Source organism: Lactuca serriola, chromosome 5, assembly GCF_051521515.1.
Source record: "Lactuca serriola cultivar US96UC23 chromosome 5, Lser_US96UC23_V15, whole genome shotgun sequence".
In the NCBI taxonomy this organism is placed as follows: domain Eukaryota; kingdom Viridiplantae; phylum Streptophyta; class Magnoliopsida; order Asterales; family Asteraceae; genus Lactuca; species Lactuca serriola.
In genome coordinates, this window is record NC_136412.1 from 208,873,698 (window position 1) to 208,945,786 (window position 72,089).

Here is a 72,089-nt window from a genome sequence, read left to right on the forward strand (position 1 = left end):
GATTCTATTTTGTCCAGACCATACATATAAGTAGGATTTACATCATCAGAAGATACAACACTTTCACAGTTGTATGCTTCAACATCGATTTCATCCTCCTTAAACTCAAGGAAGGGTAAAATCATGCGATGTATCTTATGCCCTATTTCACAATTCAGATGCAGTTGAGTAATATTAGCATAAAGCCTTTTAGCGATTAAACAAAAAACATTCCTTTGTTTTAACAATTTCAAATTGTCTCTTTGCAAATAAATGTTTTCTCAATCCACATCCTTCGCTCCTCACTCTTGGATGACACCCTGCTTATTTGGTCAGTCAGGTTAGAATTTGGGACTCGTGTTTGAGTTAAACAACTGTCTAGATTTGAGATTCTTGAATTCAAGTTATTTAATTCCTTTTCATATGATTTTTATGGAAATTTGAACGAAATAAAAACAGATTGTACCTTCTTGATCAGTTCATCAAGTTCACTAATCTGCACACTGAGAGGTTTTGCCGTGAAGCATAAGTCCTCTCGCTCCTTGGCCTCTTCATTTCCACCATCAGTATTATATCCCCTCATCTGAGATACGTCAGTCACCATCAGACATCTTCCAGTGGTTTCATCATCTTTTGCAACATAAGCCTTTCCATGCGAAGGCTTTCTCACTTCATCATCTTCAGAATCAGTCGACCACACCTGTATGCCACCGAACCCGTCATCCTTTGCCGAACCCTGTACAATAAGAGCATTCATAGATGGATTAGTGCCTGCCTTCTTCCTTTTTATTTCTTCCAGTCTTTTCATAAGACTTGCTTCTTCATCTTTCTCTTCGTCTTTCTCAGCCATCTTCTTCAGCACACAATCCTTTGCGTAGTGATTCTTTCCCCCACAGTAGAAGCAACTGACACCAGAGTCAGCTTCACCCTTAGCTTCCTTTTTTGACTCCTCAACCTTCGGTTCATCTTTTACTCTTTCGGAAATATAGCTTCCTTGCCAATTACGATTTTTATTGGAAGGAAACTTTTTATTGATAAATCTTCTGGGATTTGACACCATTAAGGCATAGTCTTCGGCTGTCAGATCGTGATCTCCCAGATTAAGATCCTCTTCATCTTCTTCTATACTTTTACCCTTGGATAAGAGCGCCAGAGATCCCAGACTAGAAACCATGCTCTTCTCTTGCAGCACTATCTTTTCTTGGGATTTCAGAATTCCCACCAGTTTCGCCAGCGAATATGATTTGAACTGCTCGTATGCTTTAACTGTAGACACAGCAGCTCTCCATTCGGATCTTAAACCATTCAGAAAAGTGACCTTCTGTTCAATAAGCTTCCTTTCAATATCATGTTTGATCATCTTGCTGAGAAGATGATTGAAGCGATCAAACATCTGTGTAACAGACTCATCAGGATTTTGCTTGAACTCTCCAAACTCAGACAGAAGCAAGGTTTGAATTGAGCGCTCCAAATCTTCATCCGTGGAATATAGCTCTCGCAGCCGATCCCAGATTTCTTTAGCAGTACTACAGGAACTCACCAATCTAAATGTGTCAGATTGAAGAGCGAATCGAATCAGTCTCAATGCCTTGATATTGCACTGAAACTTCTCCTTTTCGTGCTGAGCGACATCTTTCACATCCTTCAACAGATCATTATACTCCTTTTGAGTTTTAATAATTCTGGATGTTCCTGAATGAGTAAATGGTCCAGACACAACGGCTTCCCATATCAGATACCCATTGTCTTCAGATCCAATGACGTAGTCTTCGAAATGATGCGCCCAAACTTCGTAATCTTGAGTGTAAAGAATTGGAATCTTAGTTGTAGATGCTATACTGTTTGAGATGTTGATAGGATTGGATTGAGAATCGTCCATGCTTGATCGTTTAACATGTTGCAAGATCATACTTGTAATACGTAATATTAGGGCAAAATAAATAAATAATGAGATACGTCAATTATGGAGTGACGGCTCAATAAATATCAGTAAATGCGGAATAAACCCTAATCACTTCTTTCACAGAAGAGATGTGTATGAATTACACAGCCTCCTGCTCTGATGCCAATTGATGAGTTGAAAAACTCTTTGATCTTTTAGATCTTCAAACAGGCTAATCATAAAAATACTAACAAAAAGATCAAACACAAGAATGAATCAAAATATGTCAAATGCTTCAATAGATTCACGCCTCAGCAGAGCTCGACTAAGAACTTTCGCTATAGAGGCTATTTAGGGTTACAAAAGATAAAAGATTAAATCTCCTCAAAAAACCATATGTACTAGGATGCATGCAAGCACCAATAAATACAAAACCCTATAAAATAACTCACGGATGGACATGCCCATACCGGAGACTAAATGGACTAAATAGCGAGCCCAAGACGCAACACCTTCTGGACCTAACAAATACTAAAACGTTTTAGTACCTTATCTAAGTAAGTATTATGACTAAGTCCTATTAGTCTCTTACTTCTTTCTCTCACTATCCTTATTCCCAAAATATAGGAAGCCTCTTCGAGGTCCTTCATAGCGAAGCACTTCCCGAGCCAGGATTTAACCTCCTGCAAAGTCGGGACGTCGTTTCCTATGAGCAGTATGTCATCGACATACAAAACGAGGAAGCTAACTATACTCCTACTGGCCTTGACATATACACATGATTCATCTCACTTCGTACAAATCCAAACTCTTTGACTTTCTCAACGAAGCAAAGATTCCATCTACGAGATGCTTGCTTAAGTCCAGAAATAGACTTTTCAGGTTGCACACTCTATTGGGATGCTTCGGATCGACAAAACCCTCTGGTTGAGCCATGTAAACATCCTCAGCCAACTTCTCATTAAGGAAAGCGGTCTTGACATCCATCTGCCATATCTCATAATCATGAAATGCAGCAATGGCTAGCATCACCCTAATAGATTTTATCTTAGCAACTGGTGAGAAGGTCTCATCATAGTCAACTCCGGGAGTTTGAGTAAAGCCCTTCGCCACTAGTCGTGCCTTATACGTGTGTACATTTCCATCCACATCGGTCTTCTTCTTGAAGATCCATTTGCACCCAACCATCTTACGTCCGGGCACATTGTCAACCAAATTCCAAACTTGGTTGTCATACATGGACTGAATCTCGCTCTCCATCGCCTCTTTCCATTTTACAGACTCTAGGCCTGCCATGGCTTCCTTATAACTATTAGGTTCATCTAGATTTATTAGTGTACCATCACTAATATACGTATCCCCTTCGGTAGTAATATGAAAACCATAAAACTGGGGTTGAACTCTAACTATTTCCGAACGTTTAAGAGGTAAGGACTCATCAATCGGTTCAACCGGAGTTTCCTCCTCGGGTTGAGCGCCAGTGTTAGAGGTTCCTTTATCGCTCGACTCTTGAATCTCTTTAAGATCAATGTGCCTCCCACTGTCTCCTTGGCTTATGAGTTCTCGATCTCGAAAAACCCCTCTCCTCGCAACGAAGACAACATTGTCACTTGGTCTACAGAAGAGATATCCAAAGGATTTTTGCGGGTAGCCGATGAAAATACATCGCTCACTTCGAGGTTCGAGCTTGTCGTGAGTCTATCGTCTTACGAAAACCTCACAGCCCCAAACCTTGACATGTGCCAACAAGGGAGCTTTCCCTGTCCACATCTCGGGAGGTGTTTTGGCAGCATTCTTTGTAGGGACTCGGTTAAGGATATGGGCGGCAGTCTCTAAGGCATACCCCCAGAATGAGATAGGTAGTGAAGCACGACTCATCATAGAACGAACCATGTCTAACAGGGTTCGATTATGCCTTTCTGCCACACCATTCAACTGCGGTGTCCTAGGTGGCGTCAATTGCAAAACTATTCCACATTCCTTGAGATAGTTGTGGAATTCAAGACTTAGGTACTCTCCTCCTCGATTGGATCGAAGCATCTTGATTTTCCTTTCCAATTGATTCTCCACTTCATGTTTGAATTCTTTGAACTTTTCAAACGATTCTGACTTATGCTTGATTACGTAGATATACCCATATCTACTATAATCATCGGTGAAAGTCACGTAGAAGAGGTTCCCATCCTTTGTGGTAGATCTAAAGGGCCCACACACGTCGGTGTGTATGAGATCCAATAAACCCTCACCCCTCTCACAAGTGCTAGTAAAGGGTGACTTGGTCATCTTTCCAAGTAAATAAGATTCGCACGTGTCATCTTCCCTAAGGTCGAATGACTCCAACACTCCATCCTTTTGGAGTTGGGCTTTCTACTTCTTGTTGACATGTCCAAGACGACAATGCCACAAGGATGCTCTATCCATACTATTGGAGGAATCCATACACAACACATCATTTCCTAGGTTATCTACAACCATAATAGTTTCATAAATTCCATTACAAGGCATTGCTTCAAAATACAAAACACCATTTGGATAATCATAAATGGAACCATTCTTATTATTAAACGAATATCTAAATCCTTGTTTAAACAAACTATGAAAAGAAATGATGTTTCTTGCCATATCTGGCGAGTAGCAACAATTATTTAAATCTAAATTCAATCCATTACTAAGCACTAAAGAATACTCTCCAATCTTGGTAACAGGCGACGATCTTCTGTTCCCCATGATTAGATTTATTCTTCCAAGCTCCACATCCCTATTTCTTCCTAGTCCCTACAAATCAGAACAAATGTGGTAACCACACCCTATATCAAGAACCCAAGAAATATCATGGGATGAATCATTAGATTTAATTGTGTATATACCTGCAAAAGATGGCTTGATGTTTCCATCCTTGATGGCTTGCAGATATTCCGAGCAGCTTCTCTTCCAATGCCCTATTTTGTGGCAATGATGGCACTCTGCCTCTTTTGGGTTAGGGTTGGGCTTAGCAGGATCAACCTTGGTCCCACTAGAAGAGGAACCATATTGGGACTTTCCCTTGCGGTGGTTCTTCGAAGAAGCCTTCTTCTTCTTACCCCTTCCCTGCCCAATAGCCAAAAAAGGAGCAGCAGACGGATTGGGAGTTGGTGCAACAGACTTGTCCTTAAGGTTGCTCTCAGCAGTCCTTAGGAGCCCTTGGAGTTTACTTAGGGTGACCTCTTCCTTGTTCATGTGGTAGGTCATCCTAAATTGGTTGTAGTATGAGGGCAAGGAGTGGAGAACAATGTCGATAGCCAAATCTTCCCCAAAGTTGACATTCAACTTGCGAAGACGATCGACATACCTTATCTTTTGCAAGTGCACGGTTAGAGACTCTCCACTTCCCATTTTAGCAGTGATCATATTCGTTATGATCTCATAGCGCTCTTGCCTCGTGCTTTGGTGATATCGCTCCATCAAGTCTAGATGCATCTCATAAGGATACATGTCCTCATAGGACTTTTGGAATTCGGAGTTCATTGTGGCTATCATGATGCAATGGACTTTCGTTGCATCACGTTCATGGGTCTCAAAGACAGCCATTTCTTCGGGAGTAGCAGTTTCTGGATTGATCTTTTCGAGCTTCTCATCGAGAACATACTCCTTGTCCTCGTAACGCGCGATTGTGCGAATGTATCTTATCCATTCGCTAAAGTTCGATCCATCGAAAGTCACTTTTTGACAAAGGCTCATTAGCGTGAATGAGCTAGCAGCAACGTTTTTTGCGTTAGACATCTACAAATAGAAAGGAACAAAGTTGATTAGAGTTAAGTCCCTAATTAACACCCAAAATGGAAATTTAGGGCTAGGACCCAACAACATTATTTACACTTTAGAAAAGGGATACCGTAATCCAACATGCAAATAATTTGGAGGTAACTGAATGACGATTCACTAATTCTTCACCATGAAAAACACAAGCTTTAAGTTTTAAATGTATTGAGAATTCCTAGATTTTTAAGATTCATTGAACTTTTCAATGGCATGTTTAAATCTCGACATCCCCCTATAGTTTGTGATTGGGATACCGAGGATCACAAAGCGGGTGTGAATAACCATGAAAATCTACATGGTGCCTTCATTGTTACAATCAACTATTCGATGTGCCGGTAAACCACACACGCTCCACCGAACTATGACAAACAATGAATCACCCTTTGCCACCTTTGCTTAGAACCAATTAGTGTGTCGGTTAACCACACACGCTCCACTAACATCTAAACAAGGGTGTAAAGTGTAATTTCATGGGATTGCATCAATTCACTTTTCCTAAAGTAACTAAGATTGGGAATTTTATAAAATAGTTTAATTACTTTAAATAGATTCATTATACTTATTAATGAGAAGAGGTTTGCCATATCCTACACGTTCGGCTAATGACCCTCCACCAGTCAAGCAAGCGGTGGGTGTGAGTGTACACCCATTAAGCGCCATTTTATAGGCAGCAACCTTATACCCACCTTATAGACTGGCTTCGTGAATGAGGCCTACTAACGGTAAGACTAGCATATTTAATTATACATATAAATATATTAAACTTGTAATATTATATTAGTATAGGTTGAATTTTCAACTTGTAAAATTCTAGTGTTTGAAATTTAAATTACTCAAATTAGACTTTTAATTACAAAACTTAAATTTCAAAAACTTGAGGACAAGTTTTAAACTTTTCGAAACATAAGGATCAAATAGCAAGTAATATAAATCAACTAATTAGATTATCTCAATTTGATCTTATTTAATATTACTTGCAAGACAATTCACCAATTCAATTCAAATAATCAATTGTTCTCATATAAGGAAATTATTATTCAACTAATTGGTAATTATCTTTTGTTTGGTCAAGAATATACTCATATATATGTTTAAAATCAGATTTTAATGACCCAAAACAGTTAAGGCAAGTTTCCTCAAGTAAAGCAGCAAGAAATCCCTAAACTCCCTCTTTCTGACGCTCGAACTCGTCGAGTTCCCACAATGGACTCGTCGAGTTGGAGCTACTCGCCGAGTTCATCAGGCAAAATCACAAAAATTGAATTTTTTAAGCAAAAAGCAATTAACCAATGCATCAATTCAATAGAAATCAATCAAATCTCTGATACCACTGATGGTTTTGAGCCATAAGAACTTTCCTATGTGCTCATGCAAACCATAATTACTTGGATCTAGGTTTCTCTAATTGAACATGCATTCTATCCAATACTTTCAATACTAGATCTAATGTAAACAATTGATTCTAATCATATGAATTAAGATCAAGAACAATACCTTGGATTACTTGCTTGATACTTCTTCCTCTTGAAGCTTAGAGTCATAATTGTCACTCCTCTAATGACTTACAAACACCAACTAGCAAGAAGATGATTTGAGAGAGAGAGAGAGAGGAGGGTGAGAAATCGGCCCTAGGGTTTCTTGCCTTGCATGAGTGGCGATTTCCCTCACCCTAGGGGTCTATTTATACTATGAGCTCCTAGGGTTTCACCTTAAACCCTAATTGGATAACTTAGCCTCAAAGCAATCCAAAGATCCTTCTAGATAAGGCTTTGGACGATTTTAAGGTTCCCAAACCCTGAATTTCGTCCACCCTCATATCTATAAGGATACATAGCCCAAAACACAACTATCACACATTTGACTGTTTATGCCCCTTTATTCAATTAACCTCTTTAAGTCACCAAATTAATTCTTAATTAATATATGACTTATATTAATCAAATAACATTATTAATCCTTTAATATATTATTCTCATAATATATTAACAATAATATTTATTCTCTCTTAACAAATCATCCGGTCAAGTTGCTATGGTGAAGGCAACCCAAAAGGACCATGCACAATCGGGTCAAGTACTTACCAAATATAGTTACAACCTTAGACACTAATCCAACAGGGCTGTTAGAACCAATCAGGAGCGTGGTCTAGTTGTGTGTGTGATCGTTGAGATTCCTTATGATTGGTTCATTTCCTGTGGGTTAGTATAGCGGAAGTAGGCTGAGTAGATCTAGGACTGGTTAAGTTTGTGGATTTCAGTTGGCACAATTGACAGAAAGGATGGTTTAGTTTTGTCAGCAGGATTTTGTAAAGATTTCTCACTGATGCGTTAGTATGTGAGGTTGGCAGCTATAATGTAGGGTGAAGTTCCTACTTCAGATATAGATGAGCAATGCAAGGCTGGGAGACCTTGGACGGGTTAGGCTGGAAGTTTCATGAAGCATAAATGACAATAGTGTGGCTTGGTTTACCAGAGGGTTGTTTGCGATTTCGGGACCTGAAGGTCCTGGTCTAAAAATTAAGTTCTTCTCTTGCAGATTATTGATGTTATGGGGAATTGTTTATCGCCAGGCTGCTTCTTCCTTGTAAGGTCTCCAGAGGTATTGAGAAGTAATTGATGATGATGAGGTGTTGTAGTAGTTATGTCTCAGACCATCAGAGTCTATGCTAAAATTTTCTTATGAGCCTAGCTTGGGGATCTTGAAGATTATTCGTGCGAGTATTGGCTTTCAAGCAATACCAGACTACGTTAGAGGAGTCGGGTGGGAAGGACCCTCAAAGGGGAATTTCTAGTATGGTAGTGAGAAGAGGTTTTGGGGACGAAATAGAATTTAAGTGGGGGAGAATTATAACACCCGGTTTTCCGGATCGGTTCGATTTAAGGTATCAAGGAGTCAAGGATTGGTTTTTGGTTAAAACCCAGACTCGCGACGAGAGCCTTAGAGAGGTCATGACGTGAGAAACAATCAATTAAGATTATGATTTAAGCTGAGCTCACAACGTGAGAATTTGGAGCTCACGATGTGAGATACGCTGAAGCCCAAACCCATGATCTTTTAGGGTTTCCTTCGTATTTACACCCCATAGACATCATTTTAGGGTTTCTAAACAGTCTCCTTTATCCCTACACTCAGTTAAATCCTAACACTAGCCTCTCTCTGTGTTTCAGTTTGGTGGAGTTTTGGTGGTTTGAAGATGAAGATATCACCATGGAAGCATTGTTTCAGTTTGGATGTTTCATTTTCAACCCGTAGCTACACTTATGGACCAATGTGAGCAACCAAGATCCAAGATTTATGTTTCCTTGTTTCTAGATCTAAGGTTTTATGCATATTTATCCAAGATCTTAAGAGTGAGAGCGTTGGGACTTTATAAAGTTAGCAAGTTTATGGGTCCTTAGGGCCCCTTAATGCTTATATGTCATGGATATGATGTTTGGACGATGTTTGAGTCCATGCATGAGTAATTACTTCCTTTTCTTCATAAATGACCTAGTTTGAGATCAAGTCTTGTATTGGACATGCAAGAACTTAAAGCATCGATTTTTATGATCTTAGGAGTGTTAGGAACCCTCATGGAAAAGATGGAGTAGTGGCTTAATGGATTATGAGGTTTTTGGATCGAATTGGTACTCGGATGGATCCCACGACGTGAGGATTATTACTGTTATGTCATGAGGAGAGAGATACCCAAGTATTTTGTCCTGAAGTGGCTCACGACGTAAGCTATAGATGGTCACGTCGTGAGGGTCTGTTCAATATTGACTTTCATTGACCTTTGACAGTTGAATTTTTTTACCAAGTTTGACTTTAGGTCAAACTTTAGGATTTTAGGCTATTGATTGAGATTCTATGTGGTTTTGGTGATTTTGGCTTCGTGGAGCAAGCAGTGCTTAAAAAGGGATTGTATCCAGTGTTTCAGATTTTTTCGATTCATTTGAGTTTCTCCTCATTGTACCATGGATCGAAGGCACCAATGCCGGCCCACTAGTTTTGGTTATCTTTAATAAAAGGATGCAATAGGGACTGTATATATAGTCATGTAGGATAGACTGAGGATTCTTGATCTAGGCTTTCTTGCCTTTTCCTTGTTTGGATATGGCTCGAGAGTACATACGGTTATGCATTTGCTAGATTATTGGTAGTTAGTTTGTTTCTATGTTGTAGAGACATGTTAGATTAATATCCTGGTAGTTGGCATGTTGCTACGCTGTAGTGATCTATTAGATTTGTATGTTGATAGTTGTTATGTTGCTATGTTGTAGTGATCTGTTAGATTTGTATCCTGGTATTTATAATGTTGTTATTCATTTGTAACATGTAGATCTATAAGTCTACTTGTACTTGCTGGTTCGCAGCTAGTGGAGTGCCATGGGGGTTGTATGTACTCATGTAGGATAGCCTGAGAACTCGTGATCTGGGCTGTCTTGCCTTTTCCTTGTTTGGATGTTGCTCTAAAGTAGGATCATCTGTTCGGGTGGCTATCTCACCTCTGGTTACTTATGGTTACACCTTTCATGGAGGTTAGCTGGTAGCGAGACCATGTGTTGTGAGAGGACTAGTAGGCAATAATAGTTGTATGATTATTGTTTCCTGTATTATGTGCCTACTGGATCCTAATTGTTTATATGTCGACATATAGTAGTAGTGGGTTGAGGCGGTCCTGCTTTGTGCTATATGCCAAGATACCCGGTGCAAGCCGTCTGTAAGCCGAAGGCATGGAGGCTTGGGAAGAGTGGTTGGGTTGAGGCGGTAGGCCAACAAACACTGGGTATTCCAGCCCGATGGCTGAGTGGACCCAATGCGTGCTTGTATGTTTATCATATGGGGTATTTTGGGGGAAACTCACTAATCTTTATGCTTACCCAGTTGTTTATTGTTTCAGGTATCATTGCTGGCTATGGGAAGGCGAAGGAAGGATTGTACACACTCATCAGTAGCATTGAGGATTCTACATTTTCAATGATACTCTGATTTTTAATAAACGTAATTGGGAATAAATGGTTTTATTAATAATGGACTTATAAATTGGGTAGTTTTACCTAAATAATAATAAAAACAAAAATTTTGGTTGTGAAAAATGGGACGTTACAATAAACATGTCAACAAAAGTCCAAAAAAATGAAATGAACTTAAAACTCTTTTTAATCCACCAATGATCATTTTTCAATCATGGAAATATTAAATCAATCACAGAAAGTAAAGTGTTACAAACTTTGAAGACCTTGATTCTCATGGGAGATGGAAGTTGATAAAGTGACGCATGAAGCTCTAAAGAAGAAGCTCTCCACAAGTATCCACCAAGCATGAGTAAACGACCATAAATGTTAGTCTTCACTTGTGTATATGTTGTTCTTAAGCCTTAGAATTTTATATCAAAATAAACCTAAAATGGAGAAGCAACATAATCATCTAGATCATGTGCTAAAATTACAAGACTAAGAGAGCAAGGAGAGCCTTGTGCTCTCGACAATATAGAAAGAAAAAAAAGAGAGGAACATGTGAAAACAACTAGCTTTGTTTATGGTCTTTACTCTCCATTATATACTAAGATATATTATATAAAATGCTCCAAACTTTCCATAAATTCAAGTAATGATGTATGTAAGAGGTATGGAGTAAAAGTGTTTAACCAATAAGAAACCTCTTTCTTAAAGAGAGCGACCTATGGCTTTGACTATTAACTTATCAAAGTTGGTTTGTCTGTCACTTAACTTCTAACTAACTAGTTATATATAGTAACTAGATGGTTACTCAAAATGCCCAAATAATTGTACATCGTTTATATATTCATACCAGATGAATATAACTAGTTATTTTTCTTTATTGTTTTAGTTTCTAGAAACAGTATTTCCTATTATGTTGATAAAATATGATTTTCATAAAATAATGTTTTTCCAATTAAATAAAAGTGTTGATAATATTTATTAATAATCAAATTACTTTAATAAATAATTAATTAGTAGTAACTTGTTATAAGATGTGACCCTATAATATAATATGTCATTAACAAATATCATTCTATAATGACAATTGGGCATAAAGATCTTTCAGGACGAGATGCACAAATCAAGAAAATGGTCTACAAATGCACTAAAAGATCGCAAAAAACCATATAACTACGATTTTTCCTAACTTGGCACATCCAGAATTTTCTTATGTTTTGCAGCATACATTTTTCCTCCTATATACCGTATTTCTTGAAGGTTGACATAACTTTACAATAATGTGAAAATAATGATATAATTAATAACATAGAAAGTGCACATATTTTCAGAAAATGCTATTAATTGTGATAAAAGTAACCTTCATATTATCTCATCGACAATCATATCATTTTAATTAGCTACTCCACAAAATACATGTAAAACACCCATTTAGTATAACTCTATATAACCAAGAAAAGGAAAGCAGTTTTAGGTTATGAGTATCATCACAAAACTACCAAAATGAATTGAAACCTAGTTCATATGGACATGAACATCCACTATGGGAGGTTCATCAAAATAATAGGATACTTCATTAACTTTCCCCTATAGTGACAAGTTGATTACACTGATGACATGGCCTGCAATATGTTTGTTTTGGAATTTTGCACTAAAAGTGACCTTCAGACCATTCGAGTAATAATTAATTTACTATTTCTATATTTACACTTCATTATAGTATCTTTGCCAATATGACATGAATGGTGCCCATCTTTTCTAAATGTTACTTGATGGAAGTAACATAATGTATATAGAGGGGTAATAGATTTCCCTCAGAGAATTAGAACACACAAGAACGAAACGTAAAGAATTCTCCCTCTGTGTGCCTTAGTCAATTCTCTAAGAACACTATCTAAATCTTTATGTGAAATAATCCATCAATTAAGAGATCATAACAGAATCAATGACTTTATTTTCTTTATCAAACATGATTACAAATATTGGTTATCCATCAAGTAAGTATTTCAATCTCTCACATGTTAGATGAATATGTGTTTGAACTGATTAAAAGTGAGTGGAACAAATTGATTTATGAAAATTAACAAACATGTGGTATAAACCATGTTGTGTTTTAATTTAATTTGAACCAATTTATGAACACGTGATCTTCATTCTCATTTTTTTAAACGATTGAACTAGGAACTAAAATTTCAAAGCGATGTTATGATTGCATGAAATTGATCACTAAAAAAATTAAACAACATACTTTTATGATTAGAATCACATGAATTTGTATTCTATACTTTTAACCAAAGGAAAAAAAAATTATGATCCTTTGTGCTCTTAAATTAAATGGCATGGAGTGTCTAGGACTTAATCATGCTACTTTTAAGAGATAATGACTTAAAAGGATAACGTATTTTTTGATTTGTACACATTTAGTCAGTGAATTTTATTTTTGTCTATATATACCCCTTCAACTTGTTAAACTGTACACATTTAGTCCTTATGACCGGCTACTCCAGGTTAGCCGGTAAAAATGACTTAATAAGGTAATATATTTCTCACTTTTTACACCTTTAGTACGTAATATGTTTGTACACATTTAGTCCTTAATATTTTTTTGTTGCAAAATAAGTTATTGTTGTTTTTGTACTCATTTAGTACTTATGAATTATTTCTTTAGGTTTTTCTCACGACATCTTACATGGGATAGCCATATGGTGGTGGGATAGGTTGAGGTGGTCCTGTTATATGTTATCGACCAAGATACCTGGTGCGGGCCGACTGTAAGGTGTAGGCACAGAGGCTCAAGAAGAGCGGTTGGGTTAAGGCGACATGCCGAGAAACCCTGGGTATTCCAGTCTGATGAGTGATTGGACATGTTGCATGTCGTCATTCCAGTCTGATAACTGATTGGGCCAAGGTATTCCAATCTAGTGAGTATGGGCTTGTTATGCATTATAATATGTTTGTTGTATCGATTATTTTGGGGAAAACTCATTAAACCTTGTGTTTACCCAGTTGTTTATGTTTTTAGGTTCTATCGCTGATCGTGGGAAGACAAACGCATGATTGTACACACTCATCAACAATATTGAGGATTTCTCGATTCTTATATTACTATGATTTTCGGTAAATGTATTTTGGAATACTAACTTTTTCTTAATAATGGATTTATAATTAGAGTCTTTTGACTTATTTAAAATGAAAATCTTTGGTTGTGAAAATGAGACGTTACACATAAACATCAACAGCCCGCACACACTTCATCAATGATTGTTCCATGTAAGATGTCATGAGAAAAACCTAAGGAAATCATTCATAAGTACTGAATGAGTGAAAAACAAAAATTACTTATTTTGAAACAAAAAATATTTAAGGACTAAATGTGTACAAAAATATTAAGGACTAAATGTATACAAAATGAGAAATATATTACCCTGTTAATTCATTTTTCCCGGCTAACCTGGAGTCACCGGTCATAAGGACTGAATGTGTATAGTTTAACAAGTTCAAAGGGTAAATGTGGACGAAAAAAAACTCAATGACCAAATGTGTATAAATCGAAAAATATATTACCCTTTTAAGTCATTATCCATATTTTTAATCACACATTATCTGAATTCTTTTATTTTTTTTTTTCTTTTATTAAACTTAAGTGTATCACTTTTAATAAATCATAATATATCATTTTGGTGTTAATCTTATATTTGTTAACGGAAAATTTTGAAACTGAAACCAAAAAGGCAAAAAATATCAAAACCGAACCAAAAAACCTGGAAAACCAAACTGTAAATGGCGCATATAAAAACCGCGAGACCGGACAAAAAAAAACCTTTGCCAAAACCGTTCGGAATCGGTCCAAAATAAGATTGAACCGTTCCTAAATAGACCTCAAAAGGACTGGACCATTTTTAGACCGATCTGAAACTAGTTCGGAACGTCTAAGTGTATAGTTCAAAATTGTTGAGTTGAAATAGACATGAGAATTTGTGTATTTGTGTCGTGTCGTGTCTCTCACGAATTCGTATATTCGCGTCGCGAATTGTTGGTTTTATGCAAGGGGTAATAAGGACTTTTATTACCAAGATGGGAAAACAAGACACGGCAAGGAATCTGCACAGGGACAAAAGTTTGGCAGGTGACAAGAAAAGGGCAAAACTGGAAATTAACATATTAACAAAGCTGCATAAGGAACAGGAAGACACAAAGGACAGAGAAGAGTTCTGAACAATTGAGGCAAACGTACTCTTTTATTCACTAGAAACTCAACTTGGATACATCCAAAACATACACTTGCCTTTGCTTTTAAACTAGTACTCTGCTAAAAAACAGGAAACAAACTTGACTACAAACTAAAGACTAGGGACCACTTACTGGGTCACTTTGATTTATTCAAACTAAAAATAAAATGTGCATGAAAACATAAACAATTCAGAATTAGACTCAACATTTTCCCCTTTAATTCTGAATCTTCTTTACTCCAATTAAGTCCCTCATCTCTTCATGCTTCACTCTTGCTAGGGACTTAGTAAGGATATCTACTTTCTGGCTTTTCCCACACACATGAGTCACAATAATTTCTCCATTTTCAACACACTCTCTGATAAAATGATATCTAATGTCAATATGTTTACTTTGACCATGAAATACGGGGTTTTTCATCAGGTCAAGTGCTGATTGGTTGTCTACAAACAATGTCACAGGTGGTACTCTTTGACCTATGATTTCTGCAAGGAGTCTCCTTAGCCATATGCCCTGACAAGCTGCCATAGTGGCAACAATAAACTCAGCTTCACAAGATGAAAGTGCAACTACCCTTTGCTTTTGAGATGCCCATGTGACCAAGTTTCCATTTACATAGAATGCCATTCCCCTGTGCTTCTCCTGTCATTAACATCTTTGGCCAAATCATTATCTTTATAGCCTGAGATAGTGACCTTTTCACCTCCTTTAGAATAGACCAGACCATAGTTCAGAGTTCCTTTTACATATCTAAGAATTCCTTTTACAGCTTGGAGATGTTTTACGGTGGGCTTCTCCATAAATCGACTAACAACACCAACAGCAAAAGTAATGTCGGGTCTAGTATGAGTGAGGTACCTTAAGCAGCCAACTATGCTCCTGTACTCTATTGGGTTCACCGGTTCCTCATCTCCATCTTTGGTCAAGGAGAGCTTATGCTCCATTGGGCTCTTGGTGGGATTGCAGTCTAACATCCGGGTTTTGGTCGGAATGTTCTTGGCATAGGCCTCCTGCTTCAGTGTGATTCCATTGCCTTGTTGGTTCACTTCAATTCCAAGATAAAATGTTAGCAGGCCAAGATCACTCATCTCAAATTTAACCTTCATCTCCTTCTTAAACTCTTTCACATCTTTTGAATTACTTCCTATCACAAGCAGATCATCCACGTATACTCCAATGATTAGCTTATTCCCATTCTTTGACCTTGTATACACCGAGTATTCTTGAGCACACCTTTTGAAACCCAAACTCTTTAGATACTTGTCCAAGCACGAGTTCCAAGCTCTGGGAGCTTGTTTCAATCCATACAGGGCTTTAGTAAGTTTGTACACCTTACCTGGTTCATCCTTTTTCTCGACACCTTGAGGTTGTGAGACATAGACTTCTTCAGTTAAGAAGCCATTCAGGAAGGCCGACTTCACGTCCAGGTGGTGCACGCGCCACCCATTCGAGCCTGCAAGCGACAGAATAACTCGGATTGTCTTGATTCTTGCCACCGGAGCAAAAACCTCTTCGTTCGATGCCCTGTTTCTGAACGTAACCCTTTGCCACGATTCTTGCCTTGTGCTTCACAATTTTTCCAGTTGGGTCTCGTTTCACCTTAAAGACCCACTTTAGCCCAATTGGCTTCCTCCCTTTTGGTAGATCGACTAGGTTCCAAGTCTTGTTCTTCTCAATTGAAGCAATTTCATCGTTCATTTCCTGTATCCATTCTCTCTTCCGACATGCTTCACCATAGCTTGCAGGTCATCGTTGCTGCACAATGACATTAGTTCTTCTGGTGGCAGCTCGATTTCTTCTGTGCTTTCATAAAGGTCAGTCAGCAATCGATATCCTCTTGGGGCACCGCCACCGGTGGAGCTCGAAGCTGTACTGGGCGAATTTGTTGTGGTCGACTCGATTGGTGTAGATGGCGGACTCGTCGGATTTGAAGAATCACCATGTGGGCCTGTTTGAGGGTCCAATTGGTAACTGGGCTGTGACTCACTATCAGTCTAGTCCATATTGATTGGATATTGGGCATTATTTGGTCCATCAGGTGTGACTGGAGTGGATTCAATCTCTTCAGCGTCTGTTTGGTCTCCAATGAAGCCGTCGACGTCAAAATTGAAACCTTCAATGGTAAAGCTCATCCCTGGTACTCCCTGTATCTTTGTCGTCCTGTCCCACGCCCATGTCTGACCCTCTTCGAACACGATATTTCTGCTTACATGAATCGACCTCCTGTTCGGGTCCAACAACCTGTAAGCTTTCGTTCCCTTTTCGATTCCCAAATATACGACTTTCCTGCTTCTCTCATCCAATTTTTTTAATTTATTCTTGGGAATCATCATGTGTGCAAGACACCTGAACACCCTCAGATGGCCCACATGAGGTTTGCGACCGGTCCACATCTCGTAGGGTGTGGATTGATTCAATGCTTTCGTACTCATCCTATTTAGTACATAGATGGCGTGACTCACTGCTTCACCCCAAAGTGTGTGTGGAACCTTCATCGTGGTTAAATTGCTTCTCACCATTTCTATCACCATCCGATTACGCCTTTCAACCACCCCATTCTGTTGCGGGGAGTATGGGGAGGTGTATTGTCGATCGATTCCTGCTTTACTACAGTAATTGGTAAATTGATTGGACAGGAATTCGCCTCCTTTATCTGTTCTCAAAACTTTAATCTTCTCACCGGTATGGTTCTCCACTTTTGCTCTAAAGTTTTTGAATGACTGAAAAGCTTCATCCTTGGTTCTTAGCAGGTATACCCACATTACCTTGTTGTAGTCATCAACCAGGAGCATGAAGTACTTGTTACCTGCTGGTGTGGGGGGTGAAACCGGACCACACAAATCTCCGTGAATCAGCTCGAGTCTTTTCTTGGCCCTGAAACTTGTACACGATGGATATGGGTTTCTTATTTGTTTTCCACCTAGTCAGCCCTCACATGGTTGAGATGGTATAACCATCTTAGGTACTCCTTCTATCATTCCCTTATCCGACATCAACTTCAAAGCATTGAAGTTCACGTTACCAACCTTGTGTGCCATAACCAGGTTGGGTCATTAATTTCAGCAACATAGCATTTTGGAGTAACCTCTTTGAGTTCGATCTTGTAGAGTCTGTTTTGTGACCTCTGTACCTTCATGAGTAGTCTCATCCTGGAGTCATAGATTCTCAAGAAATTCTCCTTGATTCTAAACTCATCTCCCCTTTCTGAAAGTTGCCTAAGGCTTATAATATTGGTACACAACTCAGGTATGTAGTATAGTTCTCTTAATTTCCTTTGCTCACCGTTCTTGCATTGGAAAATAATCATACCTCTCCCTTCGATTCTAACTTTCGAGTTGTTTCCAAATTTCACCAAGCCTTGGATGGTTGTGTCTGACTCCTGGAACTTACTCCTTTCTCCAGTCATGTGGTTGCTGGCACCTGTGTCCAGGTACCACATGTTTGATTCACTCACAGTATCAGCATTCGATCTTAGCTTCGGGTTGACCTTCTCCTCATTCAGGAAAACTTCCCCTGTCTCTTCTTTAGCCTCAAAGGATGACAACAATAGGGTTGGTTCGTCATCTTCCTAGATCAGGTTGCTTACTTGATTTCTTTCTTTCCTTGGGTTCTTGCACTCAGCAGCGTAGTGCCCGAACTCTTGACAATTATAACATTGTAATTCAGTTTTATCTTGACTTTGGCTTCTCTCTTTCTGTTGATTAGAACCACCCCTGCCACGACCACCTCGACCCCTACTAGGACCGCCTCTGCCACGGCCTCTTCCTCTTCCCCGTGATGACCCACCACGGTTGTCTTTTGGTGCTGACTTTGAGCTTCCTTCTCCTTTCTTCTTGTTTCTCTCAGTCCACTCTTGGTGGGTTAAGAGCAGCTTTCTTTCTTCACTTTCACCATGCCCCTTCAACCTTTCTTCATGAGCTTTTAGCCTCCCAATGACCTCCTCAGTTGTCATTGTTTCTAGGTCTCCAAATTGTTCAAGAGTTGAAGCAATTTGGAGAAACTTAGTGGATACTGCCCTAAGTATCTTCTTCACCACGTAGGACTCATTAATTGTGTCCCCTAATGTACGCAATGAACTCACTATGTTGCTTACTTTGGCAGAAAATTCATCGACTCCTTCCGATTCCTTCATGTTTAAGGATTCAAACTCATCTTTCAATGTTTGAATCCTTGCTGTCTTGACACGATCCGCTCCAAGAAACATCACCTTCAAAGCATCCTAGGCTTCTTTAGCTGTCTTCTTCTCGGACAAGGACAACAACAGATCCTCGGGAATCCCTTGGTAAATAGTAGCCAATGCCAACTTGTCTTTATTGACCTCCACAACTGTGTTGGTTGTTCTGGGTTCCACTGCATCCCAGACTCCTTGGGCTTGCATGAAGACTCTCATCTTTATAGCCCATGCAGAATAGTTACTTCTTGACAGCATCGGGTAGTGAAAAGTGATCGGACCTTCCTTTTCTCCATTTCCATTGCTTCCTGACATCTCTTCACGAGATTGATATTTTGGCATGCAACAACGAGGCTTTGCTCTGATACCAAATGTTGGTTTTATGCAAGGGGTAATAAGGAATTTTATTACCAAGATGGGAAAACAAGACACAACAAGGAATCTGCACGGGGACAAAAGTTTGGCAGGTGACAAGAAAAGGGCAAAACTAGAAATTAACAGATTAACAAAGCTGCATAAGGAACAGGAAGACACAGAGGACAGGGAAGAGTTCTGAACAATTGAGGCAAACGTATTCTTTTATTCACTGTAAACTCAACTTGGATACATCCAAAACATACACTTGTCTTTGCTTTTAAACTAGGACTTTGCTAAAAAACAGGAAACCACCTTGACTACAAACTAAAGACTAGGGACCACTTACTGGGTCACTTTGATTTATTCAAACTAAAATTAAAACGTTTATTCAGAATTAGACTCAACACGAATTGGCTGGGCTAGATTTCAATGCCAAACATTTGGAGTATTCTCTTTTGGTTTGTACTTTAACGGCCCAATCTACTGCCATCAATTTTCATTTTCCCAAATCATAGCACTTATATTAAACAAATTCAAAGGTTTGGTCATATTAATAAACCGTGTGTAATGCCCATTTTATCAATGGTTTGATAATAATGTTGTTGAAACGTCAATGGTTTTTCTCCTAACCCTTAGGAAGGCGCAAATTATTACGAAAATTATCATATCCATAAATTTTGTATTTGATAAACTTTTAGGAATTAATTTTCAATTAGTAGGAAAACCGGGACTTTGCCATGAGTTTGAACGAAAAGACAACTCAACTTGGCTTTATTAGAGCTGCACAGAATATTAAATCTGTTAAAGTATTTTGCACGCTGCTGCTAGGAACATATATAAATTTTACAAATACCTTCAATAAGAATCAGAACTTGCAAGAGTGAGTTTTATTTATTTATTTATTTATTTTGGCAACAGAACCGATGTTACTTGTGGCTTCGACTGTAAGTTATGTTACGGTTCCTGCAACATCGGTGAACATTTGCTTCATGAATCCATAACCATACATAGATTGTGTGTAGGGTTAAAAGAGTAAATGATTGTTAATGCGATGACCTTACCTTGAAAGAAAAAGGCTATGGAGTTTTGTGGACAAATGGTAAAAAAGAGAACACACTTTCATCTATTTGTTTCTGTGTAACATCCCGAGTTCTGATATGTTAATATTCTTTAATTATTTTTAATAAAGGGGTATTGGTATAAATAAATAAATAAGTTTAATAATAATTAATGATTAAAATAATTAAAGTTTTAGTATATGAAGGCTTTGTAATCATTAACCGAAGGAGGGGCTGAAAAGTGCTCAAGTTAGTAACTTGCTATGTAAAGTGTTTTGTTTTGTGGGTAATTTGTGTCTTCAAGGAATAGTTGTGAGATAATATATGAAAATTAGAATCTGGATCTATAATAAGACGTGTTTAAGTGATCAGCCTTTTCCTTTTTTTGCCCTCATGACGCTTGTATGGATCAAAACCTAGTAGTATTCCAAAGAGTGTGCAAGTGGTGTGCATGTTTTACCTATGGCAGACCAGAAAGGAAGAGCCGAGAGACTTAGAGGGAGATCGATAACGAGAGGGATGAAGAAGAAAAGAAGGGTTGCGATTTGATAAGGAAGAAACGTGTGAAAGTCTGCCATTAAACCAAGTAAGCAATCTTCTTCTAACCTTTTCTAGCAAGGCCAAGAACTCAAAACCTGTAAGAAAAATGTTGTTAAGTGCAAAATTTTGTTTAATTTCGTAAGATCATATAAAATCAACAAAAAATACATTTGAGACATATAGTCAGTTGTTTAAAAGGTATTAGGGTATAGTTTCGTTATTTGTTTGATTCATGAACTGATTCTGTTAGTAAGTTAATCAAAATATAGAATTAGTGGGCAGGAGTCAAAGTGTCTATCATAATTGTTGGAATTTTCTCATTTAATCGTTGTACTTTCGAATTGGAATTTGAATCATCTAATGACCATATTGACATCAGACTCCGTAGTGGTTGTTAAGTCATTGTTCTCTAGATTTATGGTCATTCCTTAAGTGCTTAATGGGTTTAGATGTCAATTTAACCCATTAATATCAAAGTTGTGAATTTAGGAAAAATACTTATTCTACCCTTGTTTTATAAAAATTCTTGAAAAACCTCAGAGAGTTGGAATTATGATCCGCCAGAGTCTAAAGTTTAGGTTCCGAGTCTAGTATGTCCATTATTTTTTTTCCTTGACCAGATATTGGTATAAATTAGGTGAAAATTGTCATTTTCACTAAGTGGTCCATGATGAGCTACATTGATATGCAGTTTTGTAAAATTCGTAATAAACTATAGAAAAATCGTATATAATTTTTTCAAGTAGTCCCTGAAAAGGTATTGACCCAAACTTTATGACTTTGGCTTCGTCATCTGGTTTGAACAAGTTTGCGGTTGGGTGGGGGGTGGGGGGGGGGGGGGACAGGTCTTGAACATACTACATTTTTAGTGTAAAAAACTAGAAATAAACTTATGATTGTTTTAGTGAATTCAAGGGGTAAGGAGTATTTATTAGAACTTTAAAAAACTAATATAAGAGAGAAAGAAGTACCTTGATTCTTGGAGCTCAGGTGCTTGTCCGAGGTGATTCACGTTTGATTGGAGGCGAGTTTCCTCACTGCATGATGTCAATGTAGTATATTCTTGCTTTAACTAGTGTGAGAACCTTAGGATTTGTATGGTTAACTCTTAATTATATGCTATACTTGATTATGTGGGGGGCAAAGGCTGCAAAGCCAAGCCGGATGACAAATGGGCAATCTGTCGAGTCTTAACCTAAGGCCATCATGCCGATTCGTTGGACCAAAGGCCATTATGAACGAGTCATGTTGGATTGAAGGCGGTAACGTCGAGTCCATGGACCAAAGTTAGAAATATCAAGTCCTCAGTGTGCTTGTTTATTAATTTGTTCATAAACTAGCATGGTTTTGTATGGATATGCTTGTTGATATGTATTGTTTGCTTGGTGGCATGTTGGATGTACGTTTATGTTAGGGAGTAACTTATACTATGTTGATATGGTGGGGTGGGGGAAATTCAGTAAGCTTTGTGCTTACCCCTCCCCTTTTAAATAACTAGTTCAGGATCTGCAAGCTCAAGTAAGGTAAAAGGAAAAGCATGACTATACACGTGGTGGAATCGAGTGTTTGGGGGTCCTTGTCTCGAATAATTTAATATTGATGTTTTTATTTTCGCTGTTGGTGTGGTTTATTGAACTCTATAACTGTTTTAAGATGGTCATTTTGATGTTGTTAAATCAATTGGTTTTTTATTAAATGAATTTGGAACTTTATTTTGAGAATTTCAATTAAATAAATGTTTAAATCTATTGTAATTTTTGGGACGTTACATGTACCTGGTCGAAAGATAGTAGGGTGCAAATGGATCTTCAAGAAGAACACCAGCATGGATGAGAAGATTCACACATTCAAAGCTAGACTGGTTGTAAAGGGCTTTACTCAAACCCAAGGTATTGAATATGATGAGATCTTCTCATCGGTAGCTAAGATTGAGTTGATTAGGATAATGCTTTCCATTGATGCCTTTTATGATTTCGAGGTATGGAAAAGGGTTGTTAAAACTACTTTTCTAAATGGGAAGCTTACCGAGGACGTCTATATTAGTTAACAATAAGGTTTTGAACGTGCCAAATTTCCGGATAAGGCGTATAAGCTTAAGAAATCGATCTATGGATTAAAAACAGCATCTCATAGCTGTAATCTTTGTTTCCATGGGAAAGTTAAAGGATTTTGATTCTCTAGAAGTAAAATGAGTTCTACGTATATGTCAAAGCTAGTAGGAGTGTAGGGACGTTCCTAGTATTGTATGTTGATGACATAGTACTCAAAGGAAACCATATTCCAACCTTGCAAGAAGTAAAATCTTGGCTTGGGAAATGTTTCTCTATGAAAGATCTAGGAGAAGCGACATACATTCTTGGAATAAGGATTTATATAGATAGAAAGAAACATCTTATTGGACTTAGCCGGAGTACATATTTGGATAAATTATTGAAACATTTCAATATGGAAAATTCAAAGAAAGGGGATTTGCCCATTCATTATAATGTTAAATTGAGTAAGACTCAATGTCCTAGTACTGATGAAGAAATAGAAGATACGACTCAAGTTCCATATACATCTGCTATAGGATCGATCATGTATATTATGACATGTACTCTTCATGATGTTTATTATGCTTTAAGCATGGTTAGTCAATTTTAGGATAATCCAGGCAGAGCCCATTAGACAACAGTCAAGAATATTCTTAAATATTTGCAAAGAACCATGCATATGTTCTTAGTTCTTGGTGGAAAGGATACGTTAAGGGTGAGTGGTTATAGCGATGCCAACTTTCAAATCGATAGAGAAAAATTTTGTTCTCAGTTTGGCTAGGTATTCTTATTGAACGGTGGAGCAGTAACGTGGAAGAGTTCCAAGCAGAAAACAGTGGTTGATTCTATTTTTGAATCAGAGTATATCGCAGTGAGCGAAGCATCAAAGGAAGAAACTTGGTTAGAGAATTTCATAGGGGATCTTGGAGCCATTCTGAATATTGAGGAACCTATGGAATGTTTTCGTGACAATGAAGGCATAGTCTCTTTAACCAAAGAACCAAATGATCATGTGTAACACCCTTTTTCGAGTCGATTCATAATTTAGGATCGTGACCTGAAGAACAAGTATCATAAGGCTTCAGGATTTGGGAAATAAATCTTTAGACCCATTTGGATGTGGGTAATGTAGATTACAGGATCCAAGAGTTCGGTTTGTGTTGGAGTCACAGGGTAAAATGGGAAAAGTGATGTTTCATACTTATTCATGAAATATGGATTTTTTTCGAGAAGTTTTTAGTCCATGATATCTAGATAATATTGTGGGGATTTTCATTACTTTCTCGTGGATATAAAGATCATCAAAAACAGAGTTGGAACGAGGAAGTTATGATCGTTTGAAGTATGGAAGGTTTTGGGCTTAGTCTAGTACGCTGGATGTACATGATGTACGTCGGGTGTATTAGGCATACCTGGAGTACGCTGGGCGTACGCGTTCAATGCCCAAACTTTATTGTTGTGGTTTGAGCCCTATTTAATCTCTTTAACTTCCCCCAAACCCATTCCATCCTCAACCTCCACCTCTCCAACACCCTCCCTTGAAACCCTAACACTAGTTTGATCCTTTTGAGCAAAAGAATGTCTTAAGTCCTTTGGAGTGCGTCTTGGAGAAGAATGAGTTTCCTTGGAGAAGTGTTGGTTCCATTAGAGCTTATAGATCCAAACTTTTTTCACCTTGATCTTTCTTATAGAGTTATAAAGCTTGAATCTTAACGATGTATTTGTTAGATCTAGATAGTTTTGGGTGTTATGAGCCATAGGTCACTTTAGTGCATAAAGTTTAGATCTTGAAAGTTTGTGACCTTATTATGGATAAAGTTGAAAACATTATCCATCTAAACATCATATTGATTCATATCTAAAGGTTGTAGACTTGACTTAATGGATTAAGTTGAAAAGATGCATTTTTGGTCCCTTTGAGGCTTAAAGACTAGATCTTGGTTATTTGGACTATTCTAATGGATAAAGTTGGAAAATTTATCCATTATGGAGTTATTAGGAACCATAAAAATATGATGTTGGACATTGGTTTCTTCCCATACATGGTCTAGGCTGTCTTAATGGGTCAAGAAGTTAGGGTTTTTGTTATTAAGGTCTTAATAGCCATCCAACACCATAAAGTTGGAAACTTTTTGGTTAAGATCACTTTTAGGGTCTAGATCTGAATGTTAGACAAAAGTGCCTAAGGATTAAGCACTTAATGGATAAAGTTAAGGGCAGCCGCTTACGCTGGGCGTACCAGGGGGTATGTTGTGCGTTCCTGACTACCTTCAACTGAAAAAGAGACAATTCTAATCAAATAATTGAGAGCTTATAATTTGCTACACGACAAACTAGTCTTCCATGAAGTGGGAGGCTGCAAAACACATTAATGAGCCTTTTCCACAACCTCTACTAGATATTATCCAAGCAGACAATTCTATTCCAATAATTGATCCAAGTCTTATTATTTCTTATCCTAAAATCATCCAAGACACACACATCAATGAGCACTTTCCCAAATATGTTGTTCTTGTCTAGTTTTTTATTCTTACTTTTGACAATTTCTGTTGTAGACACCATAACCATAGATAAAGAAATAAGAGACAATGATACACTTGTTTCAGCTGGTGAAATGTATGAATTTGGATATTTTACCCTCGGTAACTCCAAGTATCGATACTTAAGGATATGGTATAAAAAGGTTTTCCCTCAGACAGTTGTATGGGTTGCTAATATAGAGACTCCACTTACAGATACATTTGGTGTGCTCAAAGTCAATAGCATGGGAACATTGATGCTTCTCAATGGTAATAATACCTTGATTTGGTCGTCAAATTCCTCATTATCTGTCACTAATATTAATATAGTCGCAAAGCTTCTAGATTCAGGAAACCTTGTTGTGCATGATAATATGAACAATACCACAGACCAAGATCTTATCTGGAAAAGCTTTGATTACCCTACTGACACCTTGCTATCTGGAATGAAATTTGGGAAGAATTTTATTACAGGGAGAAACAGATGCTTGACATCTTGGAAAAGTCTAGATGATCCTTCTCCAGGTCTGTATGTAAGTTATTGGGATACAAATGGGTATCCACAAGCATTTTAGTTGAAAAAGTATATGTATCTGACGTTTATGAAGGATGTGCATACTAAAATTATTTACCACAGATGTTTATGGATGCTAAAACGTGGAATTATCAAAGGCAATCTTACTTTTGATTCAAACACACAACATCTGAATGGCGTGAAGCGAATCTTGTTGACAAATACCTAAAAACTACACCTTCTGCTGAGAAATAAATAAGACATGAAACATAGAGAACATCCAGACAACGTCCCTGCCCACTGTCGCTATCTACCGTGAGACATGAAGCGTGAAACAAATCTTCAAGAAATAGCACTGTACTTTGAGAAATCGATGATTTATGGCATTGAACTTTCAAAATTTTGTAATAGTTAATTACAATAACTATATTTTTTTTATCTTTGTATGTTTTAATTGTAATATATACAATTTTGGTCCTTAAAGCATATATTTGACGTTAATTACATGTGTGATATTTGTTGTTTTAAAATTGGCACTTGTTACATTTGACCCTTGGATTTTAAATTTGCACTTCGTATACTTTGGTCCCTGGACTTTAAATTTAAACTTATTACAGTTTGGCCCCTAGACTTTATATTTGCACTTATTACTGTTTGGTCCCTGGACTTTAAATTTACACTTATTATAGTTTGGCCCCTGGACTTTAAATTTACACTTATTATGGTTTGGTCCCTGGACTTTAAATTTACACTTATTACACCATACATACCAAATGCAAATCCATTAAGGAAAAACTATATTAAAATGTTTATTTATGTCACGTACTAACAAAAGAATCCATCAATTGAATCCTAATTAAGAAAATTTGCAACTAAAGTTAACAAACTTGTCAAAAGGATCAACTAATTTATGAGCTTTCATGTAGACCCCAAAAACTCCCAAATCACCATGCGATTTTGTATTCTTTTCACATCTCCTAAAATTAATAAAAAAAATTATTTTCGTTGTTAGTATTATTGTTGTTTAGTGAAAAAATAGAAATTTGAGTAACCTTTTAGATGTGGATGTTTCACTTCGATCGGAATTTGAGATGCTGGATTTTTACATGTCTTTTCACGGTGTCCATACTCACCGCATCGCAGACACTTGTGTCTTATTTTAGAGGTGGATATATTTTCTCCCTATTTTTTTGCGCCCATTGATCCTGTATGGGCATCGGAGCAATTTGAAAAGCATATGCAACTTTAAAGTTATCTATAGTGAAATAAGGATTAACGTATTTGTGCCAGTTAGCATCCCTTATAAAATGAATAAAATTTGTTGCATGTACACATGGTCGGCCTTAAACTTAAAACATTCGACAACTACATTTTCTTTCATCTAGGTTAACCTCTCAACATGTTCCATTGTACTTCACTTCATCTTGATTGTCACAACTTCTAGTAACTTTATATTCACCCAAGTTCTACATAAAAATTAAAAATAGATTATATATATATATATATATATATATATATATATATATATATGTGTGTGTGTGTGTGTGTGTGTGTATGTATGTATGTATGTATGATTGAAGTGAAAACTAAAATAAATATAGTCTTTCAATTGAGTTATTTTACATGCTTACATTAGCGATGTCATTGAGATGGTTTTTAGTAATAGGAACCAATGTGTCATTCCATGTATTCACCACATTCCTTTTCATATCAAACCGTTTCATAATCTTTTCCCTAATTGCATCAATGATATCAAGCACGAGTTTATAGCGCAATTTACCAATCCAAGAATTAAATGTTTCAGAAATATTATTAGTGATGTAATCACACTTGGAAGTAGTACCAAAATTGCTTCTACTCCATGTTTTGTTGTGGTTGGTATTTAGATATGCAATAGCATCTTCATTTTTATCACTAATTTCCTAAAATAATATGTCATGCTTGGTAGAACGATCGGTTTTCGCGGAAGCCTATAGTTTCTTGTTAAAGAAGTCACCACGAAAGTGCTTCTTGAAGTTGCTATATAAGTGCCTTATACATTCTCTATGCTCAACATTAGGATAAACATTCATCATGGCTACTTCTAACCCTTTTTGCATGTATGATGAGATAACAAGACAATTTGGCGTTCCAATTTCTTTTTTGAGCGAGTCAAGAAACCATGTACATGATTGTGTGTTTTTTGATTCAAGAACACAATATGCTATTGAAAAGATAGAATTGTTACCGTTAATACCAGTTGTAGCGGCTAGTACACCATCAAACTTTCTTTTTAAATGACAAGCATCAAGACCAATATACGGACGACAACCAGCAACAAACCCTCTAGAACAAGCTGCTAAACAAATAAAGAACCTTTTGAAAAGTTTCTTTCCACCAACTATGTCAAAGTCAATTTCAACAACGCTTCCTTCGTTCCTTCGTAATAGTTCTTCTCTAAATTCATCGATCTTCATGAAAGAGTCTTCCTAATCACAATACATATCAGTATAAGCTTTCTCTTTCCCTCTAAAAACTTTTTGGTATGGCACATCAACATTGTAAGTTTTCATAATCCAATTTTTATGCTCATATGGAGAGACATCCCCATCAGATTTCAACTTGTCAGTAAAAACATTAGCAATACATCCTTGAGTGACGCTTATTTCTACCCTTGTTGTTTCGAGTGTAAGTATGTACTTCTACCATTTTCATAACCTAAAACAAAATAATTAAATAAAAGAGTAAATTACACGAATGGTCCCTATGGTTTAGGGTAATTTGTGTATTTGGTCCCTAGCTTATTTTTTTAACTCGGAAGGTCCCTATTGTTTGTTTTTGTTACACGCTTGATCCTTGTCTTACCTTAAAAAACCTATTTTTCCATTGATTTTTTAATTTATTTAAATAAACACAAGACCAACGTCATCACCCTCGTCTTATCTTAGCTACCCCATCATTTTTTCCTATTTAAATAATAGTCTTTTTAGGTAAGACCGGGATCAAGTGCGTAACAAAAACAAACAGTAGGGACCACTGGCGTAACAAAAACAAACAATAGGGACTTTCCGAGTTAAAAAAATAAGTTAGGGACCAAACACGCAAATTACCCCAAACCATAAGGACCATTCGTGTAATTTACTCTAAATAAAAATAAATATATTTTTAATATAAAGCATGTTAAATATAACATAAGGTATACACTTACTTCAAAGGTAACTTCATCTTGTGTAATAAAAGCATGGATTCTCCACTCGCACTCTAGGTATTCACACCTTGTTGTGAATCGTGTCGGGTCACTTTTCAGAATGTAGTAGTTAAACTCATTTGTGACTGGAAAGTGGTTCAAAGCTCTCCTAAAATCAACCATATTTTTAAATTTTGAGCCGACTTCCATGCTTATACTATTCTTACTAAATGAGTGAACTTCATCATCATCATTCATTAGATTGTATTCATTATCATAATTGAGATGACTATGATAGTTTTCTTCACTAGGACAAATGTCCGCATCATACTCATCATGTGGTTCGTCTATGTTGGCACACAAATGGTTAGTATGGTTATTGGAGCCAAAGTTATTCTCTGTTGTCACATAAATGGTTACTTGTTTCTCGTTTCCATACATGCTAAGCATAGTCATGAACTTTTCATTAGAATCAAGCTCAATAAATGATTTTTTTTGTGCATACTTGTCAACATAAAGAACAGAATATTTTGGGTTGTTCTTTGATGAATAACATTTTGTCACTTCTTCATGTAGTTGACTTAACTTGTATAAACATGTGTCAATGTGGATACATTTTTGAGAGAGCCAAAGCAATATATTTGCCTACAACTGTTCTTTGTTAGCCGAAATTGAAAATTAATTAGAACTTGGATGTTGGTATACGCCTGAAACTGAAAATTAATTAGAGAAACAATCATCAATTTAGTAAAAGTTTAATAAATTAAAATTAAGATATCCACATAAAGATATTTGATTATAGGAGACGTAGCCTTGCTCTCCCATATTGGTTTTGATGTGTCATGAAGGATATTATCTTCTGTTTGAGAATGATCTTCCGACATTGATTTGTATCGCCTCTAAAACATAATTTTAAGTCAGCAATAAGAAAAAAATATATATATAAAGGTATAAAAATAGCAGACATATGCTTTATAATTCATTTATTAACATTGGTTTGTATCATTTCTAAAATATAATTTCAAGCACTCGAGTTAGTTCTATTTCAAGATTGTAAATATAGTAGCTTCAAACAACAAAATCACACAAAATTGACACAGTAGAAAGAATTCTAGATTCTAATCAAGTATAAGTTTCAACATATTATTGACATTAATTATAGTTTTTTAAACCGTGAAAAGACTTGCATTCGAATCCCTGCCAATTATAATTCAAGATTGTAAATACAGTAGTTTGAAACATCAAGAAAACAACTTTTCAATAGATTCACGTGAACAAATCAAACAACATCAAAAACAAAATTAAAGAAAGACAAAATAGGAACATAATCGTTTTTTTGTTTACCTGATGTGTGGAAGTGATGCAATAATAGGGGGAGACGCAATGGATCGGAAGTACTAACAGGGGAGTAACGATCGGAATTAACATGCTCCAACATGCACGTGAAATAGGAATGCAGGATTGTGAGAGGTAGTATTAGAGTTTACAAGTAAGGGCATTATTGTCCATTATGTGTTTATTTTGAATTATAATGAATTAAGATTATAAAAAAGGATTATAAATCAATAAAATTAACAAAAAAATAGATTTGAGTATATATGATATGAAAAAACATTAGGAACAACGAATACAATATTTAAAGTTTAGACTAGACAAATACGATATTTAATTGCTTAGCAGGGGTATATATGAAATTCTACCGAAGTTGTATTATTTATAGGAGGTTTTTGTTTTAAAAAATAAAACGAGAAAGAAAAATTTAATGAAATGAACCGTTGCCGGCTGCCCCCACCTTCCCATTGGTCAACAAAACTCGGCATAGATTAACCGTGATGCCGAGCCGAGCTCGGCAAGCCGAGGGGTTGGCCCGGTGTGCGACGAGGTTACCGATCCCACACCCACCAGCCTAATAATTCTCATTTTTTAACATTTGAGTTTGATTAAATCATCTAAGAAAGAATAATGATGAAATCGAATGAACTGTTGTCTCTCGAAGAAAATAGTAAAATTTAATTAATTGCGGTCCCTAGAAAATATAATTTAATACTAAATTGCAAAAAGAAATTTTACCATCCGTCGTGCTCACATGTAATCAATCATCCACCATACTCTTCCATCTTTGACATACAAATTCAATAAAATAATTCCATCACTTCTCACTATAAAACGTCCAAAACCACAATCACAAAAACATACCCATCCAAATTCGATTCAAAGATATAGAACAACAAAGACCATGGACACATTCTCCAACGTTGTCTTTCTATTCTGCGTGGTGTTATCAATCGTCTTCGCCTCTGCTGATGCTGCTTATGGAGTTGCTAAGCTGCCGGAGATTCCTCACAAGATGAAAGAGAAGGAAATTCCAAAACCCATTGCAGTTCAAGGCCTTATATACTGTAAATCCGGCTCTAAATTCATTCCACTTAAAGGTATATATGTATCTCACAATTTCGTATATTTACATCCATCGTACTAACTTAATACTATAAACTTCATATGGTATATATATTTTACGTGTATACAGGAGCCACGGCAAGAATAACTTGTTTGGCAAGAAACCAAAAGGGACTTGAATCAGCACCATTCTCCGTCTCAAGTTGCCCAGCTGATGATAAGGGCTACTTTTTAGCCAAATTGTCCCCTCCATCGACAAAGTTCTTAAAGAATGCTCAGTGGGAGCTCAAAGAGTGCAAGGCCTTCCTGGAAAGCTCGCCATTGAAGGAGTGCAAGGTTCCTTTGGATATTAATGGAGGGGTTAAGGGTGCTCATATTATTTCTTCTTCGTCTCATCGTCTTCTTAAAAATGCAAATCTCTATTCTCTCAAACCCTTTTTCTACACCAGTGATAAACCAAACACAGTCTCCGACAACAAGAAATATTAACAAGAGAATATGGATTTACTTTTGCAATATTTATGATTCTTTTTCCCTCTAATTTTTAAATGTACTTTGTTCTTATATTTCCCTTCCTTCTGTTGTGGTCCAAGAAAATGTCCTTTTTTGTCTCAATGAGGTTTTTAAGCCGCGCGTTGTATGCGGAAGTTTAAACAATAATTTTATGATATAATGTCTTTTTGATGTATTAAGACATTACACTTTGAAAATCTAATATATTTATAAGTTGTATTTCTTTTTCGTATTCATCATTTAACTTTGAAACTCTAAAAATGTCATAAGGTACTTTGCTTTGCACGTGTTTTAATAGATTATAAGAATATTCATCTTATGATGACCAAAATTAACATAAATTATAATCACTTGGAAAGCTTTAAATTGTTTTTTTTTTCCGTCGATTCATCAAAAAAACTTGAAACATGAAAGATCCAACTGGGCTTCAAATCCATACATCCGTCAATATAACAACTAACTTTAAACAAAAGATCCAACTGGGCTTCAAATCCATAAATTGTCTGTTTGACTACAACTCCATCTTGTTTGCCTACAATTCCATTGTTCCCAAAACATTGTTATCACTTACTTCCATTTGTATCACATCAGTTAATAGCTTGTCAAATGAATACAAACTACTGTTCAACCATAATAACAATGTGATTACATTTCATTATCAAACAAAACCACCATTAAAATGCTATAACATGAATGCATCTATAATGACAATAAATTAGTCAAAAAAAAACTTTTTAACTTACAGATTTGCAAATCATGGCCATCTGGTCTCTGGACAGTATTAATATCTCGTCCCATGGAATGCTTCATGTTCTCAGTACTTTATTAAAAGCAAGGGATCTGACATTATTAACATACTGATATTGTGGCTTATCTTCGAATACAACACCTGGCACAAACGCATGTTACATCCAAAAGGATTAAATATGAAGCAGCAAGAACAGAAAAAAAATATTCAAATTTAACAAAATTGATGTGAATTAGAAATAAATTCAGGATGTGAATGTAACAACTCATAAAAGGAATGGAATCAGTTGGTTCAAATATGGTGTGGAATATAGGTGACACATGATTTAAAATTTAGGTTGAAGAAGAATCGATCTCTCTTCTATCTTTTTCTGCTAGATGTTTATTTTATTTCCCATTCTCGGTTCATCCCTAGCCCATACACACCATCGATCTGGGAAGTAGGACAACAGAAGCCATGCCGGAGGTGGTGGCGGATTCGGCTGATTAATCGCTTGTAGAGAAAGGGAAATATTTTGTTTAGAGAGTGAGAGAAGGGAAGAAAGGCGGTGTGTATTTTCTCGTAAGAAAATGGGCATGAGATGGTGGGAAACAGGGAAGGAAGGAACACAGGAGAAGGAAGTCAAAGCAAACACTATAGGAGACACTGGAACTTGATGTGCACTTAGGAATAATATAATAACATTTGTTAAATGTCAGTTTTTAAAATTCAAGTGCAAATTCTTATTGCTCACATTATAGCAAGAAAGCACAATGATAATCAAGATGATGTTCTAATTTTGATGATATCGAGTTCAAACCATACAAGCTATGCAACAAGAAATAGTCTTTAGCGACACGGATTTTAGTGGCGAAACCATTATTAGCAGCGGCATTTAAACAACGCGTCTAAACGTTGCCAGTTGTGGCGTCGCAACTAAAAGCGAAATCATTAAAATCTTTCGGATGTGATACATGTGAAAATGAAACCGTGGATCATACGGATGATCGATGGGATGGTATCCCCTCTCGATAACCATCTTTTGCAGCGACAGTAATTACATTTTTATAGTACGGATAGGGATGAAATTTTTACATATGGGTACCTATCGGGTCGTGTGTTACCTGTTTTAATGGGTAACGAGGCAAGGACGGATACCCAAAGTGGGGACGGATTGGAGACGGATATGACACTATCTACCCCATTTAAAAGTCGATTATATATATATATATATATATATATATATATATATATATATATATATATATATATATATATATATATATATATATATATATATATATATAACCATCCTTGGAAACATATCCATAAACCATAATAAAATCAAGTATGATCAAAACATCAAAATACGTCACAGTAAAGTAAAATGCGGAACATTGTGATGTGTGCGATGTGATCACCCCAAGCTATTCCCCTTGGATCCGAGAGTACTTGAAACATAAACTGAAAATTGTAAGCACAAAACTTAGTGAGTTCCGCAAAATACCACATAGCATATATAACAAATACATAATCGGTCCCGCCCGTCATCGGGCCTCGCCCGGAACAGATTTGTCACTAAATAATGGACCCCACCCGACATACATACAAAAACATAAACACATGCAAGAAAACATACATGCAGAGTCACGTAAACAACACATGCAAGAAAACATACAAATTTGTCACAAAGATAAATAGCATACAAGATAGTCATCAGGCCTCACCTGGAATCGGGCCCCGCCCGATATACACATCAGAAAACATACATGGAGAGTCACGCAGACAACTAGCATCCTAATCATAATAAACCATGGGTCGGCGTTGCTGCCTTCGACCCGCCAAACACAGTGAGGAAACTCACATCAAGCTGTTCCATCTCACAGATAAAATCTCGGTCTGCTGATCCGGAAAATCCCCAGCTAACACCGTCAAATAATATCCAATTAATAATTGGGTCTCAACTCGTAATCAAGAATCTAGGTTACTTGTCCAATATACAGGGTAAAATATCATTTTACCCCTTTCTTAATTGGCCCAAAAACCAAGGCCTAACCCATTTGCTCAAAAAAACCAAATTTCTATATGGAAACCCAAAGTTGGGGGTCTAATGGCCTAATAAAGCCCAAACCCTAAAAGTTCAAAATATAGCCCAAATCGAGAAAGTCCATTGAAATCAAATGTGCCTACGAATGCAAAGAATAAAGGAAAAGATGCTCGGAACATTGTTGTTCAAAAACCTTCTAAAGGTTCAAAACAAAATTTTGAAAGAAACTTAAAAAATCTAAAAAAATCAATTGAAACACCCGAACACAGTTCTTCCAGCAACATCTCGAAAAACTATTCCTCTGAGGAAAGCATTGCCCAAGCAACCAATGGTTAAGTATGATTTTTGGATAAATGAAAAGACCTTGACATTCTGCATGTTTCCTAAAGAATCTCAGAAAAGGATTTCCGAAATACTAACTGTTCAGAAATCACAAACCATTTCCAAAGCTCATGGTAAAGTCCGTATCTTTAACTCGGAGCCTAAAAACTCCAAAACTCATTTACTTTGTAGGCTTTTGTGTTTCAGAAGAAGATACAATATGGTATATTGATAGTGCTTGTTCCATGCACATGAGTGGGCACAGAGATTTTATGCGTGATCTTAAACTTACACTATATGTTGGTTATGTTACTTATGGAAACAATTCAAATTCTCAAATTTGAGGTTATGGCGTCCTGACCAATGACAATTTTATGTCTACAATGTGGCTTATGTATTTGATATTAAGCATAATTTGACCAGTGTGGCCCAATTCATTGATGTAGATCGGAGAGTTGAATTCTGTAAGAAGCACAACTATGTTATGACAGAAGACGGAAAAAAATGTCTTTTCAAATCATATCGCATCAAGAATATATATCATTTAGACATCAACATGATCATCAGAAAGCTTCAACTTAACTATGTTTTCTATCAAAAGTCATACCTGACGTAAGTTGGATATTGCATCGGAGGCTTGATCATCTCTACTTTCGATACATGAATGATCTAGTTTCTTGTGAAATGGTTTGAGGTATGCACTCCTTAAATTTAAGAACGATCATCTCTGCGTTGCGTGTGAATATTGGAAGAAATCAAAGAAAGGACATCCTGTTCTGATTGAAAAATCCATTTTGGAACCTCTTGAACTTCTTCATATCAATCTTTGTGGACCATCTGTCGTAGAAAGCTTACATCAAAAAGTTCATTCTTGAGATTGTTGACGACTACACAAAGTTCACTTGGGTTTTCTTCTTAAGGCTAAAATCAAAAACTGTCTCGGAGCTCATAAATTTCATCAAAGGCATTGAAGTTCTGATTATAATTCCTATTTATAGAATTTGCAGTGATAATGGATCCGAGTTCATAAATGCCACATTTAAAAATTTCTTGCCGACAAAGGCATTAAACAGAGTTTTTCTGCTCCCTACACTCCTCAACAAAATGATGTTGTTGAAAGAAGAAACCGAACTATAGTTGAAGTCGCTTGGTTGATTCTAAACTTTGAAAAAAACTCGTCTTTATCTTTGGGCTGAAGCTATCTCCACGACCTGCTTCACTCAAAATCAAAGCATCATCATCCGTCGTCTCAACATGACAACATATGAAGCAATGAATGATCGGAAGCCAAGTATCTCATTTTTGCACATTTGTGGATGTCGATGCTTTATAAAAAAACAACTATGATCAACTCACTACGTTTCAACCTAAAGCCGATGAAGCCATCTTTTTAGGATACTCAGACAAATCTAAAGCTTACAGAGTTCTGATTCGTAGAACTCGTGTAATTGAAGAAAGCTTTGATATCACTTTTGATGATAATTTTGTTCGGAACTTAGTCCCTACTCCTGTTACAACACACATAATGGAATCTGATGCTCCACCTCTTGGAGTTTTGAATCCTCAAATTATCTATGAAGTTGATTTTGAAAGCCTGTTTGGACCAATAGAAATTGTTCTTGATTCGGAATCTTAATCAGGACCGTCTTCATCTGCCACTCTGGTTTCTCAAAATGTTTCTGGTCTGACTCTAACCTTTCCTCCATTTGATTCTGATGCCTTTGAACCTTCTCAGGTTGAGAGGGAGAATAGAAATCCAACCCTTGAATAAAATGTAGATGGATTTCAAGATGCAACAGATCAATTCGCTAAAATCAATAATTCCAAACAACAATGAAGATAGTGTCAACTTATTTGACTTTCGGAACTCTAACAGTGCTGACATTTCCAGTTCAGAAGTTCAGGGGTAGCATCAACCTCAAACTCAAATTGTTCAGAGGGAGTAATACAAACCTATTTTTGATATCGAATCATCTGCCACACAAGAACTTCTCAAATTGCATATATGTACAAAGGATCATCCTCGGAATCAAGTAATTGGAAATCTCAACGTTGGAGTTCAAACTCGCTCTGCTACTAACATTCAAAATAAGTGTCAATTCTTGGAATTCATATCAATTGTTGAACCTAAATCCATCAACGAAGTCTTAGAACAGTCTGATTGGATTACGGTCATGCTAGAAGAGGTAGTAGAATTTGACACAAATCAAGTGTGGACTCTTGTCCCTCCTCTTCAGGATCACCTTACTGTCGGTATGAGATGGGTCTTCCAAAACAAACTCGATGATGATGGAGTTATAATCCGAAACAAACCAAGATTGGTAGCTAAAGGATATACTAATATCGAAGTACATGACTACAACAAGACCTTTGCTTATGTTGCCCGTCTTGAAGCTATACGAATCTTTCTCACTTATGTTGCTTACAAAGGCTTTAAGGTTTAACAAATGGACGTCAAGAGTGCCTTTCTCAATAGTGAAATTGATAGTGAAGTATATCTTCACTAGCCTCCTGGGTTTCTGAATTTTTTATATTTGAAATACTGCTACAAACTCCAAAAAGTTGTTTATGGCCTCAAACAAGCTCCTCGCGCCTAGTACGAGACTCTCACTGATTTTCAGAAGCGTTCTGGCTTTAAAAGAGGAATTCTCGATCCCACATTATTCCAAAGAACAAACGGGATATTTTCATGTTAGTACAAATTCTATGTCGACGATATCATTTTTAGATCAACTTGTAGTGGTGTTGATTATGATGGCATGTGCGGAATAGAAAAGATCTAGTAAATCTTCATGTAAAATCAAGAACACAAGGAGTAAATAAATCTTTGTAAGCTCTTATTAGATCTAGAAAGATTATACAAATGGGTTTGTATACAATTTCTCTCTCTAGTCTAACACTCCAAATGATTCCTTACATAATGGGAGTCACTCACTTCCTATTTATAGGAAAGACTCAACCCATTTACACATACAAAGAGGAATGCCTAAAACATTACATCCAAGCATGACTTTGCACCCTAACACAACTAACCCAAATTTGCTTCACGGATTTTGGCTTCGTAACATATGACGATTTTTGTGAGTAAACCCGCTTATTCTTCCGATTCATCTTCTTCTTCTTTTTCTTTCTCATCTTTTTGCATCTTGAAGACTTGACTTCATGAACAAACCCACTTTCAACAACATGAACATTTTGAGTTTGAATCAAATCTTTTGGAGTATGATACTTGTGATTTTCTTGGATCACTGGCTTCCGATAAGGAATCATTCCTTCAAACGAATCACAAGAACACAAAATATCATCGGTTTGAACTCCAATTGAGCAAAAAACTTTTTCATCTTGAGAATCAACTTGAACTCCTTTTTCTTGAACATCAAGAACATCACATTGAACTCCATTATCAAGAACTTCAAGAAATTTAAGAGCACGAAGATCATTTGGGTCTTCAATAAGAGAAACATATTTCTTATTGAACAAATTTCTTTCTTCTCCTTCCTTTTGATTTCTACTACGAACTAATATGGACAAGACAATTTTATTCAACCATGCAATCTTACAAATTGGTTGAAATACCAAGCTTCCATGATCATCCTTCAAACCTCCATAAGAAACCAAATTACCCCATGAAATCAATTTGCTTAACACCAACCCATAAAATTGATCTTCATTGACTTTGTATTTCACATCTTCAACAATCATAATCCAAGAATCATATGGCAAACCCACCATGATCACAAAAACTTGAAGAATTCTAGAGAGAGAAAGTGATTTTGAATGGGTTTTCTAGAGAGATAAAGTGATACAAACAAGTATTCTAGAGAGAGAAAGTCGAATTATGGATCAAATCAAAGAAAAATTCGACTTCTAGAACATAAAAACACTCTCTAAACACGAAGATCAATGAACAATAAGAATCACCAAATCAAGATAGCCATCAAGGATCAATTCTTGATCAAATCAAGAACACCCGCTCTGATACCTATTGTAGTGGTGTTGATTATCATGGCATGTGCGGAATAGAAAAGATCTAGTGAATCTTCATGTAAAATCAAGAACACAAGGAGTAAATAATTCTTTGTAAGCTCTTATTAGATCTAGAAAGATTATACAAATGGGCTTGTATACAATTTCTCTCTCTAGTCTAACACTCCAAATGATTCCTTACATAATGGGAGTCACACACTTCCTATTTATAGGAAAGACTCAACCCATTTACACATACAAAGAGGAAAGCCTAAAACATTACATCCAAGCATGACTTTGCACCCTAACACAACTAATCCGAAAATGGTTGTTGGCTTTGCTAAAATAATGGTTAGTCGAATCCAAATGAGTATAAATTGTGAATTAAGCTTCTTCCTCAGTCTGCAAGTTAAAAAGACCAACAAAGGAATTTTCATTCATCAAGAGAAATACATTTATGAACTTCTAAAGATATATTCAACGGACACCTATTGTGACAACTTGAAAAATTCTAGACCAAACTAGGTCTAAACTTCAACCATGTACAAGTGAAGTCACAACGTAACTTGATGCAATAAAATTATGATTGTCATGAAGCATGTTTATATAAGTTATTATGTGCACTATACTTATTTATAAGATATAATAAGTTACGAATAAAAATAAGAGTCAAAAATAAAATAATAGATAGACCCAATATCTATGAAGAAAATTGTATTGGTAAGGACAAGGATTCCGGAGATATAAAGAACGCCGAAATCCGAGTTATAACAAAAAAGTTATGAACTGTCGAAGTTTCACTACAAAACCGGAATGACACCAGGAATCGTTAAAAGTGAGTTTATGATAGATTACTTTTTGGCCTTAGTGATAAAAATGAAGGTTGTAGAGTACATCTCCACCTATGCGTGGATAAAAAGAACGTCAAAAACAGAGCTCGTATGCAAAAGTTATGACCTTCCGAAGATGTAGCAATCTAAGAGAGTGACATGTGGCAGAAACCCTAACTTGGCCATGTTCCACAACGTAGACATGAGGGCTACAACGTGGAAGTGATCTATAACACCTCTCAATGCTAGCATGCAGATGGCAAGTCTATGGGAGTGAGGTATTGAATCTCCACGATGTGGAAATAAAACCTACGACGTGGAATCAGAATCGTGACACCTTCTGAATCTAGGACCCAAATGGCAAGTCTACGAGGTGGTGCAACTCTATTTCCACGACGTGGACATTAAGTAGCAAGTTCGACCCCAAGGCTCATTAAACCTAAATCTGTTCTCTCTATCTCGTTTATTGAGGTTGTTTCGCTTCCCGAGCCCGAAGATCATGAACCGCTGACCGTTTCTAGTTAGATTCTAACCGCAATCACACTCAAGGTGGGTTCATACCTCGACGTTTTCACGATTTTTCATTGTTTTCGGGGGAATACAAGTAAAACACAAGAAATCTTGTGTCAATATCTAAACTATTTCAAATTGTTTCAACTACTATTTTTACCAATATATATATATATATATATATATATATATATATATATATATATATATATATATATATTTGATTAAGGTTCTACAGCCTTATAATTGATAATTCTACCTTATTTTAGGTTCCTTGTTTGGTTGTGGGCTTAGGGTAGAATTATTTATTCGGCTGTCTTTAATCCTAATTACATTTGTCGTGTATATATATATATATATATATATATATATATATATATATATATATATATATATATATATATAAGTATAAAAATTATTTCAAAACGTTAAACAAACAGAATATTTTCGCAACTTATTTCATTACCATTCGTACAAAAACGTTAAATTTCATGGAAGATCTTTATCACAGATTTATGATTATAAACATACAAAGAGGTTAAAAATACAAAGATTTTCATTTCAACATAACATACACATTAAACTATAATAGGTATAGTTTATGAAACGTACATACTATTTCACTAAGTTCGGGATACAATACGAAAACAAACATATAAACTATAATAGATATAGTTTATGAGACATATATACAGTTTATTCATTACAAAAAGGCTTTTCATTATTCTACACGTAACCATCAATATAGCTTTGTGAGACACACTTCAAGCACTTATCTACGTACCAAACAAAAGCCTTGAAATTATAACCAGAGTATCCTGGAGGGAGAGCGTGACACTTGTGTATAGACCTATACGGGACTGACAATACCGCACCTTAACTGTTAGCTACAGTTAGGCTAGCAGGCCCGGGGTGACAAATGTCGTGCCAATTTAGACGCCTGAAGAACGTCGTATTCAGGTCATCTTAGGTCATCAAGCATGCTTATAATAACTCACAATTTGGTATTAACAATACGATTAGTGTATGAATACATAAATAACTTCAAATAGTTTTATTTAATAATAAAATTACATTACAATACTTTACAATACAACTTGTAAATCCAGGCACATCCATTAAAAGGAGTACATATAAATACAATTATAGTATACTGTTTTCTAGTATAGTGCATCTTACATTTCTGATAGGACCATTATTGTTCAGTCTATGATTACTTAGCGTATACATTAGGATTATATAAAATGAATATCCGATAGGTAGCCAAATGTGTGATTTCCTCCTTATTTCCTATTCCTTGTTTGGTTGTGAGCTTAGGACAAAACCATTCATTCGACTGTTCGTTCGATCTTAATTATATATAAATTATATACACTAAGTGATTATAGAAGGAACCAGCAAAAGATTACACTACTTACATGAATTCATACTTCGTATTACAAATTTTAAGCATAAGAAAACTTGTACAATTTTTGGTCTTAAGGTCTAAGACTACATTTCATTTACAAAAGAAACAGATTTTCTGGAGGAACACAATAACATTTTCAAGAAAACAAAGGACATACGTTTTCATATAAAATGCTTATGAACTCACCAACTAAAATGTTGATACACTTTCAAAACCACTTGTATTCTCAGGGAACCAACATATAGGTACACACATAGGTTTCAAGAAGACGGAGCATAGTAGCGTCACGTCTTAGTTTTTGCTATATACTTTTGGAGTCAAACATATAATGATTCGAAATCAATGTAAACACTATTTTATCAATATGATGGTTGTTTCTTGAATTACTATTATTCATTGTTATAATATTGTACATGACGTCATCCACCCCCGAACGTTTTCCGGTTTGGGGGTGTGACAAATTGGTATTAGAGCATTGTTTATAGTGAACTAAGTATATCAACCCATAGAAGATATACAACTATAAATACAATGGGATAAAAACACTCTGACCAAGAGTTATACTTTTAAATATAATAATATTTTATAAAAGTATACATACATGCATACATACTAGAACAATGTTATAACAAGAACAATACAAAAGTATTTAGAAAGTTGAACAACACCACTAGGCCTTGGAATATATAATCAGGTCTAGGAAGAATATAGTCTGATCAACTATATTTATCTGAGAGGTGATTAGCATATGCCTAGGAATGGTTATGGTGCTGCAACAAGTTTAAAACTTACCAACTCTACATACAAAGGAACTCTAGAACCAAACATAAAGTTAAAATACTATAGGAGTATTTTATGATACTATATAATAACAACAAGTGTAAAAACTTATCATCTTCATATACCAAGAAACTCTAGAATCAAACATAAAGTTAAAATACTATACGGGTATTTTAAGGTACTATAAATAACCTATGTGAAAACTAAAAGACCCTTACTGGTAGGTCTATAATTGCTGACTATATACCCTAAGGTTATATATAATTGAGATTTTATAGACTTAGAATTTGTGATTTTTGCTCTACTTCTTGTTCCTTGTTTGGTTGTGGTCTTAGGGTAGGATTACTTATTCGGAGGTCTATTCGATCTTAGTTATATATAATTGGTATGCACTACGTAATTATAGGAGGACCCGGTAAGGATCACCCCATAAAGTCACATCGGATACCTTGAGATAAACTCACCTCGGAGTATTTTACCCAAGGTTCTAAATGGCGTGAGGCGTGGCGTGGCGACAAGGCCAAGCCTCAAGCTTAACGAGCCATGGCGTTTTTCAAGGCATGATGTAAGGCGGCGATTTTGTATTAATTTAAAATTATATTACCACATAAATATAAATTTATATTAAATATAACTACTTCTTAGAAGTGTTAGATCAATAACTAATAACAAAAAGTTAACAAAAACCACAATACTTGTATCTCCGATTTGAAAAGACATAACAAAGAGAAAAAAATTGTGTCTCAAACGAAAAAACACGCGCCATAACACGCCAGAACGCGCCATGGCGCGCCTTATCACACCTTGCCACGCGCCACGCCTAACAGCAACGTTATGAAGCTTTTCGTAACGGCGAAGCCACGCTTCACGCCATGGCGCGCCTTTTAGAACACTGATTTTACCGTAGAACAGTCTCTAAGAAGTATGCCTCAGAATTCAAAATCTGAAAAGGTAATGTGATTTTGTCACTTATAATGCTTTGTGGAAACTTCAATTGTGTTTGTTTTATGGTTGTATTATTCTCAAACTTAAACAATCATTGGAGTTCTTAAGTTTTAGTTATGTAGCTTTATTTGAAGGGTTATTGGATTTTTAACTTTTTTTTTTTGGAAATTTAAATGGCTAAATCCATTTATTAAACAAGTTGGGTTGGGCAAAAACAGGTTAATCTAATTTCAGTTCATTTAATAAAAATGTTTTCTTGGTTTGGAAAATCAATATGTTATCTTAATTAGGTTGTGATTGGGTTGAGATTTTCAACCTGTTTAATTAAACCGCTAAACCCGAAAATGACCTAACCCAAACCAATTTCGTTGCTACCTCTATGTTGTCATGATGATCGTGCTTTACGAGTGGGTATTGTGACTTTCCTTGTGCCTAACCTGATTAGTTAGATGTGTAAAATAAACATAATGTTTCCCCATCTAGTACCGGTGTTGAAGGGGGAGGGGGTCAAGAATGGTGACTTTCTTGGAAAGCCACTTATTATTTGGAAGTTGTCTTACCTTCATCAAATCAGTTATAGACAAACTCCCTATATTCTATGTGTCCCTGTTTAAAGCTTCGTTAGGTATCATCGATAAAACTGATAAAGCCAGGCATAGATTTCTATAGCGCGTCAGTGAGCTTAAAAGAAAATTTCACTAGGTCGAATGGAAAAAAGTCATAGCCCCTAAAACAGTTGGAGGCTTGGGTGTTGGATCAATACTTGCACAAAACATTGCCTTATTATATAAATGATGTTAGAGGCTCATGAATGAAAAGAAAGGTTTATGGGGAGATGTTATTGTAAGCATTCATAATCTATTCAACAAACCTGCCTCATATCTAGTTGAGAAACCATCAAACGGAGTCCGATGCAATATTTCTAAGGAAGTTAGGTCTATTGAATCAGTTCAGATATATTGGACGGACATTTTTGCCCTTATCCCGGGGTCGGATGTCAAAATTACGTTTTAGGAAAGATCCTTGACGCAGTAAAACTCCTTTCTTTACCAAATTTCCTAAGTTATATGCACCGTAAACAATCTAATAGAATCACACCAAAATCGTCGTTCCCATTTATTCACGTGAATATAAATAGGTTACAATATTTACACTTGACAACCTCTAAAATATAAATAATACATCCTATCGCAATATATAATCTGCTAGTCTAATATACCCCCTCAGTCTAAGGAGGAGCTTGACGAATGCTTAGACTGGAACGAAATCATCAAATAGGACACGACGTAGGCCATTTTTAAAAATGTCAGTGAACATATATCTTAAGGGTGCATTTAACTCTCAAATCTGCCCTCTTTGAACTTTCTCCCAAACGAAATGAATATCGATCTCAATGTGCTTGGTACGTTGATGTTGAATTGGGTTTTTGAGATAAATAAATGGCACCTACATTATCACAATAGACCAAAGACATGTGTCGAGCTGGTAGGATTTATTATAAGAATAATAAATTGGTACTCAGAATGATTTTATTAATATATTATAAGATTAATATATTATTTGGAATCATATTATTAATTGGTGATTACTCAAAAATTAATTTGATATTAATTTTAGGATTAAAGGAACTAATTAATAATGGAGGGACTGGTTTTGCAAATCACTGATAGTTGCAAAGTTGGGCTGATGGACTCTTTTGGGAGGACTGGACGAAATCTATAGGAGGCCCTATAGAATTTGTCCAAGGCTTCTAATTGATGAGGTCCATGGACTGCTTAAGGTCTAAGCAAGGAAATTAGGGTATCCACTTGAAAAACCCTAGCAGCCACAACTATTTAAAGACCCTCATGCATGGATTTTCGGCCGCTCTTGTCTTTATAAGAACCCTGGCCGATTTTTAGCATCTCTCAAAGCCATCCTTTGAATTGAGTGTTTGTGGCTCCATTAGAGGTGCAACACTTGGGGCACTACGCTTTCAAAAAGTCAATATCAAGCAAGGATTGTTCTTGCTATTAAAATATAGGAAGTGAGGTAATCATCTAACCTTAATATATATGTGAATTTCGAAATTGTATATACTAGATCTAGGGTTATTGCTTTGGTGTTTATATTTGTATGTTCAATAGAGAAAAACATAGATCCAAAGCCATTAGGGTTGCATGATCACATAGGAATGTGGATATGCTCAAAACACATTAGAACGACGGGTGTCCGGGCAACCCGTCCATTCTGCATTATTGTAGGACACCAGGTTGGTTGGTGAACTGACATTCATGTATAATTCCATCGTAAGATATGTCGGGCCTAGTGAATGTCAAGTACTGAAGAGCCACAACAAGGATTTGATAGGAAGTAGGATCGTCAATTAAGTCACCCGCTTCACTACTTAGTTTTTCAGTTGTGTCTATCGGCGTGTGCATCGAGTTGCAATCTCCCAGTTTAGCCTGTGATATTATTTCTGAAGCGTATTTAGCTTAAGACAGGAACATGTCGGTAGCTTCATGTTTGACCGAGATGCCAAGGAAATAATGTAAGGGACCTAAGTCCTTCATGGAAAACTTGGACAAAAGGCGTGATAGAAGATGTTGTTGAAGAGCCAAATAAGAGGCAGTGAAGATGATATCATCTATATATAAGAGGAGATAAGTAGTGTCAGTGTCGTGGTTGCAGAAAAATAAAGAGTGATCACATGTGCTATGTTGAAAACTGAGAGTGGTAACGTAGTATATGAAGCGTTGGTACCATGTGCGAGGTGTTTGTTTCAAGTCGTATAAGGATCACTTTCATCTGCAAACATGGTTAGGAAATTTGGAATCTCAAAAACCAAGGGGCTGATGCATAAAAACCGTCTCTGAGAGGTACCCATGAAGGGAGGCATTTTCTACGTCGAATTGGCTGATCGCCCACTTTTTGTATAGAGCAATGGTAAGAACCGTCCGGGTGGTACCGATTTAATGATTGGGCTGAAAGTTTCCTCGCAATTGACACCCACTTGTTGAGACCTGCCATCATAAACCAAACACCCTTTATAGCACTCTAAGGAATAATCAACCTTTTTTATGTTTAAAAATCCACATACACCAAATAATGTTCATGTTATTGCAATGAGGTACGAAATACCAAGTATTATTATCAATAAGAGTGTTAAACTCGTCAGTCGTGGAATGGTTCTAGTCAGGTATGGATAGTGCATCAATGGAGTGGCGAGAGAGGGGAGCAATGATAGTGGCAGTAGAAATATGTAAGGATAAAGGCCGTTTTGGTTTAGTGATGTCGGACATACTCTGGGTTTTAATGGTGCAAGTTGGTGGAGGTGGAGGTTGTGGATTGGGAATATGAGTGGGTAATTGGCCGTATATAGTAGGAGGTGGTGGGATGTTCTGTTGAGTGTTGGTATGTCGACGACGAGAATAAGTATGGATGAAAGGTGGTGTGTCGGCGGTAGTAGTGGAATTTATAGGTGGCGGTGTCTTTAGGGATGTAGGTGTGGGTCTACTTGACTCGGTATTCTAAAAAGAGCTGGGAGAGGTTGGAGTGGAGACAGGAGATGTTTGGTCAGTAGGATAGTTAACTAAATCCCAGACGGTTGGATGTGGTTTGGTTCTGAGTGAATTTTGAAGGAAGTCATAGACGGGAGGGGATGAGTAAAGTTTAGCAAAGGGGAAAACATGTTCACTGAATACAACATGTCATGATATTATGATCTTGCGAGAGGAAAATGTGTAGCATTTATACCCCCTGTGATTGGAGGGGTATCCAAGGAAGACACAAAGAGAGGATCATTTTGCAAGTTTTTGACTGGAGGTGGAAGGTGTGAGAGGATAGCATAGGCAACTGAAAACTTTAAGGTGATCATAGGTGGGGTGTTTGTGAAAAACGAAGGAAGGTAGGAATATAATAGTGGTTTGTTTTGTGGGGAAGAATATTGAGAATGTAATTTGCCATTTGAAGGGCATGGTGCCAAAAGGTGGTAAGGAGAGACGCGTGAGCAAGGAGGGTGTGAACTATGTTATTGATGGTGCGGATGTTTCGTTCCGCTTTTCCATTCTATTGCGATGTGTAAGGACAAGAAAAACGAAATTTCATACCATTAGTAGTGCATAAGTTATGAAACAATTGGTTGTTATATTCGCTGTCGTTGTCACACTGAAAATTTTTGATGGGACGTTCAAATTGAGTGGTTATGTGTTTATGGAAGTTGAGAAAAATGTAGAAGACTTTGGATTTGTTGGATAGTGGGTAAGTCCATAAATAATCAGTGTAATCATCAATAAACAACACATAATAACGGTGACCTCCCGAGCTAAGAACGGGTGAGGTCCATAAATCACTATGAACAATATAAAAAGGCAAAGATGTAAAGGATGTAGAAGCAATAAAATGGTAACTTGATATGTTTTCCAGATACACAAGACTGACAAATATGTTTATTGGAAAAAGATTGAACATAGATAAACTTGTTTTTATTTAAGACACGTAAAGAAAAAGATTCGGGATATCCCAAGAGACGATGTCAAAGACCTTGTGACAAAGCAACAAATGTGGAAGGACTAGTGACTTGTGAATTTGGCAGTGAAAGAGGGTAGAGATCTCCAGTGCTATCACATCGGAGGATAGGAATCTGCATCTGGTAATACTTCAGAAGACTACCAAAAGGGTCAAATTCAATAGTAACAGAATTATCAGTGGTAAGGCGCGACAAATAGACAAAAGGTTTTTAATGAGGTTCGGAGCATGCAAAATATTTGAGAGTTTGAGAGGTGGGAAGGGAGGCTGAAGTGTGGTGTTTCTAGAACCATGGATCGGTATGTGTGAACCATTACCAACGACAATACGGTCCAGTCCGCTATTATTGACATAAGTTGAGATTTTACTTATGGTATTTGTCATGTGATTGGTGGCGCCTGTGTCAAGAGACCAGTTGGGGTCCGGATTCTCTGCCATCATGTGCATGGCATGTTCAATATTGGTGGGAGTGTATAAAGCTTCAAAGGCAGCATAAGCATGCGCAGGAGAAGGACCCAGAATACCGGCTACAGGTGGGGGTGGGCGAAACTGATAACGATGAGTTGTAGGGTATGGAACTTGGCGGAGAGTTCCAAGTAGGGCCATTCCAGTTCATTGGTCATTGGTCTTAACATCAACAACTTTATCTTTTTCACTAGTAGAAGAGGGAATGGCTTTAGCAGGAGGCAGAATATGATCAAGTACCTGGAAAGCACAACAATGGATTCTGAATAGTTCAACCCAAGATGTATATTGGCCGTTTTCAATTTCAAGAGTAATAAGGATGTAATTTCAGATGATGTTTGATACAGTAACAACAGGATGAAGAGGAGTTGACATTGTATTAAATGAGATCTAATGAGTAGAACAGGAAGAAGAGATGAGAGGGACGATGATCTGCAACTAGGATTGAAGAATTTCGGCTGCTAGGTTTCACAAAGAAGATGCCGCTCTGATACCATAATAGAATCAGGCCAAAATCTTTGTTCCCTCTTATTCACATGAAAATAAATAGGTTACAATATTTTCACTTGACAACCTCTAAAATACAAATAATACAAGCTATCACAATATATAATCGACTAGTATAATACAATCAAATGTTGCTCATTGGGTGATAGACTATCCACAAATGGTTTCTCGTGGATGTGGAAATTTGAACCAACTGGACTTGATGAATTAAATGAGCTGTTACATCTATACACAGATATTGGGAATCTGAATGCTAAGGAAAAATCCAAATTTGGTTTTAGTTTTATCATTAATCATAATGGAGAATTCACGGTGAATAGAATGAGGAAATTTTTGGAGTCAAAGTTGAACCCATACATTGGAACGGCAATTTGGTGGACAAAGACAATTCCTTTGATGGTGCGATGCTTTGTTTGGCGTGCAGCATTAGATGGGATCCCGGTGGCTGAAACCTTGGCTACTAGCGGTGTAACTACTCCTAGTTCGTTATGCCCATTGTGCAATAATGAATGAGAATCGGTTGATCACTTGCTAATTACCTACAATTATACTAGAGAGGTGCAACAATGGATACTTAAATGGTGTGGAATTGGAATCAGAATTTTCTCAAAGTGTTAGAGAATTCATCGATTTTGCTGCTACTTGGGGGAACTATCCCAAGAAAAAGTATATCCTGGTTTCTATTTTCTACTGCCTGATTTGGAACATATGGATCTCGAGGAATGATAAAACTTTTAAAAATATCAAGGTGAATCCCACTAAACTGGTTGACAAGGTGATCTCACTCTCTTATACTTGGTGCATACATAGAGGCAATGATGTTTGTGGGAATTGGGCTGAATGGTGTGTATCCCCTTTTTCTTTTCTAGATTCTTAATTCTCTTTTTGTATCTGTACCTTGTAATTTCTTTTCTGTCCCTTTGTAGCTCCTTACTATATGAGCTCTGTTTATGTGAGATTCATATACATACCAATTACTTTCCCACCAACCTTTTGGTGTGGCTACAATGATTCTCCATACTTAGCGGTCAATCCAGTCATTCATAAAGACATATTGAGATTTAAGTTGAATAAATGCTCATTTAATCATAGTTTAATAATTCTCACTTTTTAACATTTGAGTTTGATTAAATTCATCTAAGAAACAATAATGATGAAATCGAATGAATTGTTGTCTCTCAAAGAATACAGTAAAATTTAATAATTGCTGTCCCTAGATAGAAAATATAATTTAACACTAAATTGAAAAAAGAAACACGTAGTTCTTTTACCAGCCGTCGTGCTCCCATGTAATCAATCATCCACCATATTCTTCCATTTTTAAGATATACAAATATAAGAAAATAATTCCATCACTTCGCACTATAAAACGTCCAAACCACAATCACCAAAAATATAGCTATCCAAATCCTATTCAAATATATAGAACAACGAAGACCATGGACACATTCTCCAACGTTGTCTTTCTATTCTGCGTGGTGGTATCAATCATCTTCGCCTCTGCTGATGCTGCTTATGGAGTTGCTAAGCTGCCGGAGATTCCTCACAAGATGAAAGAGAAGGAAATTCCAAAACCCATTGCAGTTCAAGGCCTTATATACTGTAAATCCGGCTCTAAATTCATTCCACTTAAAGGTATATATGTATCTCACAAATTCGTACATTTACATGCATCGTACTAACTTAATATTAATAAACTTTATATGGTATATATATAGTTTACGTATTACAATTCAAAAAGACAGGAACTGCGTCAAAAATTTAACACTAATTTATGGATGATTACTTATTTTAATGGATACAGGAGCCACAGCAAGAATAACTTGTTTGGCAAGAAACCAAAAGGGACTTGAATTAGCACCATTCTCCGTCTCAAGTTGCCCAGCTGATGATAAGGGTTACTTTTTAGCCAAACTGTCCCCTCCTTCAACCAAGTTCTTAAAGAATGCTCAGTGGGAGCTCAAAGAGTGCAAGGCCTTCCTGGAGAGCTCGCCATTGAAGGAGTGCAAGGTTCCTTTGGATATTAATGGAGGGGTTAAGGGTGCTCATATTATTTCTTCTTCGTCTCATCGTCTCCTTAAAAACGCAAATCTCTATTCGCTCAAACCCTTTTTCTACACTAGTGATAAACCTCACACAGTCGCCGATAACAATAAATATTAACAAGAGTATTAATAAATTTACTCTTGCAATATTTGATGAATCATTTTCCATTTTTAAATGTACTTTAATTTGTTCTTATATTTCTTTTCATTTTGGTGATCGAAGAGAATTACATGCGGTTTTTGTCTCAATTTAAATGCAAATTCTTACTGTTGACATTATAGCAAGAAAAAACAATGATAATTAAGATGCCGTTCTAATTTTGATGATATTGGATTCCAACAATATAAGTCGTATATAAAATAAAAACATAAACATTTAATATTTAATATTTTAATAATTATAAAAATTGTTCCTCTAATAGTAATATATAGATGAAGACTAAGGGTGTGTTTGGTAAAAGTAGCTGTTAGCTGGAAGCGGGTAGCGGGTAGCTAGTAGCGTGTAGCAGGTAGCTGGTAGCGTTAAGCTGTAACTTTTATTGGTTATATGTATGTTTGGCAAAAGTAGCTGAAAGCTTTTGAAATACATAAAATTACATAAAATGACAATTGATTAAAAATAAATAAATATATAAATATATTTTTAAGGGTAATTATGGAAATTGATTTCAAAAGCTCAGGAGCGTTTTGTTAAACGCTACATAAAATAGCTTTTAGAATCGGAGCGTTTTGTTAAAACTAAAAGCTAGACGCTCCTACTGCAAACGAAGTTTTTTGTTTAAACTAGAGCGTTTTATTAAAAGGTAGAAGCTAGAAGCTCTCAAACGCTTCCAAAAGCTCCGTGCCAAACATGCCCTAAGAGTTGATGCATATACACTAATTAACCACACAAATCATGCAATTGATGCTACTAAATAACTCAAAGCAGTGTCCTGTTCAACGATCTTTTCAGGCTAAGAGGTGAGTTTTCCTCACTGTTCTTGAAGGTCGAAGGCACCAATGTCGTCCCATTTGATTATGTATCCTGGTATAGAGGATGTTGATATGTTGTAGTGATCTGTTTGATATGTGTCTTGATATATAGAATGTTGCTATACGGTAGTGATCTGTAGATCTGCATGTTTGTTGGTTAACTGGTTATATGTTATCTATTATGTATATGTCGACATGTCATGGATTGGGTTGAGGCTTTACTGCTATGTGCATGAGCCAACAGAGCAGGGGTAATTCGGCCAGATGGCTGTGAACTCGATGGTATTCCAGTTCGATAATTGAATGGACCCGTTGCATATTGGCATTCTTGTTCAATGACTGATTGGGCCGGGGATAATCCAACTAGATGGTTGTGGACTCGAGGGTATTCCAGTCCAATGACTAATTGGACCCAGCATGCAATGCATGTATATGTTATGGTATGTGGTGGTACTTTGGGAAAACTCACTAAGCTTTGGCTTAAAGTTTCAGTTTATTGTTTCAGGTACTTTAGATAACCATGGCAAGGTGAAAGCATGATCATACACATCCTTCAGATTTTATGTTATTTGGATTTTAGGATACTCTGATTATTGATTGTCACTTTTGAAACAATTATTTTGTAAACAATTATTGTCTTTGGGTTGTTTTGGAAAAAAAAAAATTAAAAAATAACTCTGATTTTGGGATGTTTCACGTTTGTGGTCGGTAAGGTGGCGGTGATAACGGATCATATCCGAAAAGTGCGAATTTGTTGGAAACATTTTGGTTTGCAACATTTTTCTTGGAAAAGTTTGGATTTTTTAAAGACATTTTTTGAATGAAAAATATGTAAACCGTGTAATTTGGTAATGTCTTTGAAGAACGGTGTTTGTGCATGTGTAATGTAAATTTGTTTTATAAAAAATGAGAAAATAGTCGTTGCCAACCGTTGACAACGTTCCACTCCAAACCAAATGTTCTATTTTCAAAGTTTTGCCATCGGTAGAAAGTCACCACCGGTATTATACTGGCGGTAAGTTTTTTGGTGAGGCCCGGTGTTTACCAGCGGTGGCAAATTTATGACAACGTTTAGCCTAACAATAAAATAATAATTAGATTATTTAACCAATAATTCAATCATGCAAGTTTGACCGGTTAAATATAGTTAATATATTGTTGACTAAATGCTCATTTAGTACTACAGTTTATACTTTATAATAATTCTAACTTTTTAACATTTCAGTGTGATTAAAAATTTTCTAAAAAACAAAATTTGATGAAATCGAATGAACTGTTATCTGGGAAAATATATAGTAAAATCAAATGAATTGTTGTCCCTACAAACATAAAATTAAATATTAAGTTACAAAAAACATGTCCATGATCATTAGGTGAGACTCATCCATCTTTTACAAGCCGTCGTGCTCCCATGTCATATAAATCATCCACCACATTCTTCCATTTTTGACATAACAAATTTAAGAAAATAATTCCAACATATCTCACTATAAAACGTCTACAACCACAATCACCAAAAATATACCCATCTAATTCCTATTCAAAGATATACAACAACCAAGACAATGGACACATTCTCCAACGTTGTCTTTCTATTCTGCATGGTGATATCAATCATCTCCTCCTCTGCGGATGCTGCTTATGGAGTTGCTAAGCTGCCGGAGATCCCTCACAAGATGAAACAGAAGGAAATTCCTAAATCCATTGAAGTTCAAGGCCTAATATATTGTAAATCCGGCCCTAAATTCATTCCACTTAAAGGTATATATCTCACAAGTTCGTACTTTTACATGCATCGTGCTAACTTAATATTAATAAACTTGATTTGGAATTTATTTTACGTATTTCAATTCAAAAGACAGGGATTATGTTACAAGTTTAACACTAATTTAATTATTGATGATTACCTATTTTAATGAATGCAGGAGCCACAGCAAGAATAACTTGTTTGGCAAGAAACCAAAAGGGACTTGAATTAGCACCATTCTCCGTTTCAAGTTGCCCAGCTGATGATAAGGGCTACTTTTTAGCCAAATTGTCCCCTCAATCGACCAAGTTCTTAAAGAATGCTCAGTGGGAACTCAAGGAATGCAAGGCCTTCCTGGAGAGCTCGCCATTGAAGGAGTGCAAGGTTCCTTTGGATATTAATGGAGGGGTTAAGGGTGCTCATATTATTTCTTCATCGACTCATCGTCTCCTTAAAAATGCAAATCTCTATTCGCTCAAACCTTTTTTCTACACCGGTAATAAACCTCAGACAGTCTCCGATAACAAAAAATATTAAAAAGAGTATTAATAGATTTACTCTTGCAATATTTGATGAATCATTTTTTCCAATTTTAAATGTACTTTAATTTGTTCTTATATATATATTTTTTTCATTTTGTTGTGATCGAAGATAATTACATGCAGTTTTTGTCTCGGTTTAAATGCAAATTCTTATCGTTCACATTATAGCAAGAAAGAACAATGATAATCAAGATGCCGTTCTGATTTTGCTGATATTGAATTCAAACCATATATGCTAGTGGTATATAGAATTAAAACATAAACATTCAATATTTTAATAATAATAATAAATATTTTCCTTTATTAATATATGATTTTTTTTATTAAAATATAACAATTAGGGCGGACCTACAGAGTAGTATTTCCAGAGATCCCATGCAACTATTCGATTTTTTCGTATTAGTGTAAATAAAGCTGAGTTTTACGAAATTATTTGTTAGATACGTTAATATATTTGATGTTACACAAATATTTATGTAAATCTTCTGGAGATCAGTTAGCTAATAGGCATGCTTTTTACTGCCCTCTTCTTATTAACCAACTATCGAATCTTTTTTACCATCATTTGCTTTATTTATTTGGTGATCAGATTCACTTCGTAGCTCTTTGTTAATGACTTAATTCTCATTAACCCTAATTCTAGATTCCATTATCCCATATACTCATTGACCATTACATTTTTTTTATAACCCAATTCATAAGTCCATTAAGGGGTGTTTGGCAAAAAAAAACTTATTATTTATTAGTTTATAGTTTATTAACTTGTTAACTTATAAGTTAGAGGAAGGTAATTTATGAAAAAATTGTTTGTTAGCGGTTTGCATCCACTATAAGTTATTTTTTTTTCAAACATTTTTTTAGCTTATAGTGGTGTGGAACCTCTAATTTATGAAAAAAATTGTTTGTTAGCGGTTAGCAACCACTTTGTACGATCAGCGTATGCGTCATGTTCAACCATTTCCCCATTAAGAGCTTAATACTTCAAATCTTCACATCCAAAGTAAGATCCAAAGCCAAAATACCCTCAACAGTCATAAAGTTTCCAATTTTATGACTTTGCATGCCTATTAAGTGTTTAATACACAAAATTTCAACATCTTAATTCCTTAAAACCTTCTATAACATGCATGGAACAAAAACTAACCATCACGACCACAATTTTATGACTTAAGACTCATCCTAAGGTCTGAAAATATGACTTATTGGGTCAAGAACATGTCATCCTCAAGAATCACCATATTTAGGACAAAGAGTGTCTTAAATGAAGAAATGTCTAGATCTACAAGATGGAGTGATCAAGTTGTGAACTTTATACCTCTTGGAGGTTAAAGATAATCTCAGATCCAAGATACTTCCAAGCTCCAAGCTCTTCTCACCACCTTTTTCTTCTTCAAGAACACCTCCAAAACACTCCAATGGGCTCAAAATGCACTCTTCTCACTTAAGGTTTGCTTAGGGTCAATTCTCACAGAGGGAGGCTGATGAAGTAATGAGAAATGAGGCTATAATTGTGTTTATATATGGACCATCCCCTAAAAATTAGGGTTCGCACTTTCTTTACGTATTCCCCACATACGAGGTGTACGCGTAGCGTATTACGTGCACCCTAGTACGCCTAGCGTACACAACGTACGCTCAGCGTACTACTTGATGTTTGTTTATATATATTTTTTAATTATTCAAGTATTAAATTTATACAACTGATTTTATCTTAACCGGACTAATAAACACACTAGGCAGTGTACCTAGTTGTGTAATTGTATAGTTATGGTAAGATCAGGTGTCGAACACAATGGAAACGGTGGTGAATTAATTTGTAGTTTTTTATTATAGGTTACACTAAACACACTAAGAAATAAAGAAATGTTTTATTAAATACTATAAATACCACTTAACATCAAATATCGATAAACTGACCGAAAGACAAATTTCTTTAGGTACTTTGGTCTAGATAAATTACATCTCAAATTAATGACTAACTACTTATACAATGGATATTTATTCAGTATTCACCTATTCCTAATATGACTAGTGTCATGGTCATGACACCTAATCCTTTGATTTCAACACAACTATTAATTTATTGATCAGGTGAACAAACAATCATGCAAATTAGTATTCAGTTTGTATTAAGCAAGATTTGATCTTATTTAACCCTAATGGTAATAAAAGTTAAATCATGCAGAGAATGGTCATTCTACTCATGCACACACATTAAAGTTCATTACTTTATTTCCTAACCCTAGGTTTTGATCAAAACTCTAGTCATAATCACCAATGGTTACTGGACAACTATGATTCAAAATAACTCAACTAGAAAGTCATCTAAACTTTATTCATTCAGCAATAGGAAACAAAACAACAATCTTTAACACATATGTATCTTCAATCAAACTTGAAAAAATAAGTTAAATAAGAATAATCAATCCAAATAGCAATTACAACATAAATTCAAAGATTCATTTAATCATAAACACAAAATAAAAGGTTTTTAAACCAAAATAAGAAAGTAAACACATAATGGAATCACAATGGAATGCTAAACATGGTCACAATAAGAAACCACATGATTACCGGCATGAATCCGATCTCTAATCCCTTCGATCTTTGCTCCATATCAGCTTAACAGCCCTCTAGCCGCCTTCTAGACCCTCAAAACGGCAGCTATGAAGTTTTCTTGTCGCACAAGTCGAAGTAGAATATCATAGATGATGAAAATGGTGGAATGATATGGGGTATTTATAGTTGAATGGAGATGGAATTAATATGGAATATTAGAGTTGGATTGGAATAAGGAAGTTAATGGTGGCTTAGGGATTAAGAAAATAAAAATAAGGTAGTGGTGCTTGGGGAGTAAGTAACTTGGAAGGAATTTACGTCTAGCTTTTATGCTTCATTTTCAAGGCCGATTTTGGATAAGATAAATGTTGAATTAGAAAATATGCCCTCTCACATAAGTTGTAGGAAATTTCGTCTAGTTTTCAGAAAATTTTGAATCTCATGAATCGAGCTTATGAGTCATCAGATATACCTGAAACACTGAAGAGGGGTCAATCTGCCAACAATATCCTTTTTGCATCTTTTTAGCTCATTTCTCCTTCTTTTGCATTCCAACTTCCATTTTAACTGTAATTGAACATTTCTAAGCGTACTAAATATCTTTTAGCTCAGAATAACATAAAAACATAGTATAAATAATAAGAAAACATCATAAATATATGCATAAAATAGACGTTATCACTACTCTTGGACAGAATTATCATATTGCCACTATGGGCCATTTTAGCAACATTCCTCAAACCCAAGGGTCAAAATGCAATATTATTCAAATATAGGATTGAAATTGAAATTACCTTGACATTCGGATGTTACAATTCTCCCTCACGTGAAATATACTTCAGCCTCAAAGTCAGATGCGGCGAATACCTTAGGAAAATGCTTCCGCATCTCAGCCACCGGCTCCCAAGTCAACTCGGAGTCTCTCCGATGTTGCCACTGAACCTTTACCAATGGTATCTCCTTATTGCGCATAATCTTCATCTTCCTTTCCAATATCGCTTCCGGCCTATCAACATAATTCAGGCGCTCATCGACCAAAATATCATCCAAGGGGACCACTGCCTCGTCGTCCGACACACACTTCCACAACTGAGAAACATCGAAAGTGTTGTGGATCTGTCTGAGCTCACTCGGCAAATCCAACCGGCAGTCCACCCTGGCTACCCTGGAGATCATTGGGAACGGTCTAATATACCAGGGACCCTATTTCCCCCTCTTCTTGAAGCGTATCACAACCTTCCAGGATGATTCGTGTAAATAGTACAATGGACTCCATAAAGATAATGCCTCCAAATATGAAGGGAAAAAACCACTTCCCCCAACTCTAGGTCATGAGTAGGATAAGCGCCTCATGCGGCTTCAACTGTCGCAAAGCATAAGCAATCACCCGTCCCCTATGCGTAAGGACCACCCGAAAACCAGTGATGGATGCATCACAAAATACCACGAAATCCTCGACACCCTCTGGAAGGGTCAATACCGGGGCCTAGCATAACCTCTATCGCAACGTCTGAAAAGCAACCTGCTGCACAGGGCCCCATCGGAAATACACCCCCTTCCTCGTCAGACGAGTGAGAGGTACAAAAATCTTGGAGATATCGTGGATAAATCTCCGATAATATCCCACCAAATCCAAGAAACTCCTGATCTCTGAGGAAGATTTCGGAACCTCTCACAGCATCATAGCCTCGATCTTGACCGGATAGACCAAAATCCCATTATAGTTAACTAGATGTCCCAAGCACTGGACCTCTCGTAACCAAAACTCATACTTCGAGAACTTGACATACAATCGTTCCCGCCTCAAAATTCCCAAAATCTCTCGAAGGTGCTCCTCGTGTTGCTCTCTAGTCTTGGAATACAATAATATATCATCAATGAACACTATAACAGATCAGTCGATCATCAGCCTACACACCTAATTCATCAAATTCATAAACACTGCAGGCGTATTTGTAAGCCCAAATGGCATCACCATGAACTCGTAATGCCCATAACGAGTCTAAAATGTGGTCTTCTCCACGTCCTCCTCTCTCACCCTTACCTGGTAGTACCCCAACCTCAAGTAAATCTTAGAGAACCAAGATGCACCCTGTAATTGATCAAATAGATCATCAATCCGTGGAAGGGGATAACAGTTCTTCATCGTCAATTTGTTCAACTCCCGGTAATCAATGCACATCCGGTGTGAACCATCCTTCTTCTTGACGAACAATATCGGCTCTCCCCACGGCGAACTACTAGATCTAATGAACTGCTAGCCTAAGAACTCCTGAAGCCGAGAGGACAACTCTTGCATCTCCAGTGGTGCCAAATGATATGGAGCCATGGCAATCGGAGCCGCACCTAGCACAAGATCAATCCTGAACTCCACTTGCCTCTCTGGAAGCACACAGGGTAACTCCTCTGCATATACATCGTCAAACTCCCTAACAACTGGCACATCTGAAACTAAGACCTGCTCCCCAACCTGCGTATCAACAACATAGGCAACATAACCCATGTATCCATGATGAATATATTCTCGAGCCCTAGCCACCGAACAAAACCCTGATCCAAGTCTCATATCCTCCCCATGGATGGTCATATCTCCCCTACTTGGGGTTCAAACTATCACTTGCTGACCCTCGCAACCGATCATGGAAATAAGCCTGCTCAGCCAGTTCATCCCCACTATCACGCATACACCCCCATGGGGATAAGGATTAGATCTATCGGATAAGGAACCTCGAAGATCTCTAATACACAACCCCGATACACTATGGATGCAGAAACCTCGTGTTTGTTGGCGATAGAAACCCGCAATGGACACTGTAATTCCCTAATAGGCATATCAAACTCCCTACCGAACGTCTGGGATACAAAAGAGCGACTACACCTGAGTAAAAAAGCACAAGAGTAGGTAAACTAGGAAGGTACCTAACATAATCATAAATATAAGCATACATTAACATAATCGACATAACAAAAAATAGAACATACATGTAATAACATCTGACGCCACCCTAGCCTCCTCCGTCGTGAGCTGAAAAGCGTAACCTCGAGCCCTTTGGGGCTCCGCCCGACCCTAGCTCCCATCAGTAATCCTCAGAGTAGCTAGCATTGAAGCTTGCATTAGTCTGGCAGTAAGCAAAGGGCATTAGGTTGGAATAGGTGTCGGTGGGAGAGTTGAGATTCGGAGTCGAGACCTCATCAGCTTTTGTCCAGTTTGTGAGGTGAGTTTTCGTCACTGCACTTGTGGTTAGAAGGCACTAAGGTCATCCCTATGGATTTGATATCCTGTTATGTATGTTATCATGTTGTAGTGATCTATTAGATCGACATCCTAGTATATAGGATGATGTTATGCTTATTGATCTGTAGATCTGCCTAACTGTCTGTAGACTGTTATTATATATTTGCAGATATTTGGTCGGTGGTTGAGGCTTTTCTGCTATGTGTGTAAACTAATAGGTTGGGGGCATACCAACTCGATTGTTGATGGGACTGGGGCATTCCAACCTGATTGGTGATTGGACCCAACATGCTTTTACTGTATATGATATTTGTTTATGTGTTGGTACTTTGGGGGAATCTCACTAAAAGGTGGCTTATAGTTTTGGGTTATGTTTCAGGTACTTCAGATGATCGCGAGAAGGCGAAGGCATTACCGTACACATCCTCATGTTTATGACTTATGATTTTGGGAGACTCTGATGTTTAAACTGTTTTGTATACTATGGTTGTAAACAATTTATAATTAATCATCTCTCTCTCCATAATTCATCTTATCAAGTTGATTTGGTGAAGTCAACCCAAAAGGACCATGCACCATCGGGTCAATTACATACCAAAATAGGTATGTACTTAGACACTAATCCAACACTTGATGGGTTTTAGCCATAAGAACATCATATGTGCTCATGCAAAGCCTAATGCTTGGATCTAGGTTTCTCTATTGTACATGCATTCATCCTAGACTTTAAACCCTAGATCTTGCATGTAATAATCGATATCAACAAAAGAACAAGGTTTAGATCTTACCTTGATTGTTATGTAGCAATAACAATCTCAAATCCTCCTTGTAATTGACTTCTGAAAGCTTAGAGTTACAAGTGTCACTCCTCTAATGGATCACAAACACCAAGAGCAAGAGGATGAAGAAGGAGAAGAGAGGAAGCACCCAAAAATGTATAGAAACCCTAAGGAATCAGTTAGCTATATTTTCCGTGCCCTATGTGTCCTTAAATATGTGAGGCTGTTAGGGTTATCTAACAAGGAAACCCTAATTTAACTGCTTAGGCCCTAAGCAACCCATGGACTCCCTCCTTAGAGGTCTTGGACAATTTCCGATGGGTTTCCCCATAGAATTCATCCACTCCTCTAATATGGAGTCCATTAGCCCAATATTCAATTATCAGACAGTTGATAGTTCTAGTCCCCTAAGTTTAATTAACCACTTTTAACCACAAAATTAATTCTTAATTAATTATTGACTAATATTAATTAAACAATCTAATTTCTCCTTTAATATATTATTCTCATAATATATTAATAAATCATAATTAATCCTCTCTCTCCATAATTCATCTTATCAAGTTGTTTTGGTGAAGGCAACCCAAAAGGACCATGCACCATCGGGTCAAGTACATACCAAAATAGTTATGGACTTAGACACTAATCCAATAATCTCCCACTTGGATAAGTCTAATAACTATTCTGCATATGACTTCAGATCCTGATTCGCAATCGTAGCTTTCAAAAGCCGCTGTCAACTCTAATCTTATCATAAGCGTGTCCTTTAGATAAGGGATCATGTATTCCTCCATTCTAGATATAGTATAGACGTGAGACATGGATTTAAATAATTCTCTCAGTATATGTGTTGTTTCCCGATTTCCGATTTATGATGACTGACAACAGACTTCAATTGAACACATCAACTTAGTCCCGGCTTGGCCAAGCACTTTAGGTGTCATCACTAAATCATCGAGGGGCCCACAGATATCGCTTTTACCCCACTTTGGGTAAAAGGAACATATAAACTTTGACTCAATGCTCTCTTGCACTCACTCACCAAATTACACACAACAATACGTTTTATAACACCAAGTTACAGGTACATTTACATATTATCAATGTGTAACCAACTCGCGAGATACAACTTACACATCTCGGTTTCAAGAATATAAGATATTATCGTCTCACTAATCACTCGTGATAAAATCCATGAAGCGATCCAAGTGAGCGTGGGTTTAATCCAATGCTCAAATCATATTCATAAGCACTCATGAACGTTGCAACAAACATTCGCTATGTCTAATACACTTTAGGAAATCTACAAACCAATTCATGACAATTTTCTTTCATACCTACTCCCAAAGTATGAGCGACTGTGGAACGTTCGAATAATCTTATTATTTAGGATGTCAAAACATGCAAAGTGAAACACAAGAATAATCGAACCTAATATGACCCCAAACTTTTGAGTATAAATAAAACTCCTTTTATTTAATCACCATATTGATTACACATTATTCATTATATAATATTTCGGGTAATCAACTTATTACTTGAATTATAACAACAATTTGTCCCATGCTCTTAGCATGCACACTATGTTTACTTATGGTCCTTACTTTGTGAATAACATTTTCAATCACACTCATTTCACAATTCCTAATCCATTGGTGTTAGAATACAAAATTCTCGCCACTACTAGAATATGTTAGATTTTAACATTTTATGCAACAGTCCTTTTGTAATGTCACGGCACAAAAGTCATAAGGACTCGGCCAATGAAATTACAAAATACTCTATTGGAGATTGTTACAAGACAATTCCATAGTCATGAAGTCTCATATTCAAAGTATATTCCATTGAACATCCTTCTTGCATAAAAGTTTCTAATCTAGACATTGATTCTCGATATCCAATCTCCCAATATGGAAACATTTCCATATTTTCCATATGACAACTCATTCTAAATAGAATCTTATCTATTTATAATAATGTTAATATGGTCCATCCATGACTATACTTTCAATTTGTCCACAAGCGACTAATCATTGGCGAACCTTAGATTGTCCTTGGCAGTTGTTTAATTATTTTAGTCAAAACCGGTTCTTTTTGCTTTTTCCCTCTAAATGTCGTAGGCATTTGGAAAATTTTAGAACGGTCGAATATTACAGCATATGCAATCGATCCTATACCCGAAGCGTATGGGATGCAATTCATAATGATACTTTACCAGTTTCTTACAATAATATCGTCATAATATTTCTATTTGTCGTGTTCTCAAAATTCGATCTATGAGGAGGGATGTCGTAATGATAATCGAACTTTGAGAATGCAAATAATAAATATACCCTTGACTAAATTCAATTAAATTTCTCGATCTAAGCTTCTAGATTGGAAACGAAGTATATTATTTTATCCCTTAATTATAGCAAAAATGACTTTTCTACCCCTGCAACTTTGCAAAGTGAAACTTTTGTTTTTCTATAATTAATATTGGCAACTTGCAATACTTAAATAATAATCATGCTCCCACTAACATGATGATTATATCCATTCCAGCACAACATTTATGATCCCACTAGCTTTGACACGTATTTAGAAACCAACTAAGCTTCTAGAAAACAATACTTATTGACTTCCAAAGTTCATTGTTTCTAATACGATATGCTTCGATAAGCCTTTATCTAAGCTTCTCAAAATCACACACCTTTCCTTAGAAAGCTCACATGTGTGTCTAAACTAATTCAGAACTTATTTTACTAGGTCCCAAATGTTCAGACTAATTGCCAAATATCACAATTCGAACTATGAAGAGGGATGTCGTAATCATAATCAAATTTGACAATGCAATTTACATAATCGTTATCTTCTTAAAATCTCTCTTAGTGAAAGCGTTTCCTCACAATCACTTTTCATGAAAGAGAGAAACCTTATGACACTTAGATTTTATGGTGTATGTGTTCCTATCCATGTAAATTTTCCATAAGCATAATCGAAAGATAATGTTTGTGACAAATTCAAACTCTTATGGACATAACTTGTTCATTCTTAATTTCTTGCCATCAAGGGTCCCACCATTGCTTCCAAGTTATCTAGTAGCTCACCTATTCCAGTCCATGTACTTTCACTGAATAAAGTGATTGCCTTATGCACTCTAATGAGAACTCCTAGAACTCATGCATAATCACTCAACATGATTAGCACAGAAAAAGAATTTTGTCAACACGAGAGGTTACAAACCTCAAGTCGTGTGCTAGTGTTTAATAGGTTTACTCTTGATTAGTTCTTGAATCTTTCCAAGTTTTTCAGACTCCTACTAACCTCTTGACATATTAGATTCTCTTATCAAGAACAATTTCTTGATAAACAAATATCCAAGAGTTAATGTGTGTTTATATCAAGACAAAACATTACACACATTTGGTCTTAGTTGGTCCTTAATTGTCTTCTCCAAGACATCACAACTTACCAATTTCAAACGTGCAAGAGTAAGAAAAACAATTTTTCTACTTCACATTTGATGAGTGTGTGTCACTCAATTCACAATCTTGGAGTACGATTCTAAGACTTGATTTTGGAACGAAGTATGACTCATCCTTTTGATTTAACCATTTCAATAATTTCCGATTCCTCTTCTTAGCCATACTAGTGAACTAAGATGTCCTTAGAGGATCAATTGTGATATGGTTCTTAATCATTAAGATGATCATAAAATCTGATACAAAAGTACTCTCCCTTCTTCTTAGATTGGAGAAACTTTTATCTTTCTGCCTTCATTGATTCTTCTTATTCGTTCTGCTATTCATTGAAACTTTTCAATGATTCAGAATTACACTTAATCTTGTAAGTATAACCACATTTACCAGACTTTTGGTAAATTATGACGAATAGTCTCATTGTTATGTGTGGAGGACTTTGACTAGTGCACAACATTGTGTTTTAGTCCTTTAGTCCTTCACTTGACTCACATACTTGTGTGATCAAGGAATTAGTCTTAATTTCCTAAGTACCAAGATTTCCATACATCACATGATTCAAATCATATGATTCCAAGTTTCTGTCCAATTGAAATTTGGGTGATGGGAATCTTTCGTTACTTAGAAAATTTTGACACTACCATAAATAACATAACTAAGAATCACATCCATTTATAGAAATACACAAATATCAATTTTTCACAACGATTTCATTGCAAAGATATATATATATATATATATATATATATATATATATATATATATATATATATATATATATATATATATATATAAGACAAATCAATAAGATATTTTATTCATAAAAGCAGCGAAAAACACGTCCTTACAATGCAAAATCAACTGAAAAACTATGTAATCAAATATTCCTAACAACTCTATCCTAACTTTCTAAGCTCAAAATCTGATCTTCTAATCCATGCGATTGTGATCCATTTCTTCGTGATCAGACTCATCTTGCTCTTCCATCAAGCTTCCGCTCTTTTCTCTGATCCTGCAAGACATTTAAATGTAATCTTATCACATTATATATTAAGAATCAATGAATAGGAACTTAATGGAGTTAGATAATGGATTTTACCTGAAGTAGAGCCATACTTCTTGACTCTCCCATCTCTTAGATTCTTCAGATCCTCTGGGCAGCTTCGTATCCAACGCTCCTTCTCTTGGCAGCAAAAACAGCTGGCTTCTTCTAGAGCGACCACGGAAGCATGCTTGGTTGAATTACCAGACAAATATGCTCTATTACTTTGCTAAATCATTTCTGATTCAGCGGCAATAAGCATGTAAGTTAGGTCAATGAGGGTCACGTCAAAATCCATCATATAATACTCTCTTACGAACTTATCATATGATTTAGGGGGTGACTGAAGAACCCAGTCTACAACCAAATTCTTTAGAAAAAAATGCACCCAACATTGTCAACCTATCGATGTGTGATTTCATCCCTAGGACGTGAGCACACACAGATTTTCCATCTTCATGTTTCATTGCCAACATGGCTTGAGTGATTTTGAAAATTTTCAATTCTTCGATCTTGTGGGTTTGGGAGAACAACAGCAGGAGGTGGATGAAGTGAAACCAAGCTAGTCCACAATGCAGGGATCGATCTTTTACCTTCATTGTGTGACAGACTTTCACTTTGAGCAGGAAAATCTTTTTCATGGGATTCAGGAAGACCTCGGTTAGATTCATACATCTACAAAATGGGAGAAAAATGAAATTAGATGATTGATTGATTCCTTAATAAATCACCCAAATGAGATATAAAGCCTAGGACCCAACACAATACTCCACAACTTGGGAGAGGGATATCGTAATCCAAATTGCAGAACATTTGAAGGTAAGTGAGTAACGATTCACTAATTTTCCACCATGAAAAATGAAAAAAGAGATTAAGTTTTAAATGTATTGAAAACTCCTAGATCCTTTGAGATTCATTGAACTCTTCAATGTCATGTTTAAATCTCGATATTCCCCTCGATTTGTGATTGGGATGCCGAGGATCACAAAACAGGATGTGATTAAACCATGCAAACTTACGTGGTGCCCCCAATGTTACGGTCACCTATTTGATGTGCCAGTTAACCACACACGCTCCACTGAACTATGACAAACATTGATTTACCCTTTGCTACCTTTGCTTAGAACCATTTAGTGTGCCGGTTAACCACACACGCTCCACTAACGTCTTCGCAAGGGTACAAAGTGTAATTTCATGGAATTGCATCAATTCACTTTTGCCTAAAGTAACTAAGATTGGGAATTTTGTAAAACATTTAGTTACTTTAACATTCATTATACTTTTAATGAGGAGGGGGTTTGCCTAATCCTACCCATTCGGCTAACGATCCTCCATCAATCAAGGAAGCGGTGGGTGAGAGTGGACACCCATTAAACGAACATTTTATAGGCCATAACCTTATACCCCCTTATAGATCGGCTTTGTGAATGAGGCCAAAAAATGGTAAGACTAGCAGTTTAAGTTATACATATATAATATTAGACTTTTAATGTTATATATAGTATAAGGGTGTATTTTACACTTTTTAAAATACTAGGTGGTCTAATTTAATAAATTATACTTTTAATTTAATTAAATGTAAACCATATCACTATGGATTCATTGACTCTCTTTTAATTATACACTTAATTAATTTAATAAAACCAAAATGGTGCAATTTGAACTTTTTCAAAAATTAGGGTTTTAGAATTTAACATTTTAAAATTAAATTTTTAATTAAAATTTAAATTCCAAAACTTGAGGGCAAGTATTGAAACATTTCAAATCATTAGGGTTTAGAATTTAAATATTTCAAGGTTAAACTTTTTAATCAAAAATTTAAATTCCAAAAGCTTGAGAGCAAGTTTTGAAACTTTTTAAAACTATTAGATCAAAATACAAATAAGGCAATTAAACAATTAATTGGTGATTATCTAATTATGACCTAATTCAATTTTCATGCAAGATAATGATCAAATAATCCAAAAAAAATTAACATTTATCATATAAGGAAGTAAACATTTGACTAATTTGAAATTATCTTTTATTTTGGAAGGGATAATCATCCAATATCAATAAAATTCGTAATTTATCAATAAAAAATGATTTGCCAATTATCCCACAGCAAAATAGGCATGAAATACCGAGAATCCCTCTTTCTGGCAGCATGACTCGCCGAGTTCCCATAGGGACTCACCGAGTTCATCCTACTCGACGAGTTCACTTTGGGACTCGACGAGTTTGTCAGTCAGAGGAGCAAAAAATCGATTTTCTAAGCATGAATGAAACACAAAGCATCAATACAATAGAAACCAATCAAGGCTCTGATACCACAGATGGGTTTTAGCCATAGGAACATCCTATGTGCTCATGCAAACCCTAATGCTTGGATCTAGGTTTCTCTATTGTACATGCATTCATCCAAGACTTAAAACCCTAGATCTAGCATGTGATAATCGATATTAACATAAGAACAAGGTTTAGATCTTACCTTGATTGTTATGTAGCAATAACAATCTCAAATCCTCCTTGTAATTGGCTTCTGAAAGCTTAGAGTCACAAGTGTCACTCCTCTAATCGCTCACAAACACCAAGAGCAAGAGGATGAAGAATGAGAAGAGAGGAAGCACTTAAAAACGCCTAGAAACGCTAAGGAATCAGTTAGCCACGTTTTTGGTGCCCTAGGGGTCCTTAAATATGTGAGGCTATTAGGGTTATCTAACAAGGAAAGCCCATGGACTCCCTCCTTAAAGGCCTTGGACGATTTCCGATGGGTTTCCCTATAGAATTCATCCACTCCTCTAATATGGAGTCCATTAGCTCAATATTCAATTAACGCAGAATTTATAGTTCTAGTCCCCTAAGTTTAATTAACCTCTTTTAGCCACAAAATTAATTCTTAATTAATTATTGACTAATATTAATTAAACAATATGATTTTTCCTTTAATATATTATTCTCATAATATAGTGATAAATCATAATTAATCCTCTCTCTCTCTCTCTCTCCATAATTCATCTTATCAATTTGCTTTGGTGAAGGCAACCCAAAAGGACCATGCACCATCGGGTCAAGTGCATACCAAAATAGTTATGGACTTAGACACTAATCCACCAGTTACAACAAAGGCTTAATCTTCACACCGATGTCTTACCTATCTCTCCCCTTCCTCATAATTACTATCTAGCGTTTCGAGATCCTAATTGGCTAAATGCAATGAAAGAAGAATATAATGCACTTATATCTAATTGAACTTGGGTACTTGTACCTCGACCACCCGATGCTAATATTGTTAATTGTTTTTGGCTATTCAAAAGAAACTTAATGCAAATGGTTCTCTAGCACGATATAAAACAAGACTTGTTGCAAACGGCTGCTGCCAACGACCAGGCATTGAATGTAATGAGAGATTCAGCTCCGTTGTCAAACCATCTATTACCAGGACTATTACCAGCCTTGCTATTTCACATCATTGTTCGGTTAATCAGTTAGATGTGAAGAATGCCTTTCTTCATGGCCATATTTAAGAAACAGTATATATGCATCAGCCATCGGGTTTTCATGATCCATCTCTTCCTGATTATGTATGTCTCCATCAAAGGTCTCTTTATGGCCTCAAACAGGCTCCTCAGGGATGGTATCATAGATTCGCATATTTTATTACTAAACTAGGTGTGAGACCCGTATATTATATGAGTTGATTAAAACAAAATTGTAAATACGAAGGAGTAAACGAGAAGTTTATTTGTATTTGAAATTTGAAATAAGTGAAAATTTTGAGAAAAAATTAAAAAAATAAACATGCGAAAAATAAATAAATTAAAATTACGTGTTTAGTTGCCAAATTCGTGTACTATATAGGTTAATTACAACAAAAATATTAAATACGAATGTTTAAACTATAATTTATTACAAACTGAAATTGAAATTTGAAGTTTGAAATTTGAAATTAATATAATCATTATATTATATTTAATATATGGAAACTAAAGTAATGATATATATTGGAAAATGAAGTAAACGACAAATGGAAAATATATATATCTAAATTACAAAAAATTGACATTTGGCAAATTTAAGGAAAGAATGACATGTGGCAAAATTATTTTCATTAATTTTGGAGGATTCGGGTTCATTAACAACAAATCAGACTCATCTCTTTTCATCTATCAGCAGGGTGCTCAAATTGCATATATACTACTTTATGTTGATGACATTGTCTTGACTGCCTCATCCACAAGTCTTCTTCAACGTATCATAAAGAATCTACGATTCGATTTCTCTATGACATATTTGGGTTTTTTAAACTATTTCATGGGTATTTCGGATACTCGCGATAGTTACGACATGTTTCTTTCTCCAAAAAAATATGCCCATGAGATTCTAGAACGAGCAAACATGCTTAACTGCAAACGTGCTCGCACTGGCAGACACTTTTGCCAAATTTGATGGCACAAGTCCACCTGTATCTAACCCTACTCTTTATCATAGCCTGGCAGGAGCTCTACTGTACTTGACCTTCGCACGCCCCGGTATCACATATGTTGTTCAACAAGTCTGTTTGTTGATGCATGACCCATGGGAGCCCCACTTCTCAGCTCTCAAACTCATTCTTCGTTATGTTCGAGGGACTCGGGATCATGATTGATAGTTATACTCTTCTCCTTCTCGAGGTCTAGTAGCTTATTTTGATGCTGATTTGGCTGGTTGTCCCACTACTAGATGCTCGACATCGTACTATTGTGTTTTCCTTGGCCCGAATCTGCTATCCTGGTCATCTAAACGACAGGGCACTATTTCTCTGTCTAGTGTCGAAGCTAAGTATCGAGGTGTTGCTAATGTCGTTGCGGAGACGAGTTAGCTACGCAATCTTCTACGTAAGATGTCTTACCCACCATTTTCTACTACTATGGTATATTGCGACAATGTCAGCGTTGTTTATTTATCTTCCAATCTATTCCAACATCAACACACTAAACACATCGAGAATGACATTCATTTTGTGCGAGATAAGTTTCTATGGGACAGGTTCGCGTTCTTCATGTCATATCCTCGTTTCAATATGATGCCATTTTCACGAAAGGACTACCGTCTTCTTTGTTTCATGACTTCAGATCTAGTATGAACATCCGCTCTAGATCTCGTGTCCAGACTACGAGGAGCTATTTGTGTATATATGTATTGTGTATATTTACTTATTATGTTTAGATTGGTAGCCTTTTATCCTAAGTGGCCCATTGTATGTAATCCACTTATGGCAGCCCATTATTGTAATAGTATGTATATATTTCATATAGAATACAAGAAATCTTTATAGGAAATTATTAATCGTAACAGCTTCATTATGACTCACTTGTATTTAAGTTTTTATAATATTGAAGTCTCAAGTTTTACTTTTTCCCAAGTACTTATGGTTTTTAGAGTAACAAAGAGACTATATGATAAAATGTTATAAAACTTTATTGTCAAAATTATTTACGTAATTCATGTGCTAAATTCAATGAAAAATATTAAATATCATAAATGATAAACTAGCATTATACAAATTAAATTTAATAATAATACAACTAAAATACTTTCATTATTACCATAAAACAATTTATGTTAATCATTTAAAAAGAGATAAAAAGACAATCCCTTTTTATTTTCTTATTTATCCAATGTAATATAAGAAAAGTATTTTTAAATTTATGATTTACTGCATTTTGTTGTTTTATTTATATTAGTTTAACTTCTTAATATAATACACCTATTTGTATAAATACAATAGTATTATATTATTTAACTAGTTGTGAGACTCATGTATTACATGGGTTAATTAAAAAAAAGTTAAATATAAATGTCAAAATATTTGAAAACTTTGAATTTATAAGAAAATAAGAAAAATAATGAATTATTATAATGGAAATGTTTTTTATCTTTTAAATTTAAACAAATAATTTAAGTAAAGAAAAGAAACTAATGAACTTTAATTTTAGGAATTTTGAAATTAAAAAGTAAGTTTATTAATGAAATTGATATCTATTTATTACTATAGTAGTTCATAACTCGTGAAAACCACAGTTATAAAATTAATTAAACTTTCATATTAAAAAATCAAAATTATTAATCATTTATTTTAAATAAATTAGTATTTAAGAGATATTTTTTTAGTTAAATAAATTTATAAATGTTGATTTAAATAAATACGTGAAGTTATATCACCTTATAATATGTATTAATTTTATTTTATTTTTCAATCTAATGTTATTCATTTAATATAATTAAATTGACAAAAATTAAAGTTTGAAATTTAAAATGAAGAATCAATTATTAATATAATGTAATTAGAGTGTGAAATTTAAAATTTAAAATTTAAAATTTGAAATAAATAATCAATTATTAATTTAATGTAATTAGAGTGGAAATTTAAATTTTGAAATTTGAAATTGATAATTAATAGATTGACAAGTGGCATGATAGATAATATATATCATTAATGAGGAGTTCTAATTGTATGACACTTGTCAATAGGAGATTAAACATATTCTTTTATTAGAATAGGAAGATAGGGAGATAGGGAGATTTATTGCTATTATTACATTAAAATATTATGTGGAATTTAATAAAATAGAAA

The 72,089-nt window shown here is 35.8% G+C and overlaps 4 protein-coding genes, 1 long non-coding RNA gene and 1 pseudogene across 5 annotated transcripts; 4 read left to right on the forward strand and 2 right to left on the reverse strand.

Annotated features, from left to right (window-relative positions):
• Positions 1-18,400: 18,400 nt before the first annotated feature.
• On the reverse strand, positions 18,401-19,036 carry LOC145050119 (uncharacterized). Its single transcript, XM_078998422.1, has one exon. It carries the CDS (start codon positions 19,034-19,036, stop codon positions 18,401-18,403), a length of 636 nt encoding a protein of 211 aa, XP_078854548.1.
• Positions 19,037-19,418: 382 nt separating this feature from the next.
• On the forward strand, positions 19,419-26,085 carry LOC145050120 (G-type lectin S-receptor-like serine/threonine-protein kinase At4g27290 pseudogene; annotated as a pseudogene).
• Positions 26,086-27,565: 1,480 nt separating this feature from the next.
• On the reverse strand, positions 27,566-31,368 carry LOC145053518 (uncharacterized). Its single transcript, XR_013684501.1, has 3 exons — positions 30,535-31,368; positions 29,212-30,089; positions 27,566-28,721 (listed from the first exon to the last, which is right to left on the reverse strand). It is a non-coding gene; the product is annotated as an uncharacterized LOC145053518 (long non-coding RNA).
• Position 31,369: 1 nt separating this feature from the next.
• On the forward strand, positions 31,370-32,323 carry LOC145053517 (protein SEED AND ROOT HAIR PROTECTIVE PROTEIN-like). Its single transcript, XM_079001569.1, has 2 exons — positions 31,370-31,622; positions 31,718-32,323. The coding sequence occupies exons 1-2, from the start codon at positions 31,427-31,429 to the stop codon at positions 32,074-32,076; spliced, it is 555 nt and encodes a 184-aa protein (XP_078857695.1). The 5' UTR covers positions 31,370-31,426; the 3' UTR covers positions 32,077-32,323.
• An 18,169-nt stretch (positions 32,324-50,492) lies between these two features.
• Positions 50,493-51,406, forward strand: LOC145051415 (protein SEED AND ROOT HAIR PROTECTIVE PROTEIN-like). Its single transcript, XM_078999408.1, has 2 exons — positions 50,493-50,747; positions 50,917-51,406. The coding sequence occupies exons 1-2, from the start codon at positions 50,552-50,554 to the stop codon at positions 51,273-51,275; spliced, it is 555 nt and encodes a 184-aa protein (XP_078855534.1). The 5' UTR covers positions 50,493-50,551; the 3' UTR covers positions 51,276-51,406.
• Positions 51,407-53,639: 2,233 nt separating this feature from the next.
• Positions 53,640-54,631, forward strand: LOC145051416 (protein SEED AND ROOT HAIR PROTECTIVE PROTEIN-like). The gene is made up of 2 exons (XM_078999409.1): positions 53,640-53,890; positions 54,055-54,631. The coding sequence occupies exons 1-2, from the start codon at positions 53,695-53,697 to the stop codon at positions 54,411-54,413; spliced, it is 555 nt and encodes a 184-aa protein (XP_078855535.1). The 5' UTR covers positions 53,640-53,694; the 3' UTR covers positions 54,414-54,631.
• The last annotated feature ends 17,458 nt before the right edge of the window (positions 54,632-72,089 follow it).

Excerpts from the sequence above, each read along its gene's own strand:
- LOC145051416 (XM_078999409.1), top strand. The coding sequence starts at position 53,695 with ATGGACACATTCTCCAACGTTGTCTTTCTATTCTGCATGGTGATATCA. Across the intron at positions 53,891-54,054 it reads TAAATTCATTCCACTTAAAG|GAGCCACAGCAAGAATAACT; the intron begins GTATATATCTCA and ends TAATGAATGCAG.
- LOC145050119 (XM_078998422.1), bottom strand. The coding sequence starts at position 19,036 with ATGTTTCTTGGAGCGGATCGTGTCAAGACAGCAAGGATTCAAACATTG.
- LOC145051415 (XM_078999408.1), top strand. The coding sequence starts at position 50,552 with ATGGACACATTCTCCAACGTTGTCTTTCTATTCTGCGTGGTGGTATCA. Across the intron at positions 50,748-50,916 it reads TAAATTCATTCCACTTAAAG|GAGCCACAGCAAGAATAACT; the intron begins GTATATATGTAT and ends TAATGGATACAG.
- LOC145053517 (XM_079001569.1), top strand. The coding sequence starts at position 31,427 with ATGGACACATTCTCCAACGTTGTCTTTCTATTCTGCGTGGTGTTATCA. Across the intron at positions 31,623-31,717 it reads TAAATTCATTCCACTTAAAG|GAGCCACGGCAAGAATAACT; the intron begins GTATATATGTAT and ends ACGTGTATACAG.